The sequence below is a fragment of the Asterias rubens genome, chromosome 2 (assembly GCF_902459465.1).
Source record: "Asterias rubens chromosome 2, eAstRub1.3, whole genome shotgun sequence".
Taxonomy (NCBI): Eukaryota; Metazoa; Echinodermata; class Asteroidea; order Forcipulatida; family Asteriidae; genus Asterias; species Asterias rubens.
The window spans coordinates 7,188,658-7,260,746 of NC_047063.1; the positions used below are offsets into that span (position 1 = coordinate 7,188,658).

The following is a 72,089-nucleotide window of genomic DNA, read 5'->3' on the forward strand; positions in this document are numbered from 1 at the left end:
AATTAAAATTTACGACATGCATTGCCAAATCGCGCCCGTGTGTACAAAAAACGCAATCTACAATGTTTGCATAATCTTCAGATTGCACGCAGTTTATTAGAATCATCATTTTTTGTACAAACAGAGCGCAAATTTGCAGATTGCGCACGCTTTTGCTCCTCCAGCAGGTTCAGCTAAAATTCGGCAGAGCGCAAAACGCTTATTGCGCACAAGTTTTTCCCGATTCGTTTAGCAAATTCGTTAAATGCGCTCCACTAGCGAAGACACAACAGGCGGAAGAAGTGAGCTGAAGAATCTGACACAATTGTACCTCCACATTAACCATCAACATCTCCTGTGTACCTCATGTGAGTTTTTAGGTATTCTGAGGAGGTTTTTGATGCATTTTGGAACACTTCTTTGTCCACAATTAAATGTCTGATTTTTTTTGTTATTAAAAAAAAAAAAAAAAAAAAAAAAGAGTTGGGCGGCGATTTAGAAAGGCCTTCTAAAACTGGAAAAAAAGGGGGGGGGGTTGAGCTTTGAAAAATATCACGCATAGCTGGCCTCTGGACTTGGCATCTCTGGATATGCCGCTTGTGATGACAGATCCCTGGCTAATTAACCTGGCTAATATTGATGAGGTCCAAAAACAAAATACCCTGCAAAATAATAAACAACAACAGAGGGCGGCATTCCAGTCCTCGACAAAGAAAGTGCGAGCTGTGTGTGAAATAGTGAAAGGTCTATCGAAATCAAGAAAAGGATTTAAAATGTTCACCTAAATGCAGACGGAATTGAGATCTAGTGCACACATTATTTGAATCTCAAATAGGAAAAGTTTCCGTATGGCGCCACCACTTTTTCATTCGATATGAAATAAAAATATAGTATCTAATTTACCTCAATGAGATATCCCTATTTCTAAAAAAGAGTGAACAAGTGGTGGCGCCATACGGAAAGTTATCCCTCAAATAATCATTACAAACATACTCACAGTATAATAACCTCCTCGCCGCCATCAGTGTATTGGGGAAAAAGATGCAAAGAAAGAGCAAGTCCAGACTCCGTGATAACAAATACAGACACACGTCAGGGTACTTTGTGGTACAAGAACCCAGACTGCCTCCTCGTGTCTGGCACCCAACCACCGATATGCTTCAGTGGTTTTGTCACGATAACTACCTTTATTATATCACATCTAACAATCACTTCAGCATCAAATCGGTACTTTTTGTATAGGCTTTAAGAAGTACCTGGGTCATTTATCAGGCTCACTGTTTACTTCAATTCAACTCCTGCCCGATCTATTCAATAAGAGAAGTTTCGGGTACTGCACACTCTAAATTAAGAAGTGTAAAATTGTGAACATGTTTGCTGTGAAAACTGCAACTGTTGTGTACACTTCGTCCACATTGGGCAAAACGATAACTGTTGTCGAACCCCTCATTTGTGTCATATTTAATATTTACACATGAAAAGGAGTAATACTACCCGGAATTGGGTAGGAAATCGAATTAGCTTAAAACCCAGGATTAAGTCGTTCAGTATTAGTGGGTAAAGCTAAATGTGTTTAACTTCATTATTTTAGTGTAATTTTGTACACAAACATGGTAAGTAAATGAAAAATGCAAAGGTGTATCATTATACAAACGTGCATATGTTGGTGGCTTGCCAACCAGAATAAATGAGTATATCTCAATAATGAGTGTATCTCAACATATGCATAAAATAACAAACCTGTGAAAATTTGAGCTCAATTGGTCATCGGAGTTGGGAGAAAATGATGAGAGAAAAAACACCCTTGTTGGACGAATTTGTGTGCTTTCAGATAGGAATAAAAGACTTCTGGCTAGAAGTCTTTTATCATTTAGTGAGAAACTACCTCTATTGCAAAATCAATGCTACTTCAGAGGGAGTCGTTTCCCACAATGTTTTATACTATCAATAGCTCTCCAATGCTCGTAACCAAGTCAGTTTTTAAGTTAATATTTGTTTTGAGTACATACCAAACGTTTATACCTTCCCTTTAAATTACAGTGCTTTCTTCATAGAAAAACATTTCAGTCACCCCTTGATTTAAAAAGAAAAACGGATAATTTCGGATATTTTCATTAAACTTTGAAGGAATTGATAACATACAAAAATAAATTAGCATATTATAGTCATCATAATAAAGAACGTATACAGTTATGTATCAATTACTTTGGAATGTGTTCTTTTAAAATTTCTATTCATACAAATGATTACAGCATAGTATTTAAAATATTTAAAATGCTTTGGTAATTAGTTTGACATTGTCTGTCGAATTATTGCAATTAGAATTCACCCGCAACTCAAATGAACTGTTATTACGAGCAAGATGTATGAAACAAAATATAATACAGGAAAAATATGTTTAATACGAATAAGAAATAATACCAGTATTTGTCGCATAACCTTTCACAGAACTATGTTAATGAGTTTGAGCTGAGTGTGAATTGCATTTGGTGATTATTCTAAGAAACAAAACAAAAACAAAAACCTAAAGAGTAGTTGAAGAAAACACGATTATTTTATCATGAAAATACTAGTTTGAAATAACATGAGTTTTCAATGACATGATTATTTCATAGCAATATGTAAACAATCAAAACCCTTGAATAAGTAATGAATATGCTAATGCAGTCGATGTATATAATAATTTATGTAACGCCACAGGAATTTAAAACTTTATAGTAACGTCGCAATATCGATACAAGAGGTAGACAACATTGCCAAAAAGAAAATGTACAAACAATATTATAGTCGTTCAATTTTGTTCCAATTTGTTCTTAATTTTAAAAAATCTGACAAAATTAGGTCATTTTTCTGTGTAAACAATGGCGAACATAAGATGGAATAATTAGTTCTTTTCCAATCTCATACGTGACAGCTAGATAACCCAGCTTCTATGCGCCGGAACATTTATATAGAGGTCGGTGGTTGCGAAGCCCGCTCTATTGTAATTTGTTTTTTTTGTCAACCCCAAATCATTTCAAAATATTACACAGATTGTTCTTAGATTGTATCTTAAACTTGGGTGTGATCCCTGGCAACGAAAGCTGTTCTATGGCTTCTAAATGGCACCGAATAACGACATTGAAATAATAATAGGAGACCGCCAACATAGGGCTAGATAGCTCAGTTGGTAAGTTTTTCTTTTTTCAATTCCAAACCATTTATAATTTAACCAGTCAGTTTCCCTCGTGGTCATTAAAACCTAATCAAGAGACAAAAATAGGCTCTAATAATTAGAAGCAAAAACAAAAGACATTGAAATTATAGATAATGAATAAAACAAACTTGCTGTGGCGGGTGAGTAGATACAAAGCCAACGTGAAACGAAGATAAACACTTTTGTATGATTTACAAATTTACATAAAAAGACAAACCGATCATTCTAATATCAACATCGGTGTTCTGTTCATCCTTTAACATTAACACGTGACAACGAAACAATCGGTAAGCTTTAAAGAAACACGCGTTGCCTTGGATCCGTCGAGTTGGTCTTTGAAAAGCTTTTGAAACCGTTTGTTATGAAATGCAAACGGTAACAGTTGCACGGTTTTCATTTTACGTCGCGAAGAAACACGGTCGGCCATTTGGTGTAGTCAAAATGTTTACTTCATAAACATTTTATGAAGTAAACATTTAATGGCCAATCGTGCCAATTCGAGTGACACTTTTAATATATCTTTCTAACCATATTATGCATTTCACAACAAACGGTTGCAAACGCTTTTCAAGACCAACCCGCCCGATCCAAGGCAACGTGTTCCTTTTAGGAAAAAAACAAGAGAGAGAATACTTTCTTTTTCACCCGAGTAATATGCATGTGATTGTTTTTTTTTTTACAGCACTCGGGAAAGTACCGAGTATACAGTGCTAGCTACGAACATCTGTGTTAGAATAATACCAAATGAAGAATGTTTTTGTTTTGTTACAATATTATACGGTTGATTGAGTTTTCTCTGGTATTTCATCAGATCATGCAGTTTTTTAATATACAAAACTATTACAAGACATGAATGATATCAATTTGCATTAATACTACATAATACAAATGACCGATAGTTTGCAGAATTACCACAATGTGTTTTTAACGGTATAATGATACATTAATAATTTGTTTCAGCGTTCTTTGAATGTTCTAGGCCTTTGTTTTTGGGAATTCAAGTTATTACTTATGAAGTCAGAATTGTTTTTTAAATAAAAATCAATTTGTTTTTAAAAACAAGAAACACGCCGCCTTTCAGAGAGTATTTCAAAGAGAGTATTTCAGAGATAATTCAGAGAGTATTTCAAAAGAGAGTATTTCAGAGATAATTCAGGGTGTTTGCTGAGAGTATTTCAGAGAGTATTTCAGAGATAATTCAGAGAGTATTTCAAAAGAGAGTATTTCAAAAGAGAGTTATTTCAGAGAGTATTTACATGCCAAGGTATACTATAAACTGCCTTTGAATATCTTTCCCTTAAACCACACTTCTTTTAGGATAATCGCTTCTTCAAATGATATACATTATCAGTGTAGCTTATTATGGTAGGTATTTATAACCAATAATGTTTTGGGTAACTACCAAAGGATTACTTTTATGCAAAAGTACGGGGAACCCGAATTCACAGCGTCAATGTTGACCATTCATTACAATCGTCCACGTTTTTTTCGAAACAATATTCGATTCTAAGTAAAGCAAGAATTGCGGTGAACCCATGTAAACATTCTCTGTGAGTAGTGGTGGCTCTGAGAAGAGACGGTTTGTACTACTCGACGTTTCGGTCAGTGTACTCCGACCGAGCTCTTGATGAGAATATTTGATTCCAATATCAAGTTCTACAAAGCATCATCCTCGTCCCCAATACCTACATCAACGTGTACATCTCCATTGTCTTTAGTGAAGGCTTTGTTATCGAACTCGTTCTCATGGGCGGTTATCTTCTTAACTTGTTTAGCACCCCCGGGTGATCCATCCATGCTGACGTCATCAAGTACTGGGTTTTCCTTCTCTTTTGGGAAGACTCTTGGTGTGACCATGTAACGTAGGCGCTAGATATGAAACACCAAAATGGCACACGTTTAGTAAAGCCCCGTCGAGGGAGATTGAGAACAACTAGGGTGTTAACATTGGCACTATGGGCGTTGTCACATTATAGATAACTAAGAGTTAATAAACATTAACAAAATAAAGTGTTAAAACAACACAGGTAACTGTGTACAAATAATGTATGACAACATGCACATGCATTCAACAGTTAGCGCTTGCGGAATGGGTACTTGTGAAAAGGTCTATGGGGAACTCTCCTGAAACAGTGGACCAGTTGATGTTGTAAAATATGCTCGTGTAACACAATAATGGTTCATAAATTACCTCACTGACTGATCCTGGTGTGACAATGAAGAGGTACACGGCGTAGGAAGGAACCCACTGCATAGCGGCAACCGCCATCATCCATCCTAATATCTCACCAGAGATTGGGAAATAGTAATCTGGACCAAATTTAGGCGCTGAATAAGCCACCAAGTTGAATATAAATATGCCCTGGGAAAAATAGGCAGACAAAAAGACAGATGTTATGAAATCGGCTGCTGGATACCTTTGATAAATGTCAAAGGTCATTTTCCTCACTTGGTGTGTACCGTCATATGCAAATCTATGAAAATTATAGGACTCAACTTGGTCATCAAAGTATCAAGGAAATAATGAAACAAAAAACACCAATGTTGCACAAGGGAGCTCGAAAAATATCCAAACTCAGTTTGACAAAATCCATACAAATTGCACTAATGACCTTATAGATCTAAGCAGACAAACTCTTCTTTATCAGACTTCATGATATATAGCACCGGGTTCTTTTACGTGCGTTAAACACACGGGACCAACGGTTTTATGTCCCATCCGAAAGATGGAGCATTTTCTTACTTAAAGGACTCGGGTGTCACGACTGGGACTCAAACCTAAACTCTGCCGATCACAAACACCAGAGCTTGAGTCCGTTGCTCTTAACCGCTATAGGCAAGAACACCATATAAATATTTTAGCGAGACTTAGCGTAAGATACTTACAACTGTTACGACAGGGGTAAGGATAGCCCAGCTTATTGGCCAGAACCACCCTGGGGTGAAGGTTAACATAGTGCTGACGTCATTGTAGTATTTCTTAATACCATAGCCATACGATATTGTGATACATTCCCAGCTTGCGACCCACAGTAGAGGCATACCACTCGCTGCATAGGAGTCCAGTAACTGGAACATGTAAATTCCACCCTAAACACAGAAGACCAAATTCAAAAATGTTGAATTTTTGTCCTTCTTCTTCTTTTGGGGCATCTGCCTATAGATGTATAATGAACAACATATTACTGATTTTTGGGGGTCTATTGTATAGGATTTGAGGCATTGCACGGTGAGGTATCAAAATATTTGGTTTGCGGTAACAAATTGGTATTCAATTGTTATTGTTGTGTTTGTTGTTAAACATATTTTTGTTGTGATTGTAATGTTTCCACATACACCTGGAACACAATGTGGTGTAATTTTAATGCTAAAAAAAAAAAAAAAGTAAATTCATACTCATATACTCAAATAAATATTTGTTTTTGTACAATTTATATAATAACAATTGAGACTTGTGTAGGCGCCATCAGAAAGACACTCCTGACGCATAGAAAAAGGAACTGTGCTTATGAGCTAGGCCTATATAAGACTGAATAAGAGGGAGTGAATTCTAGTCTGAGGTTCAATGAAAGAGCATTACAGAAAAGAGATGGTCCATCAGCATGTGAAAAAGAACTGTCAAAAAAGATGATATGTCAAAATCGCAAACTTGCAAAGTGACTTCTGTATCGATTAGGTATGAGTGTACTAACTTCTCGATAGATTATCGACAAATGGCCATAGTCTATCTGTCGACCAGAAATATAACAGAAAAAGAAATGCAAATTTGAATGGAGAGAAACTTACATCAGTGAAGCACATAAAACCAAGAAAGAAATCCACAACGCAGATACCTACGATGAAACCTGTACGTCGCTGTCTCAGTTTCAACTCGGGGAAACCATCCATAAGAGACGTAACGAATCCCTCCACGACACAGAACTAGATATAAGGAAACAAACTCACATTAGTTCAATTCAAGTCGATATTTAATTCTGGATATATATATTCTCAACGCTCTCATGGGAGACTTTTGAACGCTAGGTGGCAGCAGACTTACCAGGTAAAAGTTCATTGTTTACGTAGCTCTGAGCATGCGCACAATACCGAGAACAATGAATTTACCTGGTATAGTCTGCTCATGGCACCAAGCGTTCCGAAAGTCTCCCATTAGAGCCAAACGAGAAGAGAAGATGACGAAGAAGTTTCAGTTTTAAATATAGGAGGAAAACCCAAGAGAATTATTCCAGGGAAAAACACGCGGTCAGGTAGGGACTGAAAACCCAATCCACATGGTGCCCCCGGTGAGATTCGAACCGGGGTCCTAGTGGTAGAAGGCGGGCGAGACACAACAACACCAACTTGATTTCATACTATTTCTCATGATAAAACATTTTACTCAATTATTACATAGATACGCAAAGTATAATAAGCACAGAGGATGGAGGAAAAATAGTTAGTCTCTGCATAGAGCTGGGTCCTAGCTCTATGGTCTATGTAGACACATATAAAGAGACTATTGAGCTCTCAGATTAAGGGCAAGGATTGTAGAAGACAACCTAGACAGACAAAATACAAACCAAAGAGACAAATAAAACATAACAAAAAATTGACTGGGTTGCTATGTAATTAACGACCAATGATACAAAGCTCCACAAAAAACTTTCCCTGGGGATTTTTAGACAGTTTCAAGCGGAAATGTCAAGAAGAGTTAGCTGTTTGATCTGCAATGTCAAGTTCATCTGTCTTAAGAAAATGAACCTCAATTGTGTTCGTAATAATTAGGTTTTTGTTTGTAAACTATAAATTTCTGGGTACAAAGTCGACTGCTCTTGATGATGATACCGCTTGACGTTTGGAAATGTCAAGTTCATCAAATTCAATCATGCAGCCACAATAACTGAACCACCAGCCACAAAGAACAGAAAGGCCAGCCACAATATATCCTAGGAGAATGAAGTTAAAAATAAATCAGTCTTTGTATCAGTAACTTAATTTCTGAGAACAATTGGCTGACTGTATGTGGACTGCCTTTTTATGATGGTAACCTTTTGGCACTCGCTGGATTTTAAATGTCAAGTTTAATTATCTTATAGGAAACTGAAACTAAATAAACCAGTCTTTTTAAAACCTTACTACTGCGTACAAGCTGTGCCTTGGTTGATATTGATAAGCCATCGTATTGTTCAATCTCCAAGTTTATTGTCAAGATTGGAAAGTAAACCGGGTTAATCAAACTCATGGTCAATATTGGAATTAGCTAATTTGGGCTAGTAAAATTAATTGGCAAGATTTGAAAAGAAATTCTGATTGAGTCCAGATAAAAAAAATCCAGGGTCAGAAAAGATAAAGCTGATTTTTCAGCTCGCAAGTAATTCATTCGGCGTCAGCTTGACCCATTTCTGTGTCATTTGACCCAGAGTCTGTGTCATAATTACCCACAGATGGGTTAGGCCTCATGGACGCGGATGTGGGTTATTTTTGACATGAAGTTTGCAGAGTGCATTTTGCACTGAACATAAGACTATATACGGCACTAATTAGGGTCAATCAATCGATTGTTGAGATAGGAATTTGTTACTTAAACCGAGTAACTAAACCAAGTCAATTAGCAAATTGGTTGCAAAGATGGGCACCGCTTAACAAAACCTAGCACTGATATTGATTGTCAATGAATTGTCAAGATGGGTACTGTAAACGGATCAATTGGTATTGCACTAAACCGGGTGAATCATAAAAATAAGTCGGCACAAAATTCTATACGTAAAGGTAGGTTTGTTCACATACAAGCCCCTATATTAATGCATGTATTCTTCACAGAATGAAATGCTGTATTACCTGACTATCTAAGCCGAGCATGACCAACATAGCAAAGAACAAGATTGACCAGAATGGAGCTCCAGGCATCGTATTCACTGCGGTGGGATACGCAACAAACGCCAAACCAGGCCCTGAAAGTTAAATAATAGAATACAAATTAATGAATCGGCTTCAAACAATCAACACTGTGTATATCAAGTGCAAGGCTGCATTCGGATACTGAAACCGAAACACGCAATGACAAGAACCGAATCACCAGCCACAAGAACTGAATCAAGAGCCACAATAACCCGAATTAGCAGCCAAATTTACCGAATTACCAGCCACAAGAAAGGAATCACCAGCCACAAGAACTGAAAAACCAGCCACAAGATCCGAATCACCAGCCACAAGAACGGAATCACCCGCCGCAAGAACGGAATCACCAGCCACAAAAAAAGAATCACCAGCCACAAGAACTGAATCACTAGCCACAAGATCAGAATCACCAGCCACAAGATCAGAATCACCAGCCACAAGAACTGACCTTCACCAGTTGTGTTCCAAATATTTTGCCATTGAATCATAACAATTATGTGAACAAGTATAATTATTATACTTGAAACGTTTGATTAGTTACTTTTAACAAACGATAGGCAGCTAACCGAATGACTAGTTTATAATAATGGAAAGGTTTGTAATAACACCATGTAATGACTATCTCTTTTACTAACCTATGAACCACCATGTAATGACTATCTCTTTTACTAACCTATGAACCACCATGTAATGACTATCTCTTTTAAGCTACGAACCACACCAACTAGCTACGAACCACACCAACTCATTAAAATGAGTTTGTGTGGTTCATAGCTTATTTAACATCGGGCATACTTAAAGCAATCAGAGGGAAAGTGTCACATGTTCAACATGATAAGTGCAACCATATTATTATGCATACCTTCATCAGCGACATCTTTTACGTCTACTTCTTGTATAAATGCCATGTAACCAAGAATGGCAAAGATGACGAAACCAGCGAATAGACTGGTAGCCGCATTTACAATACCTACAACAACGGTGTCTCTACATCGAGAAAAAAAACATGCAGTACAGAAAGAATTAGGAACTCAATTAAAATGACAAAACTGCCCCCGTGAAGCTTGTTAAAATTGTATGGTGTGTCGTGGCCTAACGGTTAAGAAAACCAGACTCAAACTATTTATTATGGTGTTTCTAATCAGCTGATTGTGGGTCCGAGTAATAGTCGTGACACCTGTGTCCTTAAGCAAGACACTTAAACCATGAGGTTTCTTCCTTCGGATGGGACGTAAAGTCGTTGGTCCCGTGTGTTGTGTAATGCACGTTAAACAACCAGTGCGTTTATCGAAAAGAGAAGGGGTTCTCCCCTGTGTTCCTGGTTTGATAGGCAGAATATTGTGCTACACAGCACCCTGTAAACTATTACATGGTGCTATGTAAAAGGAGTAGATCCCACACTATTCAAACGTAATCCCACATCTAAGCAGAAAAATACTGTATGTTGAAGCGCCTTGAGTGTCACTGCGTGACAGATACGCGCGCTATATAAGACACCACTATTATTATTATTAAGTTAAAATTTGTTTTTCTGGTAGTTTGGTTTTTATTGTTGCAATATACTTACATAAGTGAGTTATTCCGGTAGGGGTTGTAGCTACCGAGTGAGATGAGAGAACCAATACCAACACCGTACGAGAAGAAGATCTGCGTCGCTGCATCCACCCATACCTACAGAAAGAAATATGAAGATACCATGTAAGCTCAACAGAAATGGTATTCATTAACACAAACTAACGCTGCCATTTTGACTATACGTCTTTATTTATTTTTTTATTTTTTGAGTATAATTATGTCCGTAGTTCCAAAACAACATCACTCGACGTCATTCTTGGATCCTTTTACTTAAAAAATATCAATTAGCATAAAACTTACTAGAAACGAGCGACGGAGAGCTGTTAAAAGTATAACATTCAAACGGCTCCCTCTGGAGAAATGTGGTTTTTGAGAAAGAGGTATTTTCTCACTCAAATATTAAAAGACTTCTGGCATGAAGCCTTTTTAAGGCATCTGAAAGCACACAAATTTGTTCAACAAGGGTGTTTTGTTCTTGCAACTTCGATGACGAGTTACTGATTCCAAATTTTCACAGATTTGTTATTGTGCGTGGTCTTTACTTACCGCTGGTTCCGTCAGCTTATCAAAGGTTGGAGTGACATAATAAATGATACCAGCCGTTGAGCCTTCCAGGAGGAGTCCATTGATGAGAAGAATCAAAAGGATGACGTAAGGAATAAGAGCCGTAAACCAGACGATCTAGACATCAACAGAAATCAAGATTAGATAATTCAATTCAATTCAGGAAACGTCAATACTCTCATTTGAAGAATATCGACAGCTACATGTATTACGGAGTAAAGAAAAACATATCATTGGGGTAACAGTAACCATAAATGAATAAATATAGTACGGGGCCGTTTGGGGTCGCATGAGCTTGTTAACAACAGTCAGACAAACAAGACACAAGAAACCAGACAGACAGGTAAACATACAAAATGGCAGATGAACGTAAGATATGACACAACAAGTTCGTAACACAAGCGACAAGATGGCAGAACAGTTTAATATAAAAAATAGATAAGACAAGTATTGAAGAGGTGGGTGTGGTTCAATTACATATGATGGGAACCTAAGATTCATAATGGGAGATAGCATCATTTTTTAAAGAAGACTTAAAGATAACTATTAAAAAAATTATAAGCTTCCATTGCTTTAATTTTGTTTTTATGAGAGATCACCTAACTTCACGAGGCTACACGGCCCATTCAAGGTGAGGTCGACACTAATTCTACTGATTATGGCTCTTGACCCAAATCACTTGCCAACAGGAGCACATTGCCACCTACTACTGGGCTGAAACAGGAATACCCCCCTCCACCCCCTTCACACTGTAACATGTGGTATCATCCACTAGGAGCCTGGCTGGTACAGCAGCATTTTCTGTGCATGCATGTTTATGCACGCTTACTACAGGCTTTATACAATTGAGCCCTGTACTTTTTAGCTGAAGCGACTTTAGCAACTCTATCCATTCCTAATTTTCTTTAAGATTTCCAACCCCAAAAAATGTAGGCAGGATTTTATTCAGGTTTAAATAAACTTCCTTAATGGGATACTTTGGAACGCTAGATTGCAGCAGACTTTAATGCCAGGTTAAATGTCACAGACCTTAACGCAATCTCGGTAAACGCGATCAAGTTATCGCTAGCTAGACACATGCAAGCATGTACCTCATTCAACAGAAGCGCTTGCCATAGAGTTATTATATAACTTTACGGCGCTTGCGCATTGGGTATTTACAATGATTTCACCTGGTAAGTCTGCTGCCACCTAGCGTTCCAAAAATCCCCAATTTGTGCAATTATATTTACCTTTCCAGTGGTTTTGACACCTTTCCAGATACAGAGGAAAGTTAAGACCCAAGCGAGAGCGAGGCATCCAAGGAGATCCCATCGAAGGCCTCCAATCTCATCAAAGCCTGAGCTGACGTGTAGAACTCTCCTCCTATCAAAGAATTACAGCCATATTATAAACAAGTTATTTATTTATTATTCAATGAAAGCTGGTGACCACCAGCTCAATGTTTGTTTGATTTGCCAGGAGATCGTGAAATGTAATAAAAACAGAGAGTTGAAAGACACCATCTACCGGGATGTTGACCTTTAGATTTTGGACGCGGTGGGGCCTACAGAAATTTGTATAAGATTATGTAAACAACATCCAACGTATGAATTTCTGCAGTTTCTCAGAAGGATGTAGACCTATTTGTTACATTCCATAAACAAAAATCGTTTTCAAAAAAATATATACTTATGTAGGCCTACATACACTGGGCGAGAGGACAGACTGCAAGAAACAACTGTAAGAATTTTAGTGATTTCAATTATTTCTCCACATTTGAAAGTAATTTCTGATACAATAAAACGACAACGGCATTAGCCTATTTGAGATATGGTTGGTTTTGGTGTATACAGACAAATTTTCCAATCCTCAACATATCTCGAAATTGCTGATTGTCATGTTATAAGATTTACGGAGTCCCTTGAGTGCCACTTACTCCCAGTACTGCTCTGCTGCCGACTCTCCAAGCTTCTTCGGCAGTAGAGACCCGTTCGTAGACAGGAAGAACTCTTTCCTTACGTCACTCGGCAAAGTTGCCTGAAGTTCAAGTTCGCTGCAGAACTCATTGTTCCAATAATTTCTACAGTCGTTCCAAGGCAATACGGACGTGAAAGAAACAAACATGTAGAAGAGAGACCACGACACGATGATGATGTAGTACACGTTCAGCATGGCAGCGATTGTGGCGGCGGCCAGACCAACACCTGAGTGTACAAAGAGTGATTAAAGTAACGAGGATGGCTTCTGCTCCGATTAAAAATAGCACCTTTTTATAAATTTATGTTGGCCTTGCGGGCGTTGTACGAGCTAGGTCAAGGTGAGACACTAAAAAAGAGCAAGTATAAACATTATACGCTTAGTATTCAACGTTTTTTTAAGGAAGTATGAAACATATTCCTTTACATAGGTGATATGGCGCAATATGCTGCCAATCAAGTCAGGAACACCGGGCCAAACACCCTTCTGTTTACGATAAGTACACTGGGCTCTTTTACGTGAGTTATACACAACACACGGGACCAACGGCTTTACGTACCACCCGAAGGACGCAGCAATAATGATCAAGTGTCATGATTAAGGACATAAATGTCACGACCGGGACTCGAACCCACACTCTGCAGATCAGAAACACCGGAGCTTGAGTTCGGTGCTCTTAAACCACTCTGCCACGACACGCTAAATGGACATGCCTACTTGAAATGTCCGGTTTACACAATGATTTTGGTGATGTAATACAAAGTTGCAAATACTGACAGAGGATTGAAATCTTACCTTTAATGGCTGGGAATATATCCCATGTTCCGATACCTCCCGTCTGCAGCATTTGTCCCAAAGTAACTTCCATGAAAAACATTGGAACTCCACACATCGCCAAAGACACGAAGTATGGAATGAGAAATGCTCCTGTAGTCAACAAAGACAAAAAATGTTATTAATAGTTAATTCAGTTTTTGTAAAGTAGGATTTGAAAATGTTCATGGTGAAAACACGATAAGTAAGGTTGGCGGTAACACCATGTAATGATAATGTCTATTTGAGTCGATGTGGTTCTGAAAAGAACCGTTTGTCTCAACTCGATCTGTCTGCTCTGATCGTCTTCTGAAGAAATGAAAAAAAGAATTTGCAATCAAATATTTTACTCAAGCAGCAACTAAAACGTTACCTTTTGGTTTGCATTACTTTTGGTAATATACCGATGTGACATTGTTTATCAAACTATTCCGAATAATTATTCAGTTATAAAAAGTTAAAAGGAAAGACAATAGCAGATGAGCGATAGAGGTTGAGAGGTTTAGTGAGTTTCGGTTTTCAGCGTTGTTGGTGTGGTATTTATTTTAGTATTGTTGGTAATGTCGTGTCTCTTTAATCATACATGTATCCGTGCGTCTTTGTCCATTTTACTGCAGTTGGTAAGACACTGCTCTAGAACTGCAAGGGTCGTGTGTTCGAATCCCATCCGAGTAACATGCCTGCGATATTGTTTCACATGATTCGGAAAAGTACTGAGTAAACAGTGCTAACACACATCGGTGTATGGGTAAAAACCAAAATTAATATTCTTTATCCCCGATGCAAATTTAACATCTCTTGTAAAATAACCTTTGTTTACAATAAGTGTGACCTTGTACATTCCACTGCTTTTCAGGCAGGCAGGACACTGCACGGGTCATATGGGAAAGTTTAAATCTGTTGTCTTAATTTCCACATAAATCCAGGAGTTATGAAAGTAAAAGCTGGACTAGTTTTGAGATGTGCCCCTTTTCATCATATCAGAAGTTGATAAGAAAAATAGACATTGCAATATCCATAAATTAATATAAGATTTCATGTTTTCTTCCTTTAGGCCGTGTACATACAGGAAGTCCAGGCTCGGTGGCTCTTTTGTAAACATGTGATGTCATGTAGGAAAGGTGGAATCCGAACCCGTCTTCGGCGTCGAAGATTCAACCCAGCACTGCCATCAATTATTACAGGTAATGCACGATCCCTTTGCAACAAACTTGATGAGCTATCTGCAAACACTAACTAATTGAATACAGAGATTGCAGCATGATGTGTTTCAGCGAAACATGGTTTAAAGACAGTAACATTGATACAAATATTGATGGCCTTTTCTGTAAACGTATGGATAGGTCCCCTGAAACCGGAAAGTTATCGGGCGGAGGTGTGTGTATCTACATTAATCAAAGATGGTGCAACAACATTTGTGTCAAACAAAGCCATTGTTCACCCGATGTTGAGTATATTACTGTGGGACTTAGACCATTCTACCTTCCGAGAGAGTTTCCCCAGATATTTGTCACCGTTGTATATATCCAGCCAAAAGCAGACAGTGCTACTGCATCTTCTATCCTTGCTCAACATGTTCAAGAACTGGAAAAGAAATCCCCAGATGCTGTCAAACTCATTATGGGTGACTTTAACGAATGTGATTTAAAGCATGTGATGCCTCACTACCACTAGTATGTAAATATTCCTACTAGGGGACATGGTACCCTGGACAAATGTTATGGGAACATACCCGATGCTTATAAACCATACAGTAGAGCACCGCTCGGAAAGTCGGATCATGACATGATATATCTTCTCCCAAAATATAAACAAAAACTGAAGCAAAACAAACTTGCTATAAAAAAGATCAGGAGCTTTAATCAAGAGACACGGAAACTCTACGCAGCTGTTTTGATTGCACAGACTGGGATGTTTTGTTTTCTTCCAACTCAATTGAAGAATCTACTGATATAATCACCGAGTACATCAAGTTTTGTGAGGACTGTATTGTACCAGAAAAAGTTATCAAGACTTTTCCAAACAACAAACCATGGATGACAAAAGACATAAAAGAACTCATCAACAGGAAACATATGGCGCACATAAATAACAATCTTCAAGACAAACGCAAACTACAAAAAGAAATCAACCATCTCGTCAAACAATGCAAGAAAAATTATGCCCGGAAAATCGAACATAAATTCGGAAAAGGCGACCACAAGAGTGCTTGGGAGGGATTGAAAGTCATCACAGGATTTGGCGTCCGCAATAAGTCGGAGATACCACAAGGTGATCTGAATTTATTTGTTAACGACCTCAACCAATTTTATGGCCGGTTTGATCGCAATAACAGTACAAATGGAGATGAAAACCACACCAAGCTGTGCATGAAGTTGGGCTCACAGGGAAAAGCATCTGAGAGAATCGTCCTTACTACCGGTCAAGTTGAAAAGTCCCTCAAATCGATTAGGACAAACAAATCTGCAGGACCAGATGTGATCCGCGGTAAGATTTTAAAAGCGTGTCACAAAGAGCTTGCAGGAGTCTTTCAACGATTATTCCAATGGTCTTTAGACACTTATACAATCCCCAGTCTATGGAAATCCTCAACAGTCATTGCAATTCCCAAGATACTGAAGCTAGCTGTTCTCTATGACTATAGACCGGTTGCCCTCACACCTATTGTGATGAAATGCTTTGAACGGGTCATCAAAGGTATTCTGCTCAACGAAACAAGAAATGCAGCGGACCCTTTTCAGTTTGCCTATCGTGCGCATCGTGGTGTGGATGATGCAATTATGACATTATTGCATAACATTTACGGGCACATTGACAATTGTAAAAGCTATGTACGTACATTATTTATTGACTTTTCCTCTGCCTTTAACACAATAAGGCCACAGTCTCTTTTGTATAAATTACTGCATTTGAAAGTTAACCCACACCTTGCCCTCTCGATTAATGATTTTTTACTGCAGCGACCACAAAAGGTCAGATTTTCAGGTGTTAGCTCTGATGTCGCACACTTAAGCACTGGAGTTCCACAGGGGTGTGTGTTATCACCTCTTTTGTTTTCATTGTTCACAAGTGACTTTAATGTCCAAAGTAGTTCTTGTATTGTGATTAAATATGCAGATGACACAGCCTTGACTGGATTAATTTCTGGCAATGATGAATCAGAGTATAGGACAGGAGTTAATCAGTTTGTTGATTGGTGTGAAAGAAATAACTTAGTTCTTAACGTAAATAAAACAAAAGAAATGGTTTTTAACTTTCAAAAAAACATTCAACCTGTACAACCTGTTAAAAAATGACGTGTCTGTTGAAGTGGTAAAGGAATACAAGTATCTGGGAACTGTAATTGATGATCAGCTGAACTGGAACTCTAACACCACGAAAATCTATAAGAAGGCTAATCAACGGTTGTACTTTGTCAGGAAGCTGAAGTATTTTAATGTTAACACCCGGATTCTTAATCTATTTTATCAGAGTACTATTTTATCCTTGTTGACTTTTTGTGCAATCACTTGGTTTAATTCACTTTCAGTTTTTAATAGGCAAAAACTAGTTCGCATTACCAAACAAGCCAGTAGGGTTATTGGTTCAGATAATGACGGTCTTCAGGAATTAGTTAAGAATAGACTTGAGTAAGTTCCACTGTATTTTGTCTGACAACACACATCCCCTTTACCCACTGATTGTTCACAACAAATCTGGTAGGATCCGTCAACTAAGCCTTAAGACTAACAGGTTCAAGAACTCATTTTTACCTATTGCTATCCATAATTTTAACCGCGATTTTATTAGATAACTGCAATGCATCCAGCCCTATGTACTGTCTTAATTGTGTATTATTGTTTTATTTGATTTTCTGGCATCTCCTGTGCAATTTGGCCTCTTTTAATTTGGGGAGGGGGTTCACTACCCAATCATGCTTTAGCGTTTGACTGTTTGTTTGTTTGTTTGTTTGTTTGTTTGTTTGTTTGTTTGTTTGTTTGTTTGTTTGTTTGTTTGTTTGTTTGTTTGTTTGTTTGTTTGTTTGTTGTTGTTTTTTTTGTTTTTTTATATATAAACTTTCATTTTTTGTAACTTACACTAAGGTTATTGTTTATGTAGTATTGTGGTAATTCTTGTGCAATTTTACATTTTAATATTTTATATGTTGCTGTACAATAGGATTGTAAATTCCATGTACATGTATTTTTATATACTTGACGAATAAACCATTCAATTCAATTCAATTCAATTCAATTCACAGGTCACATCGCTCGTCTATAGCCGTATACATGTAAGTCTGACCATGGTCTTATAGATACAACAAGAAAGGTGCATTCGCATTCGCAGGAAGTATGAACCGGGCTTTGCTCGCTTTTAAAGTAAATTTTAACGAAACTTCAAGAATTGTCAAACAGAGTGAATAAACTGTATTTAAGCACTGTTCCTGACTGGCCATGGAAAAATAATTGGAGCTACAGCTGCGACTGGAAACACAAGGAGCGTTATAACATCGTGTAAATTGATAACGGATAGGTTAACCTTTGGACGCGTTTTGATAATACTGTTTACTCATCTTCGTATTGCTCACGATATCTCTGGCCAGAGTCCGCTAAATTCAGTTCGCATCTGTAAAAGGTTATGCGTTTAAGAACTGTTTGTTGGATCGTCGTAGTTTATGCAATGGCCTTTCTCGTTTGTTAAATCATGTCTGCCTATGTAAAGTTTTACTCAAGAGACAAAGTATCAACTTCATGTTTCATGTTCTTATAATGTTAAATTCGCAGTAAGCAAAGTATGCCAATATTATGTTTTAAAGGCTTTGCGGTTTGAAATAATGCGATCGTTTTGACGGGTTCGCTGCAAAAACTGGGGATGTTAGAATTGACACCATATGGGTGTTGTCACATTTGAACCTCAAAAAGAAGAAGATACCATAAGATGTTTAAATAACAAGAATGTCGGCATATATGTTATTTTAAAACCATACTGGGTTAATTTTGTTCAAATATCTAATTGAGAAGTGCTGGTTATGAATAGAACATTCTCCTGAAGACGATCAGAAAATACTGATCGAAACGTCAGGTGGTAAACACCGATTCTTTTGAGAAAACCAACACTACTCAGTAGAGATCTCCATGGTATTACCGCAAAACTCTCGTTACACTTCCACCATGCTAAGTCTTTTCCAATCCTACTCTTAATAGTATTGGCAATGACATTGGATACAGGACAAGATGATGAAGTTCAAATGATAGGACTGAGACCAACCTCCTCCATTCTTGTAGCATAGGTACGGGAACCTCCAGACGTTTCCTAACCCCACGGCGTAACCAATACACGCCATGATGAAGTCCATCTTGTTCCCCCATCCTTCTCTTAAAACCTCCTCCTCCTCTTCATCTTCAATCGAAACATCTTCACTTTCTGCCGTCCTGTGCTCCAATTCCAATGTCTTCATTGGTCCTTCCGGCGTCTTACTGTTCCCGTATTGCACGTCTGTCATTGCAAAACAAATCTAAACTACTGTTGTTAAACAAACCTTATACAGCACATTAATCAAACTACAATACAGCAGTCTTTGATACTCTTATTAAACAGAATTTGAGACAAAACTACAGGCATCACCTCAACCGTTTGCAACGAGCTTCGGTAATGAACTCTGAGTCTGTGCACCGCAGTTAAAAGGAGTGAACATAAGTCAAACCCGATAAGACTAATTACTATCAGGTAAGCGGTCAATAAATAATGAAACACTCTATTTTATTAAGGGCACGAGAATAATGCTAATTGGGCACAGCTTTTTGTCGCAGTACTTGAGCTGGAGGTTCCAAGGTTCATTCTCAATGCTGCACTGAAACTTAACTAAACTGCACACAATTTTACAGAGTCTCTTATAAGAAGAACAACGTTACATTAATCATATAACAGTTATTAGCTTTGCAAATTAGAAAGTACTCGCCTCGAGTGAAAAACAAGGAGGACTACACTCTTAACCCTTCCGGATTATAGTTGACCCGAATCCGCGTCCAGTGGTGGGAGCAGACCAATTTCTTGGTCAGTTTGACCTGGAATACGACTAAGAAATCACTCATAAAAATTTAATGAGTCAAACTGACGCAGAGTCTAAGTTAAAATCCCATTTTAACCACTTTCTGGGTCAGTCTGATCCATAAATTGACCAAGCCTCCTATCACATGGAATCTGGGTCACTTCTGACCCGATAATTTGTAAGTGTACCAAAACAGGTACCTCCATGCCACAACTACTGTGTCAATATGCACATTGGCAGGGCGTGTCATTCCAACGCATTGAACGTAAACATTAACTTCAATAGATTAGAGTTGAGTCAAAATAGTAAACACAACACAATTCTCAGCTGCGTTTCTCTCATCAAATTTACAAAAAAAAACTGGAATACTATCTGCTTTATTTCCCTCGGATAAACTGTTACATCAATCCGGTCAGAATTGAGCCGTTGTACTTCACATAGGGTCTGACCTTCATTCTGGATCAGCTTGACCCACTTTCTGAAACCTGGAATACCGGGGCGAACCCTTCTCTTTTTGGTAAATGCACTGGTTCTTTGACGTGCGTTACACAACACACGGGACCAACGGCTTTACCTACCATCCGAATGAACAATCATTGTGCTGAGTGTCTTGAGGACACAAGTGACATGAATGGGACTCGAACCCACACTATACTAAGTAGAAACAACATAGCTTGGTTGGGTGCGGTGCTTCTAGGCCGCGACACATTAGGCCCCAACAATAGTATTTTTGGAACAACCAACGCTCGAAAGACATGGTTTTACAATTCATTTCAATACAGCATTTCAATAAGTTTCTCGAAAAAAATCCCTACGTATATTACAATGATATAGACCTTTCAGTGCCAATACTCTTATCTTTCACTAAGTAAATAATTACGATGGTTGAGTTTAGAGTGTTTAGCAGTCTGACCTGCGTGTAGGGCAGGCAATCTTTTTATCTCAATAGAAGCTGATGGAAAAGTTTCATACTGTACGACAGTTAAGTATGGTTTTCTGCAACATGCAGTACGGCCGTTACATAGCAAAAAAATCTTAACTCGAAAAATAACGTTTGAGAAAAGCTAATAGTCTACACCCGACCATGGAGCTATCCATGACCCAACATAGAAATACATTGCATTGCTATAAAACGGGACGGGAAGGTAAAAAGAGGCCGACATAGGACATGTAATGTTCACATTAGTTAGATAGGACATATGCATTTTAAACCTTTGGGGAAAAAAAAAACGCTCTCAACTATTTATACCCTGAAATGATCTCATTCAAGTAAAAACAATTTTCGAAAATGAATGCATTATGAAACCAGTATTACTTTGGCAACAAAGTGCTTGCCATCAGATGATGCATGGTGCGATTAAACTGGTTCAAAGGTGCAGCGGGTGTGTTTTATCAGAACGCTGCCATTTTGTTTATCAGCTTCGAAAGTTTCAAAGTCTAAATTGTATCGAATGTGATAAGGGGTTACCTTAGATATATCTACTTGGATATTTAAAAGATAAACTAATAGAAGTACAGTTGGAAACTCAATGTAAAGAAGTGTATTTAAGCTGTAAAAACATGTTCCATACGTACGGAATACTAAGTATAGTACGTACGAAATACTATTCTGTCATACGAACTAGTCACCCCTGTTGTACGTACGGATGACTATTTCCTAACGGATTACACTGTAAAACCTTGGTTGTCAAAAAAGAGAGAGAAACCAACAACCATATTCCGTACGTACGGATTACTAAGTCGTACGTACGAAATACTATTTTGAACGTACAAATTAATAATCCCTGTTGAACGTACGGATTACTAAACCTTGGTTGTCAAGATAGAGAGAATCAAAATTAACAGCAAAGAGTGTTAAATAAGCACCAATCATACCACGTGTCATACCAATGTAAAGTTTGAGTCTCCTCTCGGTAGGTACGGGTGTATATTTTAACAACCCCATTTTTCGCATTTCACGTTCAAGTTCCGTACGTACAGATCAGTAAAGCGTACGTACCAAACAGTAGTCTTTTGTAATGTCATTTGGCAACTCTTTATAAGTCTCGTTTTATGTTGCGCTTTATAAGTCTCGTTTATTATTAGTATTATTATTAGTTATGACAGAGAACCAAAATGTGTTAGATCTGCGATTAGAATTGTGCCCCATTCGAAGTTCTGAACACCATGCTCATACGAAATTTAGAATTTACACTATTTTGATATAATAATAATAATAATGTCGAAGTCTTTTATAGCGCACGTATCTACCAAACAAGGTACTCAAGGCGCAGAGTATATACAAACTTTCAGAAAGAAAGGTTAATAGCAGTGATAAATTCTGAGACCCAGTTATGTAGCACCTTATAAGGGTTTACAAGGTGCTGCGGCGCATACAGCAGCCACAGCTAGGAACACCGGGGCAAACCCCTTCTCTTTTCGATAAGTGCACTTTTTTTTTTACATGCATTACACAACACATAGGACCAACGGCTTTACGTCTCATCCGAAGAACGAAGCAATGGTAAAGTGTCTTGCTTAAGGGCACAAGTGTCACGAGTTTAAATTCGGTGCTCTTAACTGCTCGGCCACGACACTTCCACGAAATCATCCTTTGACAAGGTTTGTAATATTATACCTTCTCTCTGTGCAATACAGCATCCGAACCAGTATAGTAAAATACCTAACCAATATAAACATGCATAGAACTATACCAAAATATAAACCATTCAATAACATGGGTGACATGTAACTTCTCGTACGAAACCACACACAAATGACTGGGTCTAAACAACTAAATGCAATAATCAATTTTGGCTTTACCCATATACACCGATGAGTGTAATAACACTGTATACTTAGTATTTTCCAAAGCTCTGTGAACAAAATCACAGACAAAATACGACATTTAATTGAAATGTTAATACAAATCTCCGTGTAGTTTAAAACCGCTCCATATTAAATCATTTATTTTGGGGCTTTTATTTCATTTAATCGTCATTAGTTTGTACAGTTAAATTTTGAAAAATAATAGTGATTATATATAATAGTGACAATAGTGATAATGAAATATTATACACTGCACAACCTGGGTGTTAAAACTTACACCTATCAAAAAGAGAATCCAAACTAACATGAAAGAGTGTTAAAAAAAACACTAAGATAACTGTGTTTTATAGTTAGTGTTATTTAAACACCCTTTGTTGGTCTGATCGTGACCACACCCATAGTGTCAACCTTAACACCCAAGTATTTCCAGTGTAACAAACTCAGCTAAGATAATTCTTTATACAAGTCTATCCACATTCTATATAATATATATTTACATGATATACGTAACATATGTTCTTAAAAATCTTTGCGATGTCTTTTTTCTGTGTTAAATACATTTAGTAAAACACAATGCATCGTCAGAAATCATCAATATTTAGGAATTTTAAAACTCTAATTCGCTTAACATGAGATTGATCTTTAAAAGAGCTTTTAGTGTTGTGCAGACATAAACCATTGACCCAAAGTGTACAATCAGACGAATTATACAACTGTTTCATTATTATTCGTTCATCGTCTTTCAGTTTTTTGTTTGATTTTACTCTCCCACCCTTTTTAAAGCTAATTATATCATAGGTATGCTCAAAAACTGAAAACATATTTTAAAAGAAAAGTGCTTGTCCAAATCACGAGACAGATAATGAAACCACACTCTAAAAACTCCCGGGTCAGAATTGACCTGGATTCCGTATCCGAAGGGGCCTGACTAAATTTGGGTCGAGCTGACCCATACTTGGGTCAAATGTACCCATCCCAGGGTCAAGATGATCCTTCCCTGGGTCAAGTTGACCCCGATTTGAGTTAGTCTGAGCCATTACTGTGCCAGCCACGAGGATACTGGAAAAATGGGATTTAGATTTTGAAATTGTGTGTCAGTTACCGACCCATTTCCGAGTCAAACTGACCCATCTGGGTCAGGTACCACGGGACTTTTTAGAGTGATGTACGATTGTCGGTAAAAACAGATGTATAATTTAACTTATTAACCCGTATTTTACCAGTAAGAAACATTTTTTTGTGCAGGGGTACGTTTTCGCGATCGAAACCAAAAACTGTAACTCGGATATAGGGGCGTTGTCAGAACAACGTGAGCAATGGAATTTTTATCTGGTAAGTCTGCCGCCACCTAGCGTTCCGAAGTCTACCATTGCATTGTAATTATCATCGCTCAATCAATGAAACAGTTACTGGTTACAGCCGAAAACGCATCCAGGATTCTTACAACTTCATTCAAATTCAAGAATCTTAATTTTGCTTCAGAAATCTAAAGATTTCAAAGCTATAAGGCTAAGGAATTTAACACAAAAAAATGTATCCATCATGTAGCTTATATTATACAAAGTCAACGGTCTGTGCATAAGAACCTTTAAAGATTTCAGAGCTATCGTTAATAATTAAACATTAATGTACATCAAGTGTAGCTCATTTAAAAGGTCCATGCTCTCTACTCTAGTAACTTTAAGGATTCCAGATCTGAGTAGCGAAGAATTCTACAATTCTGTGTCCAACTCATAGCCCCTTGTTAGTTTCAGCCTATTTTTAACGTAAGAAACGTTCGTACTAATAAATATGAAGATGCAAAAATCCCAGCAACTTTATGTGGAAGCGCGTTTCGGATTAAAGTCTAACATAATGTTGGAGACATCGTGGTATTGGAATTGCTTTATAGGGAGACAAGTAGAGCAGCCACCATTGGAATTGCTCATGTTGTGAAATTACCATGAACAGAACGTGACATGGATTTTTCATTTAAAAGTTTCTGCGTTTGTGTGCTATACTTAAATGGAAAACCATCTGCCTTACGTTGAACTTAAAGATGTTAGTTTTTAGAACTCTAAATATGGTGCAACACAGTGTAGTTCAATGTCATCGGATACAAGGCTGTGTTAAGTTGTCATTCCTCGACAGAGTAGTTGTAAGTCCACAAAGTTTTCATTTGACTTAGCTGGTGCATATCGCGCATTATAAAGATGAGACACTTGCTCAGTGAAGGTTAATATTAACTGATGTTGGTAGCACAATCCCTGCCTCCCATCAGAGTGCAATCCTCAGGTCACCTTTAGACCCTTTCTCTATGGTGCACTTGGGAGCAGGGCCCTTAGCCCTGCCTCATGCACATCACAAACAGCTATCTATCCATTTCAATGACTTGGATCGTTTGCTTGCCATCCGAAGTTTGGTGTTGAAGTTTGAACAGTGTCGGATAAAACACACAAGAACAAATGATAGAAGAAGTTTAACCATAGAGACTAGACATAGTGTCTGATGGGATTTAGAGATGTTGTACACAGATTAAGTTGTTAACACCTGATGACCTCTTGGTGGCGCTCTATATTTACAAAGAGGCTACCTCTTCTTCAACACCAACGTCCACACGAACCTCGCCGTTGTCCTTCGTGAATGCGATATTGTCGTAGGAGTTTTCGGTCTCAGCGCCTTCTGTAACGGTCTTCTTGTAGGTTGGTGGGATGACATCTTCCGATGTACGGTCTGTCGACACGTCTGAGTTTCCGTGGACGCTCACATCTTCCACTGGGAGTGGATTCTCTTTCTCTTTGGGGAATATTCGAGGAGTTACCATATAATGAATTCGCTAAAAACAATGGAGAAAAAAATGAAAGAATTAGCTGTTACAAACTACTTACCAACCAAAAGGACCTATGGTATAAATGCAAAGAATAAGAATTGGCCTGAAGTTTCTACCCTAGCAGAGTTTTTCTCGATGGCTAAATGGCAACACAACACAACACACATGAATAGGTAACTAGGAGTAACATAAGCAGTGAAGTGGAAATACATGAATAGAGAGAGGGAGAGTCAGAAGGCTTACAGGGAAAACATATTTAATAAAGTCACAAGGTTTTGTTTTGTATTTACTCAGGCAGTTCTTACAGCAGGGCCACTGGTGTTTTTACTTGTTTACAAATATTGGTTATTACGAACAATAATTAACATAGGAAAACTGATCCAATACGAGTAGAGCTTACATGACAAAACTGACTCATTTTTTTTTAAACAAGCAGATAAATTTCCAATGTTTACGTAGTTCTAAGTAAGTGAACATTACTAAAACAACAACAATGGCTTTACCTGATCTGTCTGCTGCCACCTAAAGTGGAGTACCCAAAATACCCTCCAAACAAACTAAAGCTGTAATGCTAAACAATGTTACGTACCTCTTTGAATGATCCTGGCGTAACGATAAAGAGGTACACAGCATAAGTGATGACCCACTGCATAGAGGCTATTGACATCATCCAGCCCAAGATCTCCCCGGATATTGGGAAATAGTAATCCTCGCCGTATTTAGGAGTGGAATAATCAATCAGACTGAATAAAAATATTGCCTACAAAGAAACAAAACAGAAACATTTAAATGTAAACAAATGTTGTTTTTTAATCAGGAGCTTTATTGCATCAGTTGTTTTGGTTTGTTGATGTTGAGGTCAAAACTGAACAAAAAATCTAACTGAACAACAACATTCAAGGAGAAGCAAATTAGAAAAGTGTAAGGATACAAATGTGATTTGTTGTTTAACCAAGCGCTTTGTTGCAAAGTTTTGGTTGTTTTAGTTGAAGTGATGTACGTTCCTCTTTTATGTCGTGCTATTGTTTGGAATAATAGTAACTTTTCATGTCCAGAATGGCTCCTCTACAATGCGGCATTCATAAATACCTCAGACAGTTTCGCTATTCCTATTGATGGAGAGCGCGTCACGTGGGGGTGTTTAAACCTTTGATAATGACCAGTGTTTATAACCGGTTGTGAGCGGATACTCCGCGCTAGTCTTGGTGCAAGACGTTTGTTGTTACGGGCGATGTGGGCGCTGCCGATGAGTTGGCCGCGCTGTGTGTGAAAGGAAAACGAGAACGTGTTGCACCAAGACTACACGCGCACGAACGGAACCGGAAACTGTCAGAAAAGGCGTTCCAGTCATAACAGTGCAACACACGGACGTCGTTTATGTACATACAGAGCTCAAGCACGTCGGAAACTGATAAGTTTTACAGAATTTCTAACTTTATTACGCCTTTTAACTAAAAAGGCATTAAAGAAAGGGAATACAAGAGTAGTGACCCGTTCTTTAACGGCCAATTAAAACATTGGAGGGTCGTTGCCATGTGATTAAGGCCAGAGCCGAAGGACTGTATTAAACGGTCTTGAAGAACTCGTCGCTATCCTTTTATTCCCTTATTAATGCATTCAGTAATTGTTTGTCATTTGTTTTCTTTTTCAAAATACAAAGTATAAAAACAAAAAACTCAAACTTCGTCCACCCCACACTCTGAAAACCCCAACCCCAAACCATTTAAATATTAAACGTGGACAACCTCTCGCTTTAATGAGATGTATATTCAGGGAACCATTCCATGTACTGCGTGTCTTTAGAACCCCTTGTTTGGTGCATTTTTCCCTCCTTTCTAATATATAGAGATTTTTTTACGAGGACCATCAGTTTCTACCTTCAGCTCCTCTGGATTATTTTTATCTAAAATATTGTTCTTCCTGTCCCCCTAACCAAGAGTGGCTTTTAGTCTACTTTTGAACCCATCTGCGCTTATTAAAATATTGTGTAAAGTCTAGTCGCAACATGACCTTGTTTCGTTGCTGTACGAACTAGCGGGAACGATCATCTTGGGAAACAAAGCTGCGAAGCAACGCTGCGAGTTGTCCCAAGTGTCTATTATTTATCAATATAGAACTTCTATAATATCGACACGCGCCGCGGCAGATGAAAACTTGCCATAGACTAGATGGATTGCGCATGACGTCATGACCGCCATCTTTGATGAATTGTGCACGCTTGAATAGCTATCATTGTCTGAGAGTCGTGCGTAGCGCTAAAACACGCGTGCACTTTTCTTTGTTATACATCAAAGATGGCGGTCGATGATGCAAATTGCAATCCATCTATAAGTAAAGTCCACCAATCAAATGAGAGGGATCTATGTGTAATAAATTGTGTAATAAAGTGAGATACTTACAATTGTGACGACAGGGGTAAGGATAGCCCAGCTGAACGGCCAGAACCACCCTGGGGTGAAGGTTAACATAGTGCTGACGTCATTGTAGTATTTCCTAATACCGTAGCCATACGATATTGTGATACATTCCCAGCTTGCGACCCACAGTAAAGGCATACCACTCGCTGCAAACGAATCCAGCAATTGGAACATGTACATTCCACCCTTAGAGAGAAAAAACATTATTAGTAAGAATTATTAGTTGGGTTACACATGAATCAATAAACATATGATAATGCAGGATCTTCGATAATTTGATTCTTTCGCAGAAGGCATAAACTTCAATTATTAAAGGCAGTGGACACTATTGGTAATTGTCAAAGACCAGTATTCTCTCTTGGTGTATCTCAACAAATGCATAAAATAACAAACCTGTGAAAATTTGAACTCAATTGGTCATCGAAGTTGCGAGATAATAATGAAAGAAAAAACACCCTTGTCACACGAAGTTGTGTGCTTTCAGATGCTTGATTTCTAGACCTCAAGTTCTAAACTTGAGGTCTCGAAATCAAATGCGTGGAAAATTACTTCTTTCTCGAAAACCACGTCACTTCAGAGGGAGCCATTTCTCACAATGTTTTATACTATCAACCTCTCCCCATTACTCGTTACCAAGTGAGGTTATATGCTAATAATTATTTTGAGTAATTACCAATAGTGTCCCATGCCTTTAAATTGTAGACCTTTAATTTTACGAGAAGATTATACAAATCAAGCCATACCAAAAGTCAATTGACAAATCCGTCAGAGAAAAGACTCTCAGCGTAATCGAAACACTCTAAATTGCAAACCATCAAACAACATGGATTTCATTTCATTTTCTTCTGGTTGTGAAGCAAATAAGGACTATCGAAAAAAGCAAACTTAATCCTTGTACTAGAAAATTCAATGAAGAGAAGAAAGTAAGGTTAAGTTTTACATGTGGGAGGAAAACGCCAGATAGTTATTCCAGAAAAAAACCCTAGCATCTAGGCAGGGACTGAAAATCCAATCCACAGTGTCCCGGCGTGATTCGAACCGGGCTCCTAAAGGTGGTTATACATTATCAACAGCTGCAATGCACATATAAAGTGCGCTTAAAAAATACTGGAAACTATTGGTATTAAATTGTCAAAGACCAGTCTTCTCACTTGGTGTATCTTAACATATGAACTAAATAACAAACCTGTTAAAGTTTGAGCTCAATCGGTCGTCGAAGTTGTTAGATAATAATGGAAGAAAAAACGCCCTTGTAACACAAAGTTGTGTGCTTTCAGATGCGAGCGCACTTTATTAGCTGGATTTCGAGACCTCAAATTCAAAAACTGAGGTTTCGAAATCAAAATCGTGGAAAATTACTTCTTTCTCGAAAACTACATTACTCCAGAGGGAGCCGCTTCTCACAATGTTTTATACTATTTACAGCTTTACTCGTTACCGAGTAAGGTTTTATGATAATAACTATTTTGAGTAACTACCAAGAGTGTCCACTGCCTTTAAAGCCATTGGACCCTTTCGGTACAGAAAGAAAAAGTTCACAGATTTACAAATAATTTACAGGGTTTACAGAAGGTAATGGTGAAAGACTTCTCTTGAAATATTAGTCCATGAAATGCTTTACTTTTTGAGAAAACGGTAAAACAATATAAATTCTCGTTAGCGAGAATAACGGATTTGTTATAAACACGCGAAAACAGGAGTGGGTTTTCCCGTTATTTTCTCCCGACTCCGATGTCTGATTGAGCCTAAATTTCCACAGGATTGTTATTTTATATATAAGTTGTGATACATGAAGTGTGGGACTTGGACAATACTGTTTACCGAAAGGGTCCAATGGCTTTAAGGGAGATTTTGAACTTACTTCGGTTATGCACAATAACCCTAGGAAGAAATCTATGACGCAAATCGAGATGACGAAGATGGTGCGTCTCTGTCTCAGCCTGAACTCTGGGAAACCATCCATGAGTGACGTAATGAAGCCCTCTACGACGCAAAACTGTTCAAAAGAGATAAAACAACGAACGATGAACCATTGCATACAAACATCCTTTTGTTTCAGTTTTTTCTTTTCTCAATAGTTAATAAAAAACTCGAAAGACATTGTTTGTATTAGAGACTAACAACAGATGAATCACCAATGGTGTACACACATTCTATTTTGTGCATACCTTTAACAATATATTTTTTCCTGAAGACGGGCAGTGTATACTGCTCGAAACGTTGAGACAGCACCGGTTGTTTACAGAGCCAACACTCCCTTAGAAGAGATTTAATACATGATTGTACCCGCAAGTTGACTATTATTTAAAGTTTGTTCTGAAAATAATTTTATGTTAATTTTCTCTTTTAGTCCCTTTAGTTTCTCCAATATTATTACATTAATAAGTACACAGCCAAAAACTGGGATGTTAAAATTGACACCATGGGATACAGAAGAGAGTTTATAAATGGCATCATGGGGTGCTACAATTGCATACAATTGATATGTATTTATTTTTTTTGCCATATTATGTGACCACACCAATTGTGTTATTTTTTTAAACCTCAGATTTGTCCAATGCATTTTTTTTCAAGTACCTGACTATCTAATCCCAGCATGACTAACATAGCAAAGAACAAGATTGACCAGAATGGAGCTCCAGGCATCGTATTCACCGCCGTGGGATACGCAACAAACGCCAAACCAGGACCTGAAAGAGAAACAAATGTTTGAAATTCCACAGTTATAAATGCACTTGACATTATTGGTCATTACTCAAAACAATTGTTAGCACAAAAACATACTTGGTTTGGAGAGCTGTCGATAGTATTTTAAATAAAACATTGTGAGAAAAGGCTCCCTCTGAGGTTTTTTAGAGAGAGGTGATTTCTCACTCAAATAATATAAGACTTCGGGCCTGAAACCTGTTATTAGGCATCTCAAAGCACACAATTTATTTGTGCAACAAGGGTGTTTTTTCTTTCTTTCACTATTCTCGTGCAACTTCGATGATCAATATTGAGCCCATTACAATTACTGTCTAAACAGTCGTTGGTACTTGTATTTTATTCCTCTTGTGACGTCATACGGAAAAAAGCTAAGAGGTTTCAGATTTTAACAAGTAACAAAGCAATATTGCACTGAACATTACATACCTTCATCAGCAACATCTTGTATGTCTACTTCTTGTATGAATGCCATGTAGCCAAGAATGGCAAAGATGACGAAACCAGCGAACAGACTGGTACCCGCATTAACGATACCCACGACAATAGTATCACTGCGGGAAAAATACAATGAAAGACACTTGGTTACTTACTATCCAAATCATGTATGGTTTCTGACATCTAGTTTTGTTTTAATAATATATTAGTTATGTTGATTGTCTCTAAAAATTTCACATCTCTTTTGTTTTCTCAGGTCGTGAGTATTACAGAATTTCCCGGTCAGAATTGCCCTGTATTTTAGGTCCAAATCGGCGGGACCCATTTTGACAAGTTTTTTTGGCTCAGTATGACACAAGATCCGGGTTGTTCTGGTTCAAAATCAGTCCGGTAGTGTGGGACTCAAATTTCGGGTCTGGAACCAGGGTCAGGATTTCGGATAATGATTCCGGGTCAGGAATTTTGGTTACGGATCCTGGTCAGGGATCCGGGTCATCCGGGTCATCCGGGTCAGGGATCCGGGTCATGTCAGGAATCCAAGTCAAGAATCCGGGTCAGTTATCCAGGTCAACCCTGACCCGGTAGGTTTTAGAGCATGAATACTCACATCAAGCAGTTATTCCGGTAGGGGTTGTAGCTACCGAGTGAGATGAGAGAACCAATACCAACACCGTACGAAAAGAAGATCTGCGTCGCTGCATCTACCCATACCTGCCAACATTTCAAGAAGAAAAAAATTAAGCAAATTTGCTTAAAGATAATATACATATACCTACGGGAACATGAAGAAGAAGTCAAAAAAAGATAAAACTTGTTAAGTAAGACGCACCGCCAAAAATAAAGAGCGTTGAAAAACGGCACATCGCGCAATGAACATTACATCAATTTATCTATACTATTGTCAGCATTAACCTCAAACATGGGCTATTAAGACATTTTATTTACACGGTGTTCCTGCAAACCTCTCTTTTAATTATACGAGAGGCTGCAAGCTGCACAACAGCCAGCGAGAATCAAGATAATGGGTCCTGTGCAGTACATCATTCATGTTCCAAATTATTATGTACATTCGTATGTTATTACCATACCACTTGATTGGTTCTCAACCAGTAACAACTCTATACCCAGTATAAAGAGTAATACACATTGGTAGATAGTCACTTGGATGTTAATTAAACGGTACGTGTATCCATGAATTCAAGGGCGTGGTCTGCGTATATTTACCGTTGGTTCCGTCAGCTTATCAAAGGTTGGAGTGACATAATAAATTATACCAGCCGTTGAGCCTTCCAGGAGGAGTCCATTGATGAGGAGAATCAAAAGGATGACGTAAGGAATAAGAGCCGTAAACCAGACGATCTAGGCATCAAAAGAAATCATACGAAATATTAAACGTTCTACCCACAAAAACGTTAAAGGTTACGAGCAGACCCAGTCAGTATGACCCAGAATATGTGTCACATTGACCAATAAATTGGTCCACTGATTGAAGCAGAATCTGAGTTAAAAATCACACTTCTATAAAAATCTTCTGGGTCAGCCTGACCGGAATAATGTCAAGCTGACCCAGAATGAGGTCAAGCCTGGGAGGTTTTTTTTAAGTGCATCTTAGGCTTTAATCCAAAGGAATAGTTCAAGATGGCTCAAGCTGTAGGACCTACGTCACAGGGCTATTTTCGCAGCGAATGTTTCGCAGGAGTTCAGGGCAAGACAACTGATGCGAAGTGTTCGTGCATGGCGTGGATAAATAGGAAGAAACTATAAATCAATAGTAAACACCATGTGTCAATCTCTTTTGTATGAGTGTTGGCTCTGAAAGAGCTGGTGTGGTCTTGACATTTCGTTCGGCTCCAGTAGCACTAGTCATGCATTCTCATGAAGACGAGCTGAGTATACTGCTCGAAACGTCGAGACCACCCCGGCTCATTTCAGAACCAACACCAACACAAATAGGGTTTTACACAAATGTAGCCGCAATTTTAATTTTCATTTATAGTTTCTTCCAATGAAGTTATGATATTAGGTTATGATATGGAATACCTTTCCGGTCGTTTTGACACCTTTCCAAATGCAGAGGAAAGTCAGTACCCAGGCCAGAGCCAGACAACCAAGAAGATCCCAACGAATACTTCCAATCTCCTCAAAGCCGGAACTAATATGAAGAACTCTTCTCCTGAAAGTACAAACGTTCATACTTGTTTATTGACAAATTCATTTTAATTCGTTGAAATGATACAGTTTACAAGTAGAGGCCGTTCAGGAAGTGTAAACAATAGTTTTCAAATCAGCTTACATGTGCCCGCCGCCCAAACCCGAAAATTAATCACTAAATACTAGATAAGCCTACAGAATAAAACTGTCACCCTGTTTCATTGCCAAATTTGTAAATCCCAAAAAATTGCCGACCGTGTTTAGTTCGCAAAGTAAAAGGAAAACCGTACAATTTCGAGACCTATTTTGTGTTGATCATTATTCAACATCTTTTTCAACACCATTATGTATTTCACAACAAACGGATACATTCAAAGACCAACTCGGCCGATCCGAGGCAACGTGTCCCTTTAAGGGGTCAAAGTTAAGGTGTCCTCTAAATGTCACTTACTCCCAGTACTGCTCCGCTGGTGACTCGCCCATAACCTTCGGCAGTAGAGACCCATTCAAAGACAGGAAATATTCCTGCCTGACCTCCTTGGTCAAATTTGCCTGAAGTTCAAGTTCGCTGCAATACTCATTGTTCCAGTAATTTTTACAGTCGTTCCACGGCAATACGGACGTGAAAGAAACAAACATGTAGAAGAGAGACCACGACACGATGATGATGTAGTACACGTTCAGCATGGCGGCGATTGTGGCGGCGGCCAGACCAACACCTGTAAATAACGGACGTGAAGGAAATATTAATTAACGTAAAACTATTGAAAAGAGACCAATACACAATGCGACAAGTCTTAATTGATAAATGTGGGGTCACAAAACAAATCACTATGGTAACAATGACAACTAATCTTAAGGTGAATCTTAGTGTTTTTGGAAATCGAGCCCTAGAAAGTAAGGGAAAAGGTTTTTCTTAAAATAGTAAACGTTTGATTTAAGTCGAATTTCAAGATATTCTTAAATATGTTTTTGTCTTCAAAATGTTCAAGTCTTTAGTAAACAAATTCACTTATCAATGTTAACCCTGTCGTTCAAGTATGTCTTAACTTTGTTTTATCTGATTACGGTGGTTGTTTTATATTCATTTGCCTTATTTCAGTACTTTGCCAATAAATAATCTCATTACAATATATTTTAAGATGTGATCTAAGTGTTACCTTTTATTGCTGGGAATAAATCCCATGTACTGATGCCACCTGTCTGTAACATCTGTCCCAGAGATACTTCCATTAAGAAGATTGGTACACCACACATGACCAATGAGATGAAATACGGGATCAAAAAGGCTCCTACAGAAACAATTAATCACTAATGTTAATTGTTTATGCAAATTATCCTATTATACAAGATCAAAAATGCATTAATGCAGAAACAATCTATGCTTATATTCCATTGTTAACATCGGGATAATTTTCTTTTTAATTTTTCCGCGGAGTAGATTTTTCGGATTTTTCGGGATTCTTCTCAGTTCTGAATAGAACTGTCCTGCTTTTTGACTACTGGGCGGAAGGTAAAACATTATCGCGTCCGGGACTACTAGCTTCGAGTGGACTTCTCGTTATAAACGTTTACTTGCTACCGCGGAGTGAGTTCTAGTCTCGACGTTTCATAGAAATAGTTGACGGTATGGTCATCTTGACTTTACTCAATTCCAACTCATTGTAACCAACCTGAGGCTGGACGAAATAATAGTATGGTGCCATGCACAATGAATATTAGCATTCATTACTGTTATTGGAAAAGGGAACATGACCAAGATGGTGTAGCGTGATAAAGGCCTATAGCTTGCTCTAGGCATCATCATGGTGGTGACTGGGTGAAGAGAAGTAATTATGGTTAAGTGCCTTGCTTAAGGGAAATAGTGTCATGACTGGGATTCGAAATCACACCCTGGTGACCCAGCCACCAGAACTCGAGTCCGATGCCATAATCCGGTCGGCCACACCTCAAAGGCGCTGTCCGTTTCAGTGACACTCTATGTACTGTTGACATGAGATATATTAAACCATAAAGGTATTTTACGTGTTTTTATACGGGTGGGGTCTGTGTCGTTGTATTATGTTATTTGTTTAGAGTGGCAGGGGTAGTTACGAGAAAGTAACCAGAAGAGCTGACAGATGAGTAAAAAAGTTTGTTTTTTGGGGGGAGTTTTTTTGAGGATATTTGTCAGATCCTACACCGCTTTATCACACGTTAGTGATCCTGGTTTGTATATCTTAAGTAAACACTGCTACTCTCCTGATACAACTATAATAATGCCGTATATTCTTTAACACTGTAGATGGATCGACAATGGCCGTACCCGTACCAGTTTCCTGACCTCTCCTTATCATTATTATAAGCTTATATATAAGCAGCGATATGAACTCCACCCGGTCACTTGATGGACCCAGTGGAAATTTACAACACGTACTAGCAATGATTAGAAGGTTATAAATAATTAAATATACCTTATATAACATAGATAAATGCCATATACCTTATGAAAGACCAAACTGAAGATTCATGTTTTGCTTTTGTATGAATGAGTACAGGGGAATTAACCAAATAGTTAGTTCATTTTAAAATGTATAACCGATAACATTTAATGTTTGGCAGTCCGGTTTCCTAAAGATGAAATTGAGTTCAAGCATGTCACAATTCTAATATTAATATTATAAAACATTTCAAGAAATACCTCACTTAAAAATAGTGTGGTTCTGTAAAAAGATATCAGTGTTTATGCCCCCAAATTTGAATCTGAAAAGTGTTGCTGTCAGTGACGTTTCTCAGAGTGTGCACCCCTATTATTTGGGATTATTCTTCCTACGTGGACATTATTCGCTCAAGATTTTCAGGGATATCTCATAAGCGGGACCGCCGTTTAAAATACAAATTTCACGGGTTAGTTTTGATGTTGAATAACATCTACATTTGTAAAAGGAACATTCGTATACGTTGCCTTAAGCATGTCACAATTCCTAAAGATGAAATTTGGTTTAAGCATGTAAAACCTCCCGAAGATGAAATTGAGTTGTCATATAATGACAGTAGGATTTGTACGTTTCCAAAACAAAAATGGCTAGTAGAAAAGGTATGCCTGTGTGTGTCTTGTACACAACACCCATCAACCATCTCACCGCGTCAATAATTTGACGGGGAAAATTCTTCTATTCCCCAGCTGTTGTTTAAGGCGATTATTGGTCATGGGACATCACGAGCAAAATAAGTTTACCATAATAGTGATAAACTTAAGTCTTCATAATGGGCTATTTTCGGAGTCCGTATCCGGTTTGGTTTGTGATTTTGATCCCAACGAATTTTAATCATTTAAATATTAAGTTTTATTATTGGGCTTATAGTCTTGGCAATTTGCCATAACCGTAATGTTATCATTCCTGTTAAGAGTTTAAATCCAAAAGATGGAAATTTGCAATCGGGGATAAAGAATATTATTTTTGGTTTTACCAATAATTATACACCGATGTGTGTTAGCAGTTTATACTCATCAGTACTCTCCCGAGCTCGGTCCAAAAAAAAAAAAAAAAAAAAAAATCGCCGACGGGTGGGATTCGAACCTATTCCCTTTGACATTCTAGAGCAGTGTCTTACCAACGAACTAGACCACAAAGTTTGCTCGGGAGTTTGAATCCAGTTTTGTATAAAACCTGTCCTGTTTTTCCTCAATGCCATTTTGCAAAAAAAAAAAAAAACAGAAGTAAATTAGGTAATGTGGAAGATCATCTTTGTCATTATAGTTCTCCAACCGTAACTTTGTATTTATTTTTCCTTTTAGGGTGTTGCTCATAATAATAAATGTACAGATGTACGAATAGACGATTTACTGTTATATAAACAGAATATTTACAGTTGTATGATATATTCATAAAACTGTGGAATGACCAACAGCCTTGAGCAAAATAAATACAAAGTTACAGGTGGACAGATATTCTGATAAAACAGCAAGTTAATAATTAATTTTGTCCAGCGGTGTTGGTGACCTTTGGTCAGGGGCTGGCCTCTATAAAACCATGACATGACAATGATGTTTATAATCTATGATTATGGAGATAACATATGGAGAACACCAAGTGGTTTGATCAATAAACGTATAGCAGCGAAGTGGAATTTTCCAATCGGCAGATACTTGTTAAAATGTCCATTTTGTTGTGTCCTCTTAATACAAAAGGACATTTGCAAAATTTAACCATAAACCTTTCAATTTATAACTTGAAGAAAACATTTGAGGGGAAAACAACGGATTTGATCAATAAATGAAGAGCAGCTAAGTGGACTTTTCTAATCGTCAGATACTTGTTAAATGTCCATCTTTTGTGTCCTCTTAAAATTAAAGGAAATGTGCAAGAATGAACCATTACCATTCCATTTATAACTTGAAGGATGACTTAAATTGATTGAAAATGACATCCTTTGTCATGAGTTTCCAATTTTGAGAACAAAGAGATGGCACAATCAAATAAATGGTTTTGATCAATACATGTAGAGCAGCTAAGTGGAATTTTCTAATCGTCAGATACTTGTTAAATGTCCATCTTTTGTATCCTCTTAAAATTAAAGGAAATGTGCAAGAATGAACCATTACCATTCCATTTATAACTTAAAGGATGACTTAAATTTATTAAAAAATACATCCTTTGTCATGAGTTTCCAATTTTGAGAACAAAGAGATGGCACAATCATATAAATGTGTCTCAAAGACAAGGTATTCTTTTTGTAATTTTTATAAGACCAGTAATTCCACTTGGTGAATCGCAACATATGTATGCAACAAGAAACCTGTGAACATTTGGCTCAACTGGTCATCGAAGTTGCAAGAAAACAGTGAATGAAAAACCCCCTTGTTGCATTGAATTGTGCAGCTTGAGAGGGTAAAGCCATGTCAGTCAGATTTTTGACACGCTTAGTAATTTGGTTCTCAGCGCGCTGATATAAAAAATTAATTGCGAGCTACATCCATTTTCTAAGACCATTGATATTTACATGTAATACTTTGTAATGCTTCCTAATGCCTTAAAGTTAAATAAGTTAATTTTAATAGTTTTAAGGGACGTTGTTTACCTTAAAATCTGAACCTCTTCATTGATTATACTAAAAAAAATATGTAAAATCGAGAAACTATACTATTGCAAGTTTACACGAGTTGTCTTTGTTTGAAAAGTTAAGGTCCAGCTTCAATCTTATAGGCGTAGGGAACAAAGACGTATCAAAATAGTATTGACAATGACAATGGACATGGGAGAAGATGATGAAGTTCAAAATGATATGACTGAGACCAACCTCCTCCATTCTTGTAGCAAAGGTACGGGAACCTCCAGACGTTTCCTAACCCCACGGCGTAACCAATACACGCCATGATGAAGTCCATCTTGTTCCCCCATCCTTCTCTTTCAACTTCCTCCTCCTCTTCATTAAGCTCATCATCATCGTCCATCATCATCTTCCCCATATCGATGGGCATCATCTCCTTCTCAACCCCGCCGTTCAGATGCGTCTTTCCACCCACAACATCTCCATTCAGCGCTATCTCTGACTTCAAGTCAGCCATACTTGCTCTGGAGTGAATTTTTTACAGTACAGGTTTCGGTAGTTTTCAGTAGTCTTTTAACAATCAGGTTTCCAGCAAAACTCAAAAAGACCCTAACTATTCGAACCTTACCAAACTCTAATCAACAGTTGTATAACTGATTAAGCTTAACAGTCCGTTCACTTGAAAGATTGTGGTGATACTGGCTGATTGAGTGAGGGAGAGATCAATATACGCCAGAGTATTATACACAGAACTGATAAGAGACACTAGTATCAACAGTTCAAAGTTCATTCAATAAATTTAAAGGGCGGACCTCGTGGTATTTGTCGGTGTCCTTGTTTATTTTATACATCAAATCAAGGTTGGGTGTGTCCACATTTGTATTCATTGTTTTAATCTTTTAAAATCCATGGGCTATAGCGTTTGCCCTATTGGATATTCAAACAAGTTTTGGTACTTCAGATTCCCAAAAGAAACAATGAACGAGTTTGGCACCACCACCAACCAAATAAGTGTTACTCATGCAATATGCCAACAACAAAGAAAAGGGTTGGGGATATAGTTGATAAATTAAAATGCTTTGTCGATCAATGGTGCTAGTACTTTATTGATCAACGCTGTTTAATGGTTCTGGTACTTTGTTGATTAATACAGTTCTGGTACTTTGTTGATCAATACAGTTCTGGTACCTTGTTGAACAATACAGTTCTGGTACCTTGTTGATCAATACAGTTCTGGTACTTTATTGAACAATACAGTTCTGGTACTTTGTTGATCAATACAGTTCTGGTACTTTGTTGATCAATACAGTTCTGGTACTTTGTTGATCAATACAGTTCTGGTACTTTGTTTATCAATATAGTTCTGGTGCTTTTTTGATCAATGGTTCTGGTGCTTTATTGATCAATGGTTCTGGTACATTATTGATCAAAGGTTCTTGTACTTTGTTGATTAAGGGTTCTTACCATAGTACTTTGTTAACCAGTGGTTCTGGTACTTTGTTTATCAATTGTTTTGTAACTTGGTGATCAACGGTTAGGGTACGTTGTCAATGGTTTAGTTCTTTCTAAACTAATGGTGTGGTACTTTACTGATCGATTGGTACATGTGTTGATCAATAGTTTTGGTACTCCGTTGATCAGTGGTTCGGGAAGGCAGTTGATCAACGGGTGCTTTATTGACCAATGGTGTTTGTTCTATTGGTATAATCGATAGCAAGATATGCGATAACACTGGCACTATTTATCATACATGGTACTTGATTGGCATGTTATTAGCCAGATAGTGGTGTGAAACACAACATGATTCAGATGTGATTATAAATAAGGTTTTATCACATGGCTAAGTGGGATTGTGTCCATGTATATGGTACGTGATACCAACCACACGCTGACCAATCAGATGTCGATCTAGAACAACGTCATTGCAAGTGTTTTGCACCAAAAAAAAGACTCTGAAGATGAAATTTTAATTGTCATCACTCTTAGTGTTTGGAAGAATACGTTAATTTGTTTCCACCATATGGACGATGATGTATTAATTAAGCATTCACACGACAGCAATTTAAACTTGGGTCTCTTGCTGAATATTAACATGGTTGTAAAATGTAGCTCTGTTTGACTAGATAAGCTGGAGAAGCTGGACAGTAGAAACAGTTATGTTCCTTTCACACGAGGTACATTTTGTACAATTTTACAACCGTGCGAATATTTAGCAGTGGACCCTTGCTTAAATGCTCTCGTGTGAAAGGGGCTTTATACATATACAATGAACATAGGAAAAATACATTACAGGGAAACAAAGTGAAGTAAAATCGAACGGTTTTCAAATGGTATAAAATGTGTTTCACAATACTGTATAGTTTTAATAACTGCATTAACTTGATTTATGTCGTGTTATCTGATAAAAACGGCCCTAATTTATCGGCAAGATGTTAAGCATAAGGTCATCATATAATAATAAAATGGAACCATGTTTGCCCTCTTTCTGGGCGTTAAATATGTACCTTTTGCTTTTAAATACACAATGCTATATACATATCAAACAAAAGTTAATACAAGTGTTGGAACGTGTTATGTACTTAATACCGCACTCGAAAAAGTCATGGCCTTTCACCAAAAAGCAAAGTAAATACAACAATTGTAGGTGAAGACAACGTTTTTGGATATGGTGACATTTTAATACCTAATGCTGCTACACTTGGGTGTTTAAACCGACACCATGGTGTTGGCTTATATAGAATGCGCAAGAGAGATCAAAATTAACACCATGTGGCATTTAAACAACACCAGAGTTAATGTGTAAGCAGAACTTACTATTATTTTAACACCATATGCTGTAAATGTTGATGTTGTTGTTGTTGGTATTTATATGACATCCATGGTAACAGTTCTAACATCAAAGTGTTTCTGCAGTGGAAAGCTTGACTGTGTATACAGGGATCGAGTTGACAACAATGTTAATCCCCTTTATAACTGAAGATTAAAACGAGGAAAATATTGTTGGTAGAAAAAAAGTGTTTGAATCATGTGATTATATACACATGTGCGTAAACGGAACTCACCGTGACAAATGACGTCATTTCATCCGTCATTCAAACAACCAAAAAATGTTGCAAATAAAACTAGTTTCACTCCGCGACGAAACTATAATAAATATTTTACGGGGCACACGGAGAAATATCATTTTTGTATAGGGGGAGGCACTTCTGGTAAATGAAAACTGTGGATTTTTATCTGTTGAAGTATATGGTTTCATGGCATGTGGATTTGTGCTTTATACACATCGGTCTAAGGGGAGCTATAGAATAATTATATTCTTTTGTTAAAGGCAGTGGACACTATTGGTAATTGTCAAAGACTAGCCTTCACAGTTGGTGTATCTCAACATATGCATAAAATAACAAACCTGTGAAAATTTGAGCTCAATCAGTCATCAAAGTTGCGAGATAATAATGAAAGAAGAAAACACCCTTGTCACACGAAGTCAAATTCGAAATCAAATTCGAAACTAAATTCGTGAAAAATTACTGCTTTCTAAAGTTGAGGTCTCGAAATCAAATTCGTGGAAAATTACTTCTCTCTCCAAAACTATGGCACTTCAGAGGGAGCTGTTTCTCACAATGTTTTATACCACCAACCTCTCCCCATTACTTGTCACTAAGAAAGGTTTTATGCTAATAATTATTTTGAGTAATTACCAAAAGTGTCCACTGCCTTTAAATCTTTTTATATTCTCTATAGTTTTTACAAGATAATCTGACTTGGAAAAACAAAAAAAAAAGTAGCTACACAATATTTTTTGAAAATTTGAGCTCAATCAGTCATCAAAGTTGCGAGATAATAATGAAAGAAGAAAACACCCTTGTCACACGAAGTCAAATTCGAAATCAAATTCGAAACTAAATTCGTGAAAAATTACTGCTTTCTAAACTTGTCACTAAGAAAGGTTTTATGCTAATAATTATTTTGAGTAATTACCAAAAGTGTCCACTGCCTTTAAATCTTTTTATATTCTCTATAGTATTTACAAGATAATCTGACTTGGAAAAACAAATACAAAAGTAGCTACACAATATTTTTTGAAAATTTGAGCTCAATCAGTCATCAAAGTTGCGAGATAATAATGAAAGAAGAAAACACCCTTGTCACACGAAGTCAAATTCATGTATTTATTTTAATAAAAGCTAATACGACGTAATGATTAAATTCTGGTAATAATTATTTAATCTCAAACTTCCGGCTTTTTTTCAAAAAGGGGAGGCGTTTTTTGTTTTTGATTTTAAAAAGCAGCTCGCTTGATTTAATTTGATTTTTTATGTAAAGCAATAAAAATGTTCTAGGAATATCTAAGACATTTAATCTTACAGTGGCCTACGTCATTGAAAGACTAGATATTGGATTTAATTAAATCATGAAAGCAATTCCTTACTTTACATTTTTTGTTATTACTCGTGACCATTATTCTTTACAGACAGACCTAAGCCATGTGTACTTAAAAGCAGTGGACACTATTGGTAAATACTCAAGCTCAAACTCAATACTTATTAGCATAAAACCTCACTTGGTAACGAGTAAATGGGGAGAGGCTGATAGTATAAAACATTATGAAAAACGGCTCCCTTGAAGTGATGTAGTTTACGAGAAAGCAATAATTTTTCACGAATTTGATTTCGAGACCTCAGATTTAGAATTTGGGGTCTCGAAATCAAGCATCTGCGAGCTAGGTAGCACACAACTTCGTGTGCCAAGTGTGTTTTTTATTTCATAGTTATCTCACAACTTTGACGACCAGTTGAGCTAAAATTTCACAGGTTTGTTATTTTATGCATATGTTGAGATACTCGAAGTGAGAAGACTGGTCTTAGACAATTACTAATAGTGTCCAGGGTCTTTAATTAAAACAATATCGAACGGTTCCTAAAACCAAAGGTATACTTTACCTTCAAAGGCTTTATCGAACATGGAGTAAAAAATCAAACAGAGCATTGGCCTCATTTTGTAGGCTCTCAAAATACTCTACATTAAACAGATGTGAGAGCCAAACAGAAGGGGGTACAATGTTAACATTTACCTAAATTGTGACATTGGACGTTGACTTCCAACTTGAGGTACTTTGGACGACATGGGCCCTGAAAAGTAGGTTTTATTTGTTAAGTGGTGAAGGGGCATTTTTCGAGATAAATGTTCACTTGTGGAAAATTACACAGGTGTGCCTTTGTTTGTACGATTTAATGTTTTTATGAACGGTTTCTTTGATTCACAAAACATAGCCTAAACCACGTATTCATGTTGGCTAAGATTAGAGCAAGCAAGTCATCAGTTTAATAATAACATAATATCCTAACAAATACCGTTAGTAGTGGCATGAATAATGAGAAATTATTATAAAGAACAACAATGGTGTCAATGTGACGTTCCTTTATGGAGAATGATTCTGTCGATAAACTACAATACATCATTGTGTCATTTTAAACTCGACAAGGCATTAAAGTACGACACTTCATTATCTCATGCTTATGCTCGACAGGACTACAAATGACGACACTTCGTGATGTAAGTGACTTGCTCGACAGGGCATTGGCCTTAAAGTACAACTGCTCAGTATTTGATGTTTTTGCTCGACAGGAGATTGAATTAAAATTACGACACTTCATACTATTATGCTCGACATACCATTTACTACAAGGTGCGATAATTCATAACGTCACAATTATGCTCACAGTACATTGACTAAAAAGTACGACACTTTGTCACTTGTATGCTCACTTTTTATGTCACGTTTATGCTCGACATGGGGTACTATACCCTTTACGATGTCACTCTTATGCTCGACTTGTTACGACATTGGCTTATAGTTCGAAACATGAAATCAAAGTTATGCTCACTTTATGATGTCGTTATGAAGCTCGACAAAAGTAGATACATCATAAAGTCACCATCATGCTCGACATCACATTTACTACAAGTTACAAGAAAGTCCATGCACGATGTCACTTTATGCTCGACAGAATCTTTCACGGGTCGACACAAGAAGTCCTGATGGTTTAGGTATATCCCCGAACCTACATCCTAAGATACATCGAATGACAACATTGAACCGTGGATGGTTCACAGTGTACACTATTGGATTGACACAGCTGTTAAATGTAAACAACACCGACAGAAACAGCAATGTTCTCGCGTTAGAGGTCACTAGAAGAGCAACTGAATATGGGGAGAAACACACAACGAATAAACAGGTCACTATGAAGAGATTTTTAGTGATCTGAAGTTGTTGTCTGTTCGCGCGTTTCTTGAAACGCGCAGTGACTTGTTCTTGCATCTCATCGTCTGCTTGAAAGTCAGTCATCTCATGTGATGACCTAAATGACTCTTCTCTGTGCTTGAAATGACGCTTGACGTGTATGAATACTAGAGAGTAACTGATAGTTAGTATCAGAAGTGGGATAGGATAAAAACAGAACACCTGGATCAAATGGTACTCCATGAATCGTAGGTGTGTGTCAATATCACTGCATGTGTTATCCTGCTCGTCGTACCCCAAAGCACCGATCCCGAAGGCGAGTGGAACCAGCATAGCTGCCAGAGGGATAACCCACGTACCAGCCACCATGATGACAATCTTCTTGGTGGTAAACAGCCACTCGTGTGCTTTCACTGGTCCTTTAATCACAAATAGGCGGTTGAGAGCGATGCATGCGAGATTGTACAAGCTTGACCCGACGCTGGTAAAGGCCATGAGCGCTAGAAGGAAGCAAAGAGTTTCTGAGCGCCACCCGTCCCTAGAGAGTAAAGGTACCACTGAGCTAAACGGAAGAAGCAGACAATAACATAAGTCTGCCACAGCTAGACTCACTACAAACACGTTAGGAATAGTCTGTAAATCCTTAGACAGGGCAACAGCCAAGATGACGATGCTATTTCCAACTGTGCCTAGAACGAAGATAATCAGAAGCAATATTGCAACGCCTACCCTTTCGCTGTACGTGAATGGTAATGCGTCCATAATATCCACACTGGTAACATTTTCCATGTTTGCTCCTCACCAATCGAGTTACAACATACCGATCTGCGAGTCAGACGAGACTCAGTAGACTCCGGCTTACACGTTCAAGACGTTCAAATCACACCGGGTGTTAGTTCGCACACACTCTAAGACATATGCAACTTTCTGCACAACCGACCGCATCGTTTTCGTCACCAGGTTTAAAACAACAAGGGGAGAAAATGTCAAGATTCTCTGTTGATGCTTTGACGCTCTCCAAAATACAAAGTGCTCTTCAGCGAACGACGGCTATTACTAAATAACTGTTGTTATTAAAAGCTCTAAATTATTCACGGATAGCCCTTTCAGAATGATTGTAAGTTGGAGGCGTTATAAATAAACCCATAAGGCGAGGACAGACAAAGTGCGTTATGGTGTCATGGAGAGCTCCACCATATTCGGCTCATCGCGACGTGTAATAAAAGACCAGCTGCTAGTCATCATGATTTGTCAGGCTTCGTGACTACATTCTATGTCCCTTGATATATGGTTTGATCATAAAGCTATGATTATAATAACAATTCCATGCCCGCAATAAATACAACCTGCGAGAGTTATCACATGCACGATGATTACATTAACAGCATTTTCAATTTAATTGGATTTTGAAAGTCGTGTTCGTTTGACAGGGAATCGAAATTGTACCACGAAAACTAATAATTATAACTAGGTATGGTGTATTTTGTATACACGAATTGTCTCAAATGCCAACTGTTTTTATATTGTCATTAATTTTGATAGTAATTACCAAAATAAAATTTCTCGGCCTCTTCTACTTTAAAGTCACTAAATACCTTTGGTAACTGTCAGAGACCTGTGTTCTCACTTGGTGTTTCTCAACATATGCCTAAAGTATTACAAAAGCTGTGGAAATTTTGCCTCAATTTGTCATCGCAATTGCAAGAGAATAATACAATAAAGGGAAAAACGCATTGTTGTACGCTTTCAAATGCCTATTAAAAGCCTTCAGCGAGAAAAAAAAACTCTTTCTCACAAACTATGTTACCTTGAGGGAGCCGTTTCTCTCAACAGCTCTCCATTGCTCACAACCAAGTAAGTTTTTATGCTCACAGTTATTTTGAGTATTTACCAAAAGTGTCCAGAGCCTTTAAGACGAACCTTGCAGCTCCAGATGTACTGGATAATTATTCTTAATAGTCTACCTCAGTGTCTCGCCCGACCATTACTCTGACATGTCTTAATACTTGTTCGTCTCAAGTGGTTTATCATTTGCTAAAACGCTTGTCGGAATTAATGATCCATCCCACGATTAGGGTGAAACATTAAAGGTGTTCGTTCATCGGTACTTACAATTTGCTGTTCTCATTTAAGTACGGATTGCGTATTGACATTTACCTGGTAAGTCTGCTGCCACCTATCGTTCCAAAGTCTCCTATTATAAATAGGTCATATAAAGACATCAATGCAATGACCAGGGTGTATGCAATCGCCTTCGTTGCCTCCGTGAAGTATCAGGCTTTCAACAGTGTAACAGTGCCTTGAACAAGTTGCATGGCACTTGCGGAGCTTCGTATATGATTTCATCCCTTGTGTTAAAATTTAAACGTCTTTTGTTTGATTTTACAAATGTAATTACATTTGGAGAAAAGGATGACGGAAGATGTAGGAATTTGTGGAAACTGGAGCAGCGAATGAACATCAACTTTGAAAACATATTTCTGTAACGCCAGGGGTGGATTTCACAAAGAGTTAGGACTAGTCTTATCTAGAGTTGGGACCAGTTACTGGTCCTAACTAAGGACTATCTATGCAATTTGTATATCACCTAGGAAGTTAGGACTAGTGAAATCCACCCCTGATGATCTTAATGGAACGCATCAAAGGAATTCATAACGGAAGAAAACACAATAGCAATCCGAGCACATAGAAATGTCCTTGCCAACCGATTTAAGATTTCAAACCGAAACGCAGAAAGCCTTTTGCCCATACAATGTCCATCCCATTTTATCAGGAAGTAATTACAATTACTTCAAGACTCGACGTTTTATCCAACATATTTTGTCGGTAGTAGCATTGTGGCTGTAGCATTAATGCTGTTTTTCTACGCAAATTAATTGCGAAGGCCGCCAAGGCTTTCACAAAAAAAAATCGTTCAGGCAATACAAACACTCGACATTGATTTTCAGCGATAGTCAAAACCAAAATAGGTTCACAGTTTCCCTCTGAAGTAAGAATGATTTTCCACGAATTTGATTCCGATACCTCAGATTTAGAACGTGATGTCTCGAAATCAAGCACCTGAAAGCACACAACTTCGTGTGACAAGGGTGTTTTTTCTGTCATTATTATCTCGCAACTACGACAAGCAAATGAGCTCAAATTTTCACAGGTTTGTTATTTTATGCATGTTGAGATACACCAAGTGAGAAGACTGATATTTGACAATTACCAAAAGTGTCCTGTGTATTTAAGGGTGATAATATAACAATGGTTTTTTTTTTTTTTTTTTACTTATTTTGCGATACGCGAACAATATTGATGTAGACCTCAAAGCATGACTTATAACATGATTTGTCGACAGTCGCAACGCGTATAATACTATGATTTGTCCGAGTCGTGATGCATACATTATGATTTGTCGACAGTCGATGATACTTTTACTAGCACGGCACCTCCTGACATGACCAAGTTGCACGCTGTGACGGGGTCAATTGCGTTTTGTAAACCCGAAGGGACAATTCTTTGATGTTCACTTGAACCCGCGGGTGTTTCGTACACAGCGCTGGACATCTACAAACGCTGGGAACGATTTTGGTGATGTTCTGTACACCGTATCACTTTTCACGTTACCCGACCCCGAGCCATGTAAAATGCGTATGACAAGGTATAACAACGATATTGTTGACTGTCACCAATGACACGATTTGTCTACTGTCGTGTTGCGTATACTAACACTTCACCTCCTGAAATTACAAACAACAAAACTCTATCATAAACGCGTGTATGTGCTTGTATTCTCTATTAGGGCATGGACAAAAGGTGACGACGTAAAGAATTTGTCCTTTTTGCTTGATTACTTTTTAATTTTAGAAGAACTTGTCCTTTGCGTATACGTCACTTATTCAGTTTATGACAATAACGCTCCGGTACAAATTGTAACCAGCATCAAAAACTCATTGTGCTGGTACAATTGTTTTTTTTCCAGTAACCTATCTTTACATTATGTTGTGTATTAAAGCAGAAAAAGACTACCCTAACTGTTTCTTGTTTTTACATAAAAAGAGTCAGGTCTGCTACTTCACGGAGGCAACGAATGCCTCCGTGACTTGGTGCCTTTGAAATGCTCCGTATGAATTTACAATTTCTTCATAGGATGCCCTTTGCCAAGGAAAACATGCTTTGGTGCCCTTGTCATTTCAAAAACGAGGCAAACATGCATAAAGAATTACTCTAAAGTGGTCCACGTTCACCAACCCAATCCAATCAATCAATCAATCAATCAATCAATCAGAATATATTATTTAAAGCCATTGGACATTTTCGGAACAGAAAAACAAAATTCAAAGTTCACAGATATACAAATTACTTACAGGGTTTACAGAAGGTAATGGTTAAAGACTTCTCTTGAAATATTATTCCATGAAATGCTTTACTTTTTGATGAAACATTAAAGAAATGTCAGTTATCGATATCGAGAATTACGGACTTATTTTAAACTCATTTTAAGATGTGGCGCTGGAGGAGAATGCTAAAAATATCATGGCAAGAACACAAAACCAATGTTTTTGTTAGAAACCTGATAGGAGAAGATAGACCCACCTTGTCCTCAAAAATTAACAAAAACAAGCTTCAGTACTTTGGTCACATATCCAGAAGAGAGGGGGACAACCTTGAGAAGATCTTTATGCAAGGATGTGTTGCAGGTAGTCGCCGACGTGGCCGTCAAAAACTTCGTTGGACAGACGGAATCAAAGAACTCACGGGCTTATCAATAAACGTTGCTTATCGATCTGCACTGGATAGACAGAAGTGGAACTACATCATAAACAGGGTCACAAATGGTCAGCCATGACTCATAGGACGACGACGACGAATATGCCAGTGAGGTTTTTTTCACAGAACTCGGGAAAGTACTGAGTACACCTCATTCGGTGTATGGGTAAAACACATTCCATTAATATTATTTTATCCCTGATGCAAATACTATCTACATGTAGCAAATAACAAATATATAGACCTAATAATTACAATAGACTTATTATTTATTTTTTTTGCACTTAATGAAAAACACAAATTTGTTGCAGATTCTTGAAAAAATAAATAGTCTGAGCATCCTTTGTGTGATTGGGAAGAAGAGTTGGTCCGTGCAGGAGAGTGAGCGATCGGAAATGACACGGCAAGGGTTCTATATATGGGCTCGATAAACTGAGGGGAAGATGTGGATGATCTAATCCGTCTGCGTTGTTGGTGCATCTATAGTAAGTAAGATATGTAGGATGGAGACTGTTTATGGAGACCTTTGTACACAAGAAAAAGAACTCTGTATAGGATACGCTGCTTTATATAGGGAGACAGCGAAGAGCAATGAGTTACGATGTAGGAGGAAACTAAAAATAAATAGTAAACTTGCGGGTACAAACCACAAGAAAGAGCTGGTGTGGTCTCGGCGTTTCGAACAGTATACTCTGCTCGTCTCCTTGAGATACTATGTGATTTATGCGAGTCATACTTCTTGCACTTGACAATGACGCGAGCAGAGGTGCGTTGGGCATTCTGAGGTTTAGTGATTAGGGATTTGTTTACACCAATCAAGAGGCTGTTGCAGTAGTCCAACCTGGGCTCAATTTCATTGCCTTGCTTACCGTTAGCAAATAAAGTGTATTATTCACAGGTTAGCTGTTAATTTTGGCGTAGTGCGCATGCCCACTCGTAGGCATCCTACGCTAACACAGATAGCGCAGAAAATCGTGTAGACTTGTCCCCGTTTATCCGCAAAGGCAGGTACATGCTCTTTTAGAACCAGTGATTTCATTGGAAAATATCATTTCATTGGATAAACGTGCAGTGACGTAAACTTTCTATATCGGTGTTTTGATTGGTCCGAGGTGATGTTTGGCAGCTACACTTGCAGCGGTCGTCTGCATATGTCTGCGGTCGTCTGCATAGGAACATTTCAACCAATCGAGGGCGTGCATTTTTATCGTTCTCGTTATCGGGGCCTGTGTGACCGGGCCTTAACATCGAGCAATAATATGCATTTTTGAATCCACGTGGAGGGGCCGAAAGGAATTCCTACGCATATACAACGCGACCTGGTGTACAGGAAATCCGGATACGGTTCTAGTTTCTCCAAGTTGCGATACAAATTTTCAACATGGACGGCCTGCTTGCTCTGCGGATTTACCAAGACATCACCGGTATGGTTGGGATCCTGGGCAATGGTTTAGTTTGCTTCGTCATCTTCAAAGTACGAACAATGCAGACGCGTACAAACGCCTTCATATTTCATCAAGCAGTCATCGATTTACTTGGCTCTATCATGAATGTCTTAAGAAATGAAATCGTCTTGCCTGATACTATCCCAAGCAACGCTCTGGGCCGGTTTATCTGCCACTTCTGGTTTTCAAACTATTCGCTGTTTTACTTCTTCATTCTATCGACGTTCAATTTATTGGTGTTGACCATGGAGCGGTATTTCGCCATCGTTTACCCCTTCAAATATCAGGCAGCATTCACCACTTGGCCTCGGCTGAAAGTCTCAATGTCTATGGCGATGTGTTGGATTTTCAATACCATTCTGATGTCGTATACTTTGCTGATTTACAAAGAGGAAAACGGTAAATGTGTTCAGAATCCGATCCCAGGAGCGAACATAATTGGAGTTATTGTCGCGGTCTTGCAATACGTCGTCCCGGTTGCCGTGATGCTCTTCGCTTACATTCGCATCAGTGTGGAGATGAAGCGGGGAGCAGCCCGTGTCGGCCCGGCACCAGCGCAGCATCTTCCCGGTGGAGCAAACGCACCGGACATGGCCGAGTCCCTCCTCCGTGCAAGACGCAACACCTTCAAGATGCTCCTGATCGTCTTCATAACATTCTTGATCTGCTGGACGCCTAACCAGGTCATCTTTCTTATGTTTAATCTTGGGATAGACATTCAGTTCAATGGCTGGTTTTTCTTCATAACTGTTGCAATGGTTGCCTCAAACTCTTGCGTCAACCCGATGATTTACGCTTTCAAGTACCGTCAGTTTCGTAATGGATTACGTCAGATATTTTGCAGACAACGAAATCACGCCAATGATATCAGCGCTATAACGACCGGTACCGGGTAACACATTGAGAACTCTAAAGGAGGTATAAAATAACCTCTTTATATTAAAACACTTTTTGTTAGGGCACTGGTAATTACTCAAAATTACTCAAATAAATAAATGTTAGCATAAAAAACTTACTTGGTAACAAGCATTGGGGAGCATTTTATAACAAAAAAAAAAACATTGTGAAAAATGGCGTAGTTTTTGAGGCCATTCCTCACTCAGTTTTACAAGGCATATTGAGAGCACGCAAATTTGGGCAACAAGGGGGTTATCTGTCATTTTTCTTTTCCAATTTTGATTACCAATTGTGTCAAAATTTTCACAGACTTGTTATTTTATGCTTATGTTGGGATACACCTACTAGTGAGAACACTGTTTTTTTGACAATAACCCATTGGTTATAAGGTATCCATTGTCTTTAAATCTTACACACATCAACTTAAATTACCGAGAAGGGACCGGTCTAAACCTTAGTCGGCGGTAAATGTTTCCGGTCTGAATATACACCAAGCCAAGATTGAACATGGATATTTGCAAATAAACAGAAACTGCACCCTGCAAACGTTGAACACATAAGTTGAGTTTAGTGCAATACCACGTGTAAACTGCAGTGTCTTGCATAGGATGTGAAGGGTAGCTGTGGCAAACGGCTTACTACTAAAATGGTGTTGTCTATATGGATCAATGGCCGCTATATAACTGTACGTTTGATTTCACATAATATTAATATATTGAGCACCACAAATTTCGTAAGATATTATATCTGTGGTGGTGCAGGTGACATGACCCCTTGTCTAATGTGGTACCACCAGTGTGCCTTGTTAAGGTATAAAATGTACTGTTAACTCAGCAAGTTTGTTGTCGTCAGAGCTTTTGTATTCACTTTGTGTTTTGTTTCAAATATTCAACGTAAGTACATTCAACATAATGTTTTTAAGCTGCATATCCTGTCGGGGCAATTGTGTAAATCGTTTAGAATGACACTTAAAATGTTTTAAAATTACGGTATTTCCATGTACTTAATCCTATTGCACCTCCAGCCTCCCACACAGCACACATACTATCAGTTAATCAAGCATTAAACAGAATAATTGCTTGAATATATATATATATATATATTTGTATTACTTTTAACAGTTACCATGGTAACTATTTGACACGTCTACACGGTCAATTTGTATTAATTTGTTCATACTTTGTGGGTGGAAGGGACGGGATGCATGTAAACGAAATCGCATTTTCAATCCAATATAAAGCTCGTTGCCATGGTAACAGATCTTTATGAGGGGTCATTTTAGGCCAATTTTGGGGCATGAAAACTCGGTTTTAAGCTCATATTTAAAATTTCACCCCACCAAAATGCAAAACAATGTTGTATTACTAAAAATGTTCATCCTTGGCTTTACTTGGGACTACATTATTGCTATAAACTTCACCCTTATGCTATTTTAAGAACATGCATTGAGAATGTTTAAAAAAAAAACAGGGAAATCGCATTTTGAAATGCTTCCTTCAAATTGAATGTATAACTTACATTAGAGGATAATAAGAGCACTCTGTATGCTTATTGGATTACCCAACATGATTCAGGAATGGTTGGTGACCTAAATATTGGAATTTAAGCTGTAACCATGGTAACTGGCTATAATTATATTGAACTAAAAATGCAATTTTGTTAGACTTGCACCCAAAGGTCCCAAAGGCGATTTGCATAAAAGTTGATTTGCATAAAAAACAAGTAACATGATAGTTTATTATTTTGCATAATGGTCACCATCTTAGTAATTCTAACTGCGTGGTAAATGATTATTGATGTATTTCACTAAAACATTGCTAATGGTAAAAATGTATACACCTCGTGCGTAATGTGACTATCGTATTGGTTCTAGTTGTTAAACATAGGAAGTTATTTGAGCATCATATATTGTATCCAAATTGTTTCTGTTTAACGCACAATATTACTGCACAAAATTTGCAGTTTCTTGTATGGGTTTCTTGATTAAAGGCAGTGGACACTGTTGGTAATTACTCAAAATAATTTTCAGCATAAAACCTCACTTGGTAACGAGTAATGGGAAAGGTTGATAATATAAAACATTGTGAGAAACGGCTCCCTCTGAAGTGACGTAGTTTTTGAGAAAGAAGTAATTTTACACGAATTTGATTTCGAGACCTCAGATTTATAGAATTTGAGGTCTCGAAATCAAGCATCTGAAAGCACACAACTTCGAGTGACAAGGGTGTGTTTTTTCTTTCATTATTATCTCGCAACTCCGACGACCAATCGAGCTCAAACTTTCACAGGTTGGTTATTTTTTGCATATGTTGAGATACACCAAGTGAAACGACTGGTCTTTGACAATTACCCATAGTGTCTAGTGTCTTTAAGAAAATGTATTTGGTTGGCAGTTGTTAAATGCAATGTTTTTTACAGGATTGGTAGAACTGATCAAACAGTCGTGGACAGTGTTCATGTTTTGTGTGATGTTCATGAAATGTAATTTTTCCTCGAGTCGTTGCTTGAGTAAGGTGAAAAGGGATGCATAATGTCCAGCATTTGTTGTTCTTATGGGGGAGTTAGTCTATGAAAAGCGTTTGAAACCATTTTGTTATAAAATGCAAACGGCTGGAGAGATGTTTTTAATCCATACAAAATTTGCCTCGCATTTGGGACGGTTTTCCTTATGTTTTGCGAACTAACACGGTCGGCCATTTTGTTGAGTTGAATTATTGACTCCACAAAATGGCGTGTTGTGACATATATAATGAAAACCGTTTAATTCCGAGGCATTGTTGTGTGGATCATTCTACTTTTAAAACATCTATCTAACATATGCATTTCATAACAAAATGTGTCAAACGCATTTCTAGACCAACTCGCCCGATCCAAGGCACCGAGGCACTTTAATTTTGTACTGTAACAATCGAAATCAGCTATTTGCGGTGTTTTTATTTATTAAGTAAGGTTTTCAGATATGACTTCATTTCAGAGAGAAAAAAATCACAGAAAAAGAAAGGTTCTTTAGGAACTTTATAATCAGATAGTTTTTACGAATCAATGTTTCTATCTTTACCAATCACGTAAATACTTTTAGGAACAATAGTTATAGTCATAGTGTCCAGTTACACTGAACTTCAATAAACAAAGACAGAATGTTGTTTTCCATTGTTAATATCTAGTAAAATATAAACATGAATTAGAACAAAATTATTGTACGAAGGTATATATAACAAAAGTACAAAGGCTATAGTCCACAGAGGGAAATAGCTTGGTGCGTCCTATAGCTGGGTGTGGTTTTGGCATGTGTGTTGGGTCCAGTTTAGACTCTGAATTATTCAGCCGTAAAATAGACTCAAGCGCTGTTGGCATTGGTTGCTCTCCAAGTATGAGATGGATTCTTAATTTATAGTGTGGTAATTTGGGAGTGTCGTGGCCGAGCGGTTAAGAGCACCGAATTCAAACTCTGGTGTTTCTGATCAGCAGTGTGTGGGTTCGATTCCCCAGCCGTGACACTTGTGTCCTTCAGCAAGACACATAACCACTTGTGTCCTTAAGCAATACACATAACCATTGCTTCGTCCTTCGGATGGGACGTAAAGTCGTTGGTCCCATGTGTTGTGTAAACGCATGCAAAATAACCCAGTGCACTTATCGAAAAGAGAAGGGGGCGGCCCGGTGTTCCTGGCTGGACTGGCAGCATATTGCGCCACAGCACCTTGTAAACCTTTACATAGTGCTTAAGGATTAGGTCTTATATCCTTTGGCAAAAAGGCGCGTTATAAATACGGTTATTATTATTATTAACAGAGTACTTCATTGTAAAGAACAAGTAAATGTCTACAGAGGGTATGTTACACACAAAGCTAGTGTGGTTTGGGGTGAATATGGGTCTACTTTACGGCTGATTGATATAGATTCTAAGTTATTTAGCCGTTAATCCACCGTTCCTTGATCTATGACTGGACTCAAGCACCGTTGGCATCATCTGTCTCCCATATAACATGAGATGCATTATTTGTTTGTTTAAATGGGTAATTTCCAGTATGGATCTTCATAGCATGCCCTCAAACCTAGACTCGATGTCGCGCCAACTACACTAACGTACTAGCAAACAATCCGTACAGGAGTGCGCGCTCGCCTTCAATACTTGGTCCGAGGACCAGTTGGTGAATCCAGAGCATCATAAAACAATGGTTTTCTTGCGATGGCACGGGATTGGGACTTGAGTCTACCTTTAGCCCTGACCTTAAATCTTAATGCATTGTTAAAATGATATCAAAACGTGTGCCTCAGAGTCGGACAGATATTATATTTATTATACCGTGATCTAAGCTTGAGTCACGCTGCCTATTAGCAATATCTGAAAAGAGAACCAAAATCAGGATCGGAAAGAACGTAAGCTACTACAGCTAGACACTTACCGTTCAAGGTTGGCCAGAGAACAATTTAACTGAATTTTGTCTGGTGAATTCCAGAGTGTGACATTGAACCTGTGCCATGAATATCAAATCCCTGTTTTTCCCTTTTTTCAGCAGAAGGTGAATTAATGGGAAGTGATTCGTTCACATCGTCACCCACAATGCTTTCTCCAATCACAAGTACCAAAGGTGTCCCAGGGTTCGATTTCACAACTGAGGAGATATTACAAACTTAAAGACAGTGGACACTATTGGTAATTGTCAAAGACCAGTCTTCTCAATAGCAATATCTGAAAAGAGAACCAAAAGTAGGATCGGAAAGAACGTACCTATTACTACAGCTAGACACTTACCGTTCAAAGTTGGCCAGAGAACAATTTAACTGAATTTTACTCGGTAATGAGTAATGAAGAGCTACTATTACTACAGCTAGACACTTACCGTTCAAGGTTGGCCAGAGAACAATTTAACTGAATTTTACTCGGTAATGAGTAAAGAAGAACTATTTTGGGAACGGCTCCCTCTGAAGTCACGTTTTTAGAAAAATGTAATTTCTCACTCTAATAAAACAAGAATTGATGAAGCATTCTGTGCATCTGAAAGCAAACAAAGTAATGCAAAAAGGTGTTGCGCTTTCATTATTCTCTTGCAACGTCAATGACCAGTTAAGTTAAAATGTTCACAGATTTGTTCTTTTATGCGTATGTTGGGATACACCAAGTGAGAATACCGGTTTTTGACAGTTGCCGAAGGTGTCCAAGGCCTTCAACGATAGGCCTACTCGTTTTGTTGTCATTGTGTCTGGTGAATTCCAGAGTGTGACATTGAACCTGTGCCATGAATATCAAATCCCTGTTTTTCCCTTTTTTTCAGCAGAAGGTGAATTAATGGGAAGTGATTCGTTCACATCGTCACCCACAATGCTTTCTCCAATCACAAGTACCAAAGGTGTCCCAGGGTTCGATTTCACAACTGAGGAGATATTACAAACTTAAAGACAGTGGACACTATTGGTAATTGTCAAAGACCAGTCTACTCACTTGGTGTATCCCAACATATGCATAAAATAACAAACCTGTGAAAAGTTCAGCTCATTTGGTCGTTGAAGTTGGGAGATAATAATAAAAAAAAAAACACCCTTGTCACATGAAGTTGTGTGCTTTCACATGCTTGATTTCGAGACTTCAAATTCCAAACTTGAGGTCTCGAAGTCAAATTCGTGGAAAATTACTTCTTTCTCGAAACCTACGTCACTTCAGAGGGAGCCGTTTCTCACAGTGTTTTATACTATCAACCTCTCCCCATTACTCGTTACCAAATCAGGTTGTATGATAATAATTATTTTGAGTAATTACCAATAGTGTCCACTGCCTTTAAGGCTTTAGTTTTAAGTTGGGGCGAGTAAATAGTCCTAACTCGAGATCGGCATCTGCATCCGCTAAGTACTGTACAAACGCATGCAGTGGCTATCCCGTACAAATTAGACTAGTCTTAACAATTGTGAAATCACCTTAGTGCCTTTGTTTCAGTCCCACCTTGTCATAAAGCTGACGGGACAACTACTTTTAAAACTTGATACATTTTAAATTCAATAGTATAAGGACGGTCAACTGACGCGCAATTACTTAGGCCCGAGTTTAATTCGATTTGACTCTGGAGCGACAGGCCTAAGCTCATTGTGGTCGGCTTGTTGTCTTGTGACTTATAGAAAAGACTTGTAGAAAAACAATGCAGCTGCTGCCAATACAAATCGATCAGTCAGTTAATAATTGCATCTGGTTAATAGAGACTAGGGCCAGAACAACATATATATTTATAAACAAGGTCAACGTGTGAGTCGATGCGGTCGAATCAACACTTCGTTATACTTGTAAACGTAAACGCATTTGTTTCAGGTCACTTAAAACCTTTCATGCCGGCCAGGACAGGTGTCACAGGGAATTTCGTCCTTCGGAGATTCTTTCCCCCCTAAAGGGAAAATAACAGGGGCCGGAGGAGGAGGGTGGAAAAGAGGCCGCTAAGAATAAGTTTGTACACAGTTTGCCCTATGTGGGGGGGGGGGCAGAATCTCATCCCACACTGAAGGTAAAATTTGTAAACACAAAACGCATTTTCGTTTTGCCCACGACCTTAAACAAATGCATCTGATCAACACAAAATCCCTCCGACTATTCACAATATAAATCTCGTCCAGCTATTACCATGGCAGCCCGTTTGTTTGAAATCGATTTTAACGTGGCCAAGATGGCCGCCAGGCTGAAATTTAAATTTATATATCACGTTCGTTTTATATGAAATTTTTTTTTTTGACAATGCTAGCAAGTTTTTTTGTAGACTTGTTTGCTTTCAGTATTATGTCGTAAAAAAATAGTAATAATAAAATATAAAAAAATAAAAAAAAATAATAATAATAATATTTAAATAAATGATTAAAAAATAAATAAATATATATGGTCTTGATAGGGGTAAGAATAATGCCATACAAAATTTTGATTACGTTACATTCAAGCTGTTCAATACGGTACACATACAATGCATGGGAGAAATGCCGTTTCCACAGTGGAGAAGAAAATAGCATCAGCTGCTATGCTATTTAATCTCATCTGAGTCTGTCCTCCAAGAAAGATTGGTAATTATTTTTCAAGATGTCTCCAGCAAGTTCTCCACTTTCCTTATCTAAATGATACACTGAGCTCAATAGTGTGTTTATCTTAATTCATAATTACAGTTATTACCAATGATCTATCGCGGCAGATGACTTAGTGGATATTACGTTTGTTATTATATTATACCTTGCAATGAAACCAAGGATGCCTCATAGGTGAACTTAATAACTGCAGAAGCTAAAAATCTGTAACCCTCTTCTCTTCCACGATAAGTGTTCTGGATTAGTTTGTGCAGGTGTCTCAGGGAATTTCACCCTCATGTGAAACTAACATGGGCTGTAGTAGGATGATTCAAAAGAGGGCGCCATAGAAGAAGTTTGTACAGAGTTGACCATTATGGGGGGGGGGGGGGGGGTGACACCAAAACTAAGGAGGGGGATGGGGGCACGATTCAAAAGAGGGCGCCATCAGAAGAAGTTTGTACAGAGTTGACCATAATGGGGGAGGACCCTAAATATCAGAGGGGGGCACGGAATCTCCTGTGACGGCGAACTGTAAACTTCTTCTGAAAGTGCCCTCTTTCGAATCATTCTCCATCAGCCCACGTTAATTTCACATTGGGGGACAGAGAGAATTCCCTCAGACACCTGCAATGTCAATCCTACAACACGGGACTGTGGTGCAAAAACCATCACGCCCTCTTGTGAGCATGGTACTGATATAGACTATGAGCAACTTGTGTATGGTTTAGCATTTAGCAGGATTGATCAGGGTGCAATCGTCGACTATAGTGGTTAGTTCGTGCGCGCTGAAACAGTAGTGCGAACGACTCTTGACTCTTGTGCGACCGTATGGCAGCCGTTTTGAGAATAACTGGTCCTCTCTGCCTGCAGCACACTGTGATATGACAAATTGCTATTGGTAACCATCGATACGACCAACCTCGATCAGCCTCGACTGGATGGTCGCGGATAGTCGACTTGGGTCCAACTGTCGTTGACGAGCGCGGGTTCGATAAGAGTTTAATAGTCGAACTATGGTTAACTTTGGTCGTTCATCGAACTTGCTCATTGTGGTTTAAATTGGGCGAGTGCGTCTACGTGCAGTGCAAAACATTTCTACATCAGTGCTGCTGTTTGAAACAAATCTAGATGATACTCACCAAGGGCTTAATGTAAGTTCTCAAAACAATACTCGCCCAACCTTGACGATCATGTGTGCTTCGTGCTCGGACAAAAAATTAAAATAAAAAAAACATTAGCGCACAAGTGTTTTTCATGCCTTTCATTAAAGACTTCTTTCGATGCTGATGAGGTCTATAGTTCCATGCCGGACAGGCTTACGTTTTTGGGGGCGATTTTGTTCCTTTTTTTAAACAACAGCCGACAGTCGCGATAACACTGCAATTGATCAGAGATGGCGCTCGTCAAACAATACAAATAAAAACATAATCACGCGAAACAATCATAGAGCTATATATAGAAGTTCTTTTATATCGCTCTTTAGAAACAATACATGTCCAAAGATAGTGCAGAGAATAATATGAAAAATTAATAGACAGTGAGGCAAGGTATGAGATAAACAAAAGTAAACCGTACAAACTCCAGGGCTGATTAAAGATACTGGACACAGTGTTGTCAAAGACTAGTCTTCTCACGTGTTGTATCTCAACATATGCATTAAAAAAATACTATTGGTCGTCGAAGTTGCGAGATAATAATGAAAGAAATTACACCCTTGTTACACGAAGTTGTGTGCGTTTAGATGGTTGATTTCGAGACCTCAAATTATATAAATCTGAGGTCTCGAAATCAAATTCGTGGATTATACTTCTTTTTCGAAAACTATATAATGGCACTTCAGAGGGAGCCGTTTCTCACAATGTGTCATACCATCAACCGCTCCCCATTACTCGTCACCAAGTAAGGTTTTATGCTAATAAATATTTTGAGTAAAAATTACCAGTAGTGTCCACTGCCTTCAAAACAATCTTGGCCAGAAATCATGAGCTCATCATGACACATCACCAACACTGCCAACAAATGCACGAAGGCTCCATGGATAATGTATAATGTAAAAAAAATATCCTTTAAAACAAAAAAAATGCGAAAAGAATGCTGTGATACGGCGGACTGTGTACAAACTTCTTCTAGATAGCGCCCTCTTTTGAATCTGATCCTCCAGCCCATGCTAAGTTACCATGGGAGACAAAACTTCCGGCTTAGAATGATAACAAATATTTGCGAAGGATTTACGCATTAGAGCTTACATACAAATTTATAGTCGAATAATATTTTAAGAGCAGGTGATTTTGTTTCCTTTCATTTTTTTGATATAGGCCTATGGCGCTTTATAAATGTTAATACTATTGTTATTAACATCTCAGGGCCAAACGGCCACTTCAAGGCGAGGGCATATACTTAACTGATTTGGGCTATCGACCCAAATCATCTGTGACCAGTAACACATTGCAACCTACTCCTGGGCAGGGGCTAAAACAGGGTTGGTATGCCCCTCCATCCACAATCAGTAAGAATGTAGGCATGGGTATCCTCCACAAGGAGTCCGGCTGGTTGAGCAGTATGCGGTCTTCCTTCTCAAATTGTTATGAAGCTATTATTAAGCTAACGGTCATTCTCGGTAGTCTAGTTTGTAAGACACTGCTCTAGAATTGCAAGGGTTCTGGGTTCGAAAGTACTGAGTATACAGTGCTATTAACACACATCGGTGTATGGGTAAAAAAAAAAAAGTATTGTTTAGTGCCTTGCTCAACGGCACAAGTTAGTGATATGACCGGGATTCGAACCCCCACTCTGCTGCTGATAGTAACAAGAGCTTGGGGTAGGTGAAATAGACCACTCGGCGACTACACCACGGTGTCACTCACTATCATATTTCGAATCATCAGAATATCATTTTCGGATTTGGGGATGAGGCTGTAACTAAAAAATCGCACGCTTCATTCTCAAACGTATATGCACACCAGCAAGAACAAACACAGCAAGATTGATGTGTTTGATTGGCTGCATCAGAGTGTCACGCACACTGCAAGCAACTGTGGTATTAAAATTACCACCATGGGTGTTGTTGATGCCATTATACAGAATCAAAATTTAAATCAAATGGTGTTAAAAACGTTGCAATGTAATTGTTTTAGCGCAATTTAGTGTTATTGTAACACCCTTTCGGGTAAATTTAAACTATATTTTGTATACGGTACGTGACATCATCTATAATGTCATTTAGGCATGGGCACCTTTGGTCATTAACAAGGGCCAATTGTCATTGGGACAATCCACCGTACGCAATCTTTGTTGATAACAGTTCTTCATGTTGAAGTAGTCAGTAGCTATTATGGTTTAAAGGCGCTGGACATAATTGTCAAAGACCAGTATGCTCACTCGGTGTATCTCAACATATTATGCATATAAAACAACAAACCTGTGAAAATTTACTCAATTGGTCATCGAAGTTGCAAGAGTAAAAAAAAAACTTGTTGCACAAAAAGTTTGTGTTCTTTCAGATGCCCTAACAAAATTATTCCGGCCTGAAGTCTTTATTAAAGGCCGTGGACACTATTGGTAATTGTCAAAGACTAGCCTTCACAGTTGGTGTATCTCAATATATGCATAAAATAACTAACCTGTGAAAATTTGAGCTCAATCGGTCATCGAAGTTGCGAGATAATGATCCCAGAAAAATATCCCTTGTCACACGAAGTTGTGTGCGTTTAGATGGTTGATTTCGAGACCTCAAGTTCTAAATCTGAGGTCTCGAAATCAAATTCGTGGAAAATTACTTCTTTCTCGAAAACTATGGCACTTCAGAGGGAGCCGTTTCTCACAATGTTTTATACCATCAACCTCTCCCCATTACTCGTCACCAAGAAAGGTTTTATGCCGATAATTATTTTGGGTAATTACCAATAGTGTCCACTGCCTTTAAGTGAAAAATTAACTCTTACTCAAAAACCAAGTTACTTCAGAGGAAGCCGATTCCCACAATACTGTATTCTATCAACCTGGACTACTTTAAACACCTCTCCGTTGCCCGTTACCAATTACGTTTTTATGCCAACAATTATTTTGAGTAATTACCAATAGTGTCGAGTGATTTTGAAACACCCCAGATTTTGCAATGTATATTAATTATAAGGGCGCGGTATTTACTCCTCGTTTAGCGATCGCTGTGACCATGGCTCCGGGGTCAGATATATCCAGTCACACGTCAATTATGTGAGTTAATTGTTTAGTGAAACAAACCAATTCCTTTCAAATCGATCTGTAGTTCTCGGTGTGTTATTACAGCCATGACACTAGCCTCACTATTATGACAGATTATTCATTAGATAGTACGATAATATAATTGGTTTGTGTCAGCATGATGCTGATTTATGGGCAAAATCATTAAAGCCATTGTACCCTTTCGGTAAACAGTATTGTCCAAGGCCCACACTTTGTGTATCACGACTTCTATATAAAATAACAACCCTGTGAAAATTTAGGCTCGATCGGACGTCGGGGTCGCGGGAGATAATAACGGGAAACCCACCCTAGTATCCGCACGTTTCGCCGTGTCATGACATGTGTTTAAAATAAATCCGTAATTAACGAGAATTGATTATTGTTTTACTGTTTTCTCAAAAAGTAAAGCATTTCATGGAATAATAATTCAAGAGAAGTCTTTCACCACTACCTTCTGTAAACCCTGTAAGTTATTTGTAAATCTGTGAACTTTTCTTTTATCTGTACCGAAAGGGTCCAATGGCTTTAAAGGCAGTGGACACTATTGGTAATTACTCAAAATAATTATTAGCCTAAAATATTTCTTAGTAATGAGTAACGGGGAGCTGTTGATAGTATAAAACATTGTGAGAAACGGCTCCCTTAGAAGTATTGTAGTTTTCGAGAAAGAAGTAATTTTCCACGAATATTTGATTTCGAGACCTCAGATTTAGAATTTTGAGGTCTCGAAATCAAGTACCTAAAAGCACACAACTTCGTGTGACCATGGTGCGACAAGGGTGTTTTTTTTTTCTTCCAATAATATCTCGCAACTTCGACGACCGATTGAGCTTTTTACAGGTTTGTTATTTTATGCATATGCTGAGATACACCAAGTGAGAAGACTGGTCTTTGACAATCACCAAAGGTGTCCAGTGTCTTTAAGAAAGATATACAATAACTGTCAAAATTATTGGAAAGTTTCAGCTGTCTTCTTGCTGAGTAAACAGCAGAAAACTGATGCATGCATGAAGTGTCTCTCATATTCAAGTATTTTCGGGAGAAAAACTATTCAAACCTTATTAATATACAATACAATACAATTGGTTGTTATATAGCGCCATTTCATTTAGACCACAGCGCTTTAGACGAACATCAAAGCAATAAACAGACACTAAGCAAAAAGATGTTTTTTAAGTGCTTTCTTGAAAATAGGCAGTGAATTGGAGGTGCATGTGGTGATGGGAAGATGGTTCCACAGTTCTGGAGCGGCTAAGGAAAATGATTTATATGAAGCGGATTGAAGAGATTTGCTGCTTAGTTTATTTTCAGCAAGACGGGTTTTGTCTGATGGTGAGCGAAGCCCAGCCCTGGTTTGAATGTGAAAAGAAAAACAAGATGCAAGATATGCTGGTGCAAGTCCATTTAAGCATTTATACACATGCACCAATAATTTGAATTGAATGCGCTCTTTCACCGTGAGCCAATGTAGCTTTTTGAGAAAAGGAGTTGCATGATCATGTTTAGAAGCACAAAATATTAGTTTGGCAGCCCAATTCTGAAGATGTTGAAGTCTATTAATTTGAGTTGTGTTTGCTCCAAGTAAAATTGCGTTGCCTTAGTCCAATCGTGAAAGAACAAGAGACCTTGTAACACTGCTACATGTGTCAACGTCTAGAAACCTTCTTATAATATTGTAATGTTATCGCAGCGGGTATGACACAGACCTTGGCAATGATGTTATTATTTTGTGGAGACATAGACATAAGATTGTCAAAGACAATGCCAAGGTTCCGAACAGTTTTAGTGGGTGTGATAATTTCACCTCCAATTTGCAGTTGAACACTGGGCATGAGGCGATTGAAATGAGGTGAGGTTGCAACCAAGAACTCGGTTTTATTGTTGTTCAGTTTCAAACTATTTTCAGTCATCCAGGATTTTAATTCTACAATGCACATTGTGAGCGCCTGTAAGGCAGACTGAATAGACTGAATAGACTGAATAGATCCTTTCTCAAACAAGTATATTCAATTCAATAGCACATTTATTTCCACTTTTTCATTTTGCACATGCAGGCATTATCATAAAAAGCCCGGGGAAATATTGTGATGGATGTGCCCGATGTTGTATACAACAATACAAAACAGAACAATATGCACATCGCTAAATTAAAGAAAAATACTCAATAATAACTGTTACGGTCAATCATTCGAACAAAAAAACGGTGTGTTTAACCATGCAAGTTGTTAAGGTCATTTTTTATTAACTCCAGGTAATATAAGTGCCAAGCTGGCAACAGCCAATCTTTCTCATAAATTATATAAACATTGTTTTAACGTCTGTTGATTAGAAAATACACAAATCACGAAGTTGTCATTCAAAAACTAGTCGACGATCCTCATCTATTCCATTGAACTTTATTATATTACATCACTTCTTAAAACATTTTGGTAAAATTGCTTTTACATTGTGCACGTACAAAACAAAACTTGAAACAATTATTATGTTAAAGTTATCCTGTGTGAACAAATCATTTTAAAGTGTAGCAACGAGCAATGGGGAGCGGAAAATATTGTGAGAAACAGCTCCATCTGAAGTAACGAATAGTTTTTGAGAAAGCGGTAGTTTCTCACTCAAATGAAGAAACAAAAATCTTCAGGCCTGGGGCCCTTTTAAGCATCTTAAAACACACAAAGTTGTCCAACAAGTGTAGTTTGTTTTTTCTTCTCAATATTCTCTTGCAACTCCGATGACCAACTAAAGTCAAAATTGTCACAGGTTTATTATTTCATGCATTATCTTGGGACACACCAGGGCCCAATTTCATGGCTCTGCTTACCGTAAGCACAGAATCGGCGCTTACGAAGCAGGGAATTCTGTGCTTACGGCAAGCGTATTTCATGAGATAGCGGCGAATTTTGGCTTCTGAGCGTGCGTACTTCACATTACTAGGTATTCTACGCTTACAAGGCTAGCGCAGAAAGTCGGCGCTTGCACGTAAGCGGGGAATTGTGTTCGTAAGCGCAGAATTCGGTGGTAAGCAGCGCCATGAAAATGGGCCCAGGTGGTGAGAATACTGGTCTTTGACAATTTCTAAGAACGCCAGTGCCTTTAAACCATTATTAGCTACTGACTACATCAAAACGAAGAACTGCTATCAACAAAATGTGTTCACGGTGGATTGTCCCAATGGACAAGAGTTGCAGTCTGGAACATATCCAAGAGATTATAAATTGTTTACCAATTGTGGTTACCAATTTTATTGATTACCAATTGTTTCTGAAATAGTAACTTTGATTGGCTGTTATTTTCCCGCTTCTTTCTGGATCCCTCCTTAATCCCTTTCCCCTCTCTTTTTTTATAAAATGGATATGTATTTGTTTGTACTTGTTTTATGCCTCTGAAGAAGGTCCGGTTTGAATCGAAAGCTAAGGCCAACTACCCTATTCATAATATAATACAAGTATTGTATTGTGTTGGCGTATTGATTGAAATAAGATCCTCTATAAGAGCATCATTTCTATTCAATTTGACAGAATGTATTTACCTAAAAGCTATAAGCAGGAAACTGAAATCGCATTTCATTCCTCATGTCTTACAGGATTACCCATCGCACGAAGTGGTTTTAAATATCAGACTGACACTCAAGACACATATTATAAGTCTGTTTGAGCAGTCCTGAGATCTTATCCACATGGGTGGCGTTCAATCTCTCTCTCAGGACAGGGCTTTTATTTATTTGTTTGATATGTAATTTTTATTTATTTTGCTGTTTTAACTTAAAGGCACTAGACACTACTGGTATTTCCTTAAAATTACTTGGTAACGAGTAATGGAGAGCTGTTTATAGTATAAAAACAAAATAAGAAACAGCTCCCTCGAGTAACGCAGTTTTTAAAAAAGAAGTAAACTTCCACTAAAATTATTGAATTTGATGGGGAGACCTCACAGTTAGATTTTGAGGTCTTGAAATCAGCCGTCTGAAAACACACAACTTGTGCAATAATCGCGTTTTTTTTTTTACTTCGGTCCATTATTCTCTCTCAACTTCGACCTCCAATTGAGCTCAAATTTTCACAGGTTTGTTTTTTATGCATATATGTTGAGATACACCTAGTCAGAAGACTGGTCTTTGTCAATAACCAATAGTGTCCACTGCTTTTAAAGGGACCGTAGGGGCATAGTTGTCGAATAATTTGTAAGACATACCATTGTCATAACTCGTGAAATCTCCCCACCAATTGTCTCTAACTTTGTTATTCTACCTGGATTATCAGACCATTATGCAGTCATGTGTAACTTGAGTCTGTGCAAGCCCAAAGTCCCAACCGTTACTATAAAGAGCCGACAATGGAAACATGTGAATCCTACCGAAGTGTTCCGTGACATAGGCTCCCATTTAGCAAATCTAGAAGTTGATCACGACTGCTTGGATTTCTATGTCAGCCAATATGAGAGTACAGTCAGTGACATCTTGGATAAATACGCACCTTGGAAAACGAGATCAGTCAAGGTCCGAACTGAAGTCTCCTGGTTCAATGATGATATTCGTACAGCGAGAAAGATCTGTCGTCAACTGGAGCGGAAGTGGCGGAAAAATGGCAAATTGGCGATTCAACGACAAGAATATCGCAACCAATGTAACGTAGTTAGGAATTTGATCAACCAGGCAAAGATCATCCATTATTCATCTCAAGTACAAGAATCTTCAGGAGATCAAAAGAAGCTTTTCAAGATAATTGGTAAGTTGTTGCTCAAACCCAAAACCCCTGTCCTTCCATCCACTTACAATGACCAGGACTTAGCAAATGAGTTCCAGAAATTCTTTGTCACCAAGATTTCAGACATCCGCTCATCATTTTCATCAGTCCCTTACAACGTGTCGCAGACATTGCCACAACTTCAACCAGAGTGTAGACTATCTGTGTTTGAGCCTGCGACTGTTGCTGAGATTCAAAGGGTTATTATGAAATCTCCTTCAAAATCCTGTGAGCTGGATCCAGTGTCAACATCCATGATAAAGCAAAACATCGATATTTTTGTACCCTACATCACTAAGCTTGTAAACGAATCCCTCAGTTCCGGTTGTTTCCCCGATAGCCTCAAAGTTTCCTACATCAGGCCGCTCATCAAGAAACCAAACCTGGACAAGGAGATATTCAAAAACTACAGACCGGTTGCAAACTTAAAATATCTTGGAAAAGTCATCGAACGAGTAGTTTCATCACGTATTTCTGATCACATTCATACTTTCAACCTGTCCGACGTGTTCCAGTCAGCATACAAGCCTTTCCATGGGACCGAGGCTGCACTAGTCCGTGTGAGCAACGATATTCTCTCTGCAATGGACAATGGTAACCTTACAGCACTAGTCCTGCTAGACTTGAGTGCTGCTTTTGACACTGTCGATCACAACATCCTTCTCTCTCGGCTCCAGAATCACCTTGGCATAGAGGACACAGCCCTAGCATGGTGCAAATCGTATCTCTACAATAGAACTCAGCATGTATGTATTGGCACCGCGATATCCGACCCTGTTGTTTTGAACTACTCTGTGCCACAGGGGTCGGTACTCGGCCCGCAGTGGTTTACGCTATACACTTTACCGATTCGTGACATCATCCTGAAATTTAATCTGAATTACCATGTGTACGCAGACGACACTCAGCTATACATCACGTTTAAATCTTCTCAAGAAAACGCCAATGCATCTATTGCAAGACTTGAGAAATGGATCCAAGAGATTCGACGTTGGACACAACAAAACTTCCTGAAGTTAAATGATGATAAGACAGAGTTCCTTCTATTTGGGTCACGTCAACAGTTAACTAAGGTTTCAGTGCCATACATCTCCATCGGTGATGCTCGGATAGCTCCCTCGCTGAAAGCTCGGAACTTAGGGGTTATTTTTGATTCATCAATGACACTTCAGCCACACATCAACAACATTGTTCGTTTATCATCATATCACATCAGGAATATAGGTAAGATTCGCAAGTACTTGGACAAAAGTGCCACTGAAAAGGTCATTCACGCATTTGTTACTTCTCGTCTTGACAACGGCAATGCTCTTCTCTACAGTCTTCCTAACAACCAGATTTCCAGACTTCAACGGCTCCAAAATACTACTGCCCGCATTGTGACACTGTCTAGAAAATCGTGTTCTATCACCCCCATTCTGAAACAACTACACTGGCTCCCTATCTCTCAACGAATCATCTTCAAGCTGATGCTCATTGTCCACAAAGCTCTTAATGGCAAGGCTCCCCATTATATTTCTGAACTGCTTCAAGTTTACACTCCATCAAGGAATCTTCGATCAAGTTCTATGCTTCTCCTCATTAAACCCAAGTCTCGACACTCATGGGGTGACAGGTCTTTTTCTTCAGCCGCGCCACGCATCTGGAACTCTCTACCACTTAATCTTCGATCTTGTCTTTGTACTGCAAAATTCAAGTCTCTTCTCAAAACTTATCTTATGTCACAGGTTTTCAATGACTAATTTTGTTGTGTCTGTTTTTCTTTGTGTTGTGTTTTGTTTTTGTTTTGTTTTTGGTTTTACTGCGCCTTGAACACCCAGCAGGGTGGATATGTGCGCATTACAAGTCTTATTATTATTATTATTATTATTATTATAAAGTAAACGATGACGTAGACTTTTCTTGTTACGGGCGATGCGGGCGCTGTCGGTGAGTTGGCGGCGCTGTGTGTGAAATAATTCGGAAAACGAGAACGTGTTGCGCCAAGACTATACGCGCACGGACGGAACCGGAATCAGTTTGGAAATAGGCGTCTCAGTCTTAACAATAGGGACTTTTCGTTTTCGACGACGGATGGTTCTGCGACGGTAAAGATGACATTTGGCGTCATCTGCGCATGCGTCGGCTTTGAGGACGGTCGTCCCTCAATTTCTACGACAGTACTTGGGATGAATCTTCGTTGTGCTGAAAACGACAACGTTTAGCTGAACAACCGTCGCAGAACCATCCGTCATCGAAAAAGAAAAGTCCCTAATGCAACACACTGACGTCGTACATCATACAGAGCTCAAGCACGTCGGAAACGGATAAGTTTTACAGAATGTCTTACTTTATTACGCCTTCTAACCAAAAAGGCATTTATAAATGGGAATAAAAGAGGAGTGACTCGTTCTTTAACAGCCGTTTAAAACCTTGCAGGGTCGTTGCCGTGTGATGAAGGCCCTCACCTTCGGCTCGGGCCTGTATGACACGGCAACGACCCTGTCTGTTTTAAACAGCCGTGAAATAACTCGTCGCTAACCTTCCATTCCCGTATTAAACCGTAGGAAAGTATTGGAAACAGTTTGCTGAGCGATTAATGGATGACACACGAAAAGGGTGCAGGCAAAAACACCAGGGCCCAATTTCATGGCTCTGCTTACCGCCGAATTCTGCACTTAAGATCACCATTCTCCGCTTACGTGCAAGCACCGAATTCCTGCGCTACCTATGTAAGACCAAAAAATCTCCGACTAGGCTCTGTCAAGTTTAGGGTCCGGTATCATCCAAAATCACGTGACCAAAAAGGAGGAATTCCTCCTTTTTCGAAGTTATCCGAAATGTTCCGAACGTGTTGTCGTCAACATTCGGACAGTATCGTTGATGGTCGGTATGGAATCATAATGTCAGTCCTGTCGGCCGTAGACCCAGGAGTTGTTATTTAAATTGCCAATTCCGGCGTTGTGCTTATATAAAGCGTTTGCAAAGCGATGCGACAAGTTCAAAATATAATTATTTTTAGAGTGGTAAAAATGGGGCATATCTGGTGACTAGCTGTCGAAATTATACGTGTTTAACCAGTTTGTCATCAAAAGACTCTCGTAACCCTCCGGCCTGGCGGCCGTCGGGAGGAGGGTTACATTATCGCAACTAGTGCAGACATGGTTTCCCTGGAGATGACCCCCGACCCTGACAAATTGCGTCATGCTCTAGTTTTAACCGTGGGTGATACCTGACCTAAGACTTTTAACGAGAGACGTCAAGGAATCTTTGGTCAGGGGACCAGACTAAGCGTAGGATGCCTAGCAACGTCGAGTACGCAAGCGCAGAAGCCCAGATCCCCCGCTAACCCTTGAAATACGTTTGACGTAAAGCACATAATTTCCCACTTCTAAAAGTGCCGATTCTGTGCTTACGGTAAGCAGAGCCATGAAACTGGGCCCAGGTTGTGATGTGTTTTTAAAATGTCATTGTTTAAAGGTTAACGACGTCCATAAATTTACAAACATTGAAACTCCTAATAGTTCCTACCACACCATCTAATATTTAACAGTATTCTCTGTGCATTTACCAACAAGTTTTACATCCAGGCCAAAGAGACTTCTTTACAAGCCTCTTGAGTCCTTATGCTACTTTCACACTAGGGAGAATATGCTAGCAAATGGGCTTACGAACGGAAACATTGAACAGTCGCTCAAACTTCGCCACATTCGCCACAAATTCACTACGTTCACAAGTCATTCTCCACCTCTTTACGAAGATCGGTCACTTTATGCTGCTCTCACACGGCGAGTATGTTAGCGAATATGCTATCGGAAGGAAATATTTGACAATCGCTCAAGCTTCGCAACATTCGCCGTGTCTTCGTTAGCGTTGGTAACAAATTCGGAAACTGCACAAATTATTCCCCACCTCCTTACGAAGATCGCTCAATTTACAAACCGGTTTGTAAACTTCAGCGAATGTTGCGAAGACGGTCATTCGGCGTGATTTTCGTAAGCATTGGTAACGTTGGTAAAGCGTGCGTAGGGGTTTGCAACGTTCGTAAAGGCATTGGCAAGCGTTGGTAAGCATTCGTAATATATTCGATAGATATTGGTAAGGAGAGGGCCGACCGAGGACGATCGAGGGGTGAGACCGAGATGAAAATATTCACTATCCAACCGCCATTTTGGAATTCAACGCGAAATTCAAATATTCATGTTCGCAGTACGAAGCACTTCCGTACATTCAGCGAATGTTGAAAAGACGGTAATTCGCCATCGATTTGCGTAAGCAATTGGTAAGCCATTGGTAATGTTGGTAAAGCGTGCGTATTATGCGAATATATTGGTAGGGAGGGGTTTAGGGACGACCGAGAACATATTCACTATCAAATCGCAACATTTGGGCGAATTCATCGCGAATTTCAAACATTCATATTCGC

General features: G+C 38.4%; 4 protein-coding genes across 4 annotated transcripts; 1 reads left to right on the forward strand and 3 right to left on the reverse strand.

Moving 5' to 3' along the window:
* Positions 1–4,831: 4,831 nt before the first annotated feature.
* LOC117302378 (sodium- and chloride-dependent GABA transporter 1-like) lies at positions 4,832–19,445 on the reverse strand. Its single transcript, XM_033786310.1, has 12 exons — positions 19,211–19,445; positions 13,946–14,077; positions 13,110–13,377; positions 12,424–12,556; positions 11,174–11,308; positions 10,620–10,723; positions 9,915–10,039; positions 8,993–9,105; positions 6,962–7,096; positions 6,062–6,265; positions 5,367–5,537; positions 4,832–5,044 (listed from the first exon to the last, which is right to left on the reverse strand). The coding sequence occupies exons 1-12, from the start codon at positions 19,443–19,445 to the stop codon at positions 4,832–4,834; spliced, it is 1,968 nt and encodes a 655-aa protein (XP_033642201.1).
* Positions 19,446–25,356: 5,911 nt separating this feature from the next.
* Positions 25,357–38,868, reverse strand: LOC117302388 (sodium- and chloride-dependent GABA transporter 1-like). Its single transcript, XM_033786321.1, has 12 exons — positions 38,601–38,868; positions 34,481–34,612; positions 33,772–34,039; positions 33,210–33,342; positions 32,394–32,528; positions 31,777–31,880; positions 31,161–31,285; positions 30,603–30,715; positions 29,887–30,021; positions 28,008–28,211; positions 26,198–26,368; positions 25,357–25,614 (listed from the first exon to the last, which is right to left on the reverse strand). Exons 1-12 carry the CDS (start codon positions 38,866–38,868, stop codon positions 25,357–25,359), a joined length of 2,046 nt encoding a protein of 681 aa, XP_033642212.1.
* A 5,478-nt stretch (positions 38,869–44,346) lies between these two features.
* LOC117302396 (probable G-protein coupled receptor No18) lies at positions 44,347–45,384 on the reverse strand. The gene has a single exon (XM_033786333.1). The coding sequence runs from the start codon at positions 45,382–45,384 to the stop codon at positions 44,347–44,349; it is 1,038 nt and encodes a 345-aa protein (XP_033642224.1).
* Positions 45,385–50,731: 5,347 nt separating this feature from the next.
* LOC117302405 (somatostatin receptor type 5-like) lies at positions 50,732–51,691 on the forward strand. The gene has a single exon (XM_033786345.1). The coding sequence runs from the start codon at positions 50,732–50,734 to the stop codon at positions 51,689–51,691; it is 960 nt and encodes a 319-aa protein (XP_033642236.1).
* Positions 51,692–72,089: the final 20,398 nt, after the last annotated feature.

Coding starts and splice junctions, on each gene's coding strand:
- LOC117302396 (XM_033786333.1), bottom strand. CDS start 45,384: ATGGAAAATGTTACCAGTGTGGATATTATGGACGCATTACCATTCACG.
- LOC117302405 (XM_033786345.1), top strand. CDS start 50,732: ATGGACGGCCTGCTTGCTCTGCGGATTTACCAAGACATCACCGGTATG.
- LOC117302378 (XM_033786310.1), bottom strand. CDS start 19,445: ATGACAGACGTGCAATACGGGAACAGTAAGACGCCGGAAGGACCAATG. Junction 7,097..8,992: donor TGCTCGGCTTAGATAGTCAG/GTAATACAGCAT, acceptor CCTTATATCTAG/TTCTGTGTCGTGGAGGGATT. Junction 6,266..6,961: donor GTTTTATGTGCTTCACTGAT/GTAAGTTTCTCT, acceptor TTCTGTGTTTAG/GGTGGAATTTACATGTTCCA.
- LOC117302388 (XM_033786321.1), bottom strand. CDS start 38,868: ATGGCTGACTTGAAGTCAGAGATAGCGCTGAATGGAGATGTTGTGGGT. Junction 33,343..33,771: donor CCAGCGGAGCAGTACTGGGA/GTAAGTGACATT, acceptor TTGTACTTTCAG/GAGAAGAGTTCTTCATATTA. Junction 30,022..30,602: donor TGCTGGGATTAGATAGTCAG/GTACTTGAAAAA, acceptor TCTTTTGAACAG/TTTTGCGTCGTAGAGGGCTT.